Source organism: Arachis stenosperma, chromosome 10 (genome assembly GCF_014773155.1).
Source record: "Arachis stenosperma cultivar V10309 chromosome 10, arast.V10309.gnm1.PFL2, whole genome shotgun sequence".
In the NCBI taxonomy this organism is placed as follows: domain Eukaryota; kingdom Viridiplantae; phylum Streptophyta; class Magnoliopsida; order Fabales; family Fabaceae; genus Arachis; species Arachis stenosperma.
Genome location: NC_080386.1, coordinates 126000990 through 126068931, shown reverse-complemented (window position 1 = coordinate 126068931; position 67942 = coordinate 126000990). Strand labels below are relative to the sequence as shown.

The following is a 67942-nucleotide window of genomic DNA, read 5'->3' as shown; positions in this document are numbered from 1 at the left end:
AGCAGAAAAGAAACAAATAAATACAACACACAAAATAACCAAATAATACACTTGAAAGTGTGAGACTTAAAACGGCTGAGCTGCGGAGAAACAGCAACAAAAACATAAATAGGCACCGAAAACCAAACCAGACGACGAACCGTTTTAGATACGAGTTCAGAGGTTCGTTCAACAAGGTATAAACCAGAATAGCCAGATTATAATAAAAGAACATAAAAATCATAAATAAGCACACAAAAGTATAAAAATATTCTAATGTAAATCCAAAAAATGGACAAAAATTAAACATTCCTAATCATCTGCCAAATCACATTACATAGTCCGACGTAGGCTGTGGCTCGTATAAGGGCAACACAAGTCTCAATTCTCAAATTTACAAAGGCAAATAGCAAAATATCAGAAGTCATCTTCAAAGTTTACCATCAATCATCAAAATCCACTAAAACTTGCTAGTTTTTTTTCATTGGGATAATTTTCACATTCATTTCCATTTCCAAGTAACAACATCATCTAACAAGTAACAACATAGCAGCAATAAGCCAATAACAACACAACAGCAGGCAGCATCCGCAACAAAAACTCGAGCAACATATCAGCAATAACAACTCAACACCACAGCAACAGAAAATTACAAATTAAAAGTTCAATTAAAAAAAAAGCAAAGAATACGAACCAGAGCAAAGGATCATATGACCTACCCGAACTGAGGAAACGACGGAAGAACGACGCAGCCGAAGCAAGGGACAAGACCGCGCGACGGGAGGAAGGAAAGAGACTGAATCTGTGAAGCAAGAAACGCGGATCAGAGAGACAGAAGGAAGCGAGGGAGAATGGAGGTTGGGGGTTTAGGGTTTACTGGGTTTGGGGACAATTAGGGCCAGTAACAAACTTTGGATTGCATACCAAAGGGCATTTTAGTAATTCTATAATTTGCTGTGCTCATTACCTAGGAAAAAGTATAATTCAATGTATTTCATTATCTCTCGTGTGACATGTTATTAGAATAGAAAATTGAAGACCCTGAATAATTTTTATAATAAAAATTAAACTCTTCAGATAAACCCATACAAATATTCATGGATAATTAACCTGTCTGAATAATTTAATAGAAAGTGTCTGTATCATGGAGAGTAAGAGAGACTTGAAATATTCATGTCAGACCCTGAATCTAGTCAACCTATCTTTTATAATACAGAGCTTTCTTTTGATCGTTTACCACCATCTGTCCATAAAACCCTATCCAACAAAATAGAAAACCTTGTTGAAATCACCCATGTTCCAGAAGACTCAAAGATCCCTGCTACTCAACAACCTCTCATAAACCCATACACTTTCTACCACCGAAAAAAGCAGTTTAGTATTCGCCACCTCATAAGAAGGGAATCATCACCTCCTGTTAAGGAAGTGATTCAAACTTCCCGTTTGCAACAGTGTGGTCTTCAAGCCACCTCTGCAGAACAGTATGTTACGATTGAGATCCCTCAAGAACTCATTCGTGAATACTTGTCACAAGGATATACTCACCTGCACCTTGGAGCCATAAGGTTGATTTTGACTTTGCATGGCAGAAAAGGACTGCCTGTCACCGCAAAGATCGCACTTTTAGATACCACCTTCAAGGAATACCAACATGCGCTTATTGGAGCACTTGTATCCACTCTCACTAATGGGAGTGTGATTCTTACAATCTCGCCAGATTTCACTGTCAGGCTTACAGATCCGACCCTTTCCCAAAGGATCCGGATACAGATCCAGTTGATTGGTGTTTCACAAGACGCCAGTGCTGAACAGGCAACACTCCATCACCAAGTGTTGTACAGAATCCAAGATCACGCTTTGGATCTGAACCTTCCAAACACCACCCATGATGCGCTTTTGATGTTCACAGACAGGAACCATGGTCCGGCCATAGTTAGCATCCCAAGGATGATTCCTCCAGACGAGCTTGCTGCCATAGTACCACTGGAATGGATTACTAACTATGAGAGAGCTTTTCCACAAAGCACTCCTGACGTCCATACAACAGCACCACCAGCGGTCACACGAGAAACTGACGGAACAGTCAGAACGGTTTTTCAAAGGCCAGGAACAGAAGGACGACCATCCTTCTCTAGACAGTCATCTTCCAGAAGGATCTATATGATCTCTCCTCTCACTGTTCAACATACCAGTGATCAAGATGACCCCCCAATTCACTACTATGAGGAAGGAAAGCCAGTCTATGTCTCACACGTCAATGGCCATTTCATATGGGACGTGGATCACAATATGTGTGACTCAGATTGCGACTGCGATGCTTGGGGAGAATCAGAAGATGAGGACTATTACAAAAAAAAGAAATCCAAGAAGAACAGGAAGCAGAGCTGTACTGCTCCTCCAAAGTTCTATCCACCAGATGAACCTGAAGAACCACCAAGGTTTTACCTAAGGAAGAAGAAAAAGAAGATCCTTAGCCCTCAAATCTCAGATCCTATTGCTATACCATGTATAGCAACTCTCAAGCCTTATGAACAAGAGTTTCCTCCTCTACAGGTTTCCACTGACAGTCAAAGGATCACTCGACGGCCATATATAGTCCCAAAAGGAGTAACTCCACAAGGAGTCCAGTCAACTTCACCTCAAGATGAGGTCCTGAATTGGCAAACAGAAAATGCTGTTAGCCAAAACAAAGTCCTGTTGAGAATCGATCACACCTTGGAAACACTCGTTGAGAAGACAGACAACCTGTCCTCACAAGTGTACTCAGTTCAAACCCAAGTCGATGAGCTAAAAAGTAGACTGACCATACAAGCCCAAAAACTTGACCAAGATCTAAAGACTTACATCCAAACCCATTACTTTGGCCCAGATTTCCAAAAGAAAGACCAAGAGCTTACCCGTATTAAAGCCCAAATCAGGCAAATCGAACAAGACCAAGCCAGACAATCCAAGCCACAGGCTATGGTCACAGATCCTTTAGCCTTATATCCACCACAGTATCCCATGTACACACCCACTTACATTCCTCCACAGCAGTCAACCATAAATGAACCTGACTATGACAACATCTTCAAGACCCATTACCATCTTGCCCGAAGACTACACACAAACCCTAAGCCACACCCGGTCCAACCTACAGAACCTTCACAAAAAAGGACGCATAATCCACCATGGTCGGAAAGAGAATTTCTCAAAGGAGAAATCTCTGGGGAAAAAACTGAGATAATTTCCAAAAGAAAAGAAGAACAGGCACCAGAAGGGGAGACAATCGGAATGATTAATGCAGACGACACTTCAAGTGACTCGTTTGAAGAAGTAACGTTTGACTCATCAGATTTTTCGGTTGAAGAATCATCTGAGGAAGATCAAATTGCAGATCTTTCTGCAATAGCAATGGTTGATCAGGCCAACCCAACCTCAGAAGAAGAAGGAGAAGGAATAGTCGTAGAAGAAGAAGATGATGATCCCCCACAGACTAAGACCACTCAGACTAAAGCAGGCAACCATTATTTCACTTTCGATAACCTTCCTCCTCATAAGTACAGAGAAAGGTTGAATGATTTTGGAGCCTGGATTGATACTAAGATGTCCAGCCCTAATGCAGATATCCAGCAAGTACTCTCTGGGTTTGTCACCAGGATGACCGGCAATCTTAGAGAATGGATAAACACACTAAGTGAGTATGAGCGAATGCAGCTCACTAGTGGAAGTGCTGCTCAGTTTCTAGGAAGATTGCATAGAGAATTCCTAGGAGACATTGGGATTATTCAGCAGAGAAATTCCCAAGAATACTACGAGATGAAATGCTGTTCACTCAATAAGAAAGATCTGGAAAAGCATTTCAAAAGAATGCAGGCCAAATACTATCCTCTCGGAGGACAGAGCAACTCAACGCTTAAGGAAGTGTATCTTGCTTCACTTCCAAAAGAGCTCCTACCAGAGATACGAAGGACAATGACCATCTACCAGAAGGATATTCCAACAATAACCTTCGGAGAAATCTATCAATTGGCTCTAGCAGCTCTTGATAAGCTCTGCAACCAGCAAGACCTGTTCAAACAGCTAGCCAGAAATTCCCTCAAACTAAAGGGAGCGTGCAACAAGTCTTACCTGCAGATCAAATGCAAGGATAAAGACTCATGTGATTGCCACACAAGAAAGAAGCATCATTTCAGAAGAACCAGACAGTCAGATCTCGATCAAAGTCATTTCAGCAGAAGAAGAAAGTTCAAAGGAAAGAAAAGGTTCTTCAGAAAAAAGACTTTCAAGGACAAGCGAACCAACAAATGCTTTCTTTGTGGACAAACTGGACACTTTGCCAGGAAATGTCCCAATAAGAAACAGACGAGCAAAAGGGAAATAAAGATGCTTCAATCTCTACAAGACGCTGTCTTAACTCGAGGAGATGAAGATCTTGAATCTATCCTTGAAGAACAGTCAGAAGCAGATGAGCACACACAGTACGTACATGCTTCATGATCCTGAAGATGATCCCTCTGATGATGACTACAGACCAATCCACTATATGGCGCCTGCTCCGCCTCAGCAGTGGATAACAGAAGGAGGATGTTTAGGAAGCTTAGGATCCAAAAGAATTGACGGAATCCAACGACCCCACTTCAAAGTCAAACTTTTGACATCCAAGTATGATGTGCCAAAAAAGGTCGTAGCACTGCTTGATACAGGATCTTGTGCAACTGTTGTCAGGCCCAATCTGTTACCTGATGAAATTTGGGCTCCTCATGACAAAGTCTACACAACAGCCAGCCAGGGAAGATTTATTATTGACCGTATTTCCAGAGGAAATATTGGGCTACAAATATTTCCTGAAATGGTGATTTGGCTGAAGGTTCTGGGAAGCTACCTCCCTGAGAAGGATGTATTGTTTGGTTTTGATGCATATTACCAAACGCAGGGAATGTCAATATGGCCAGAAGGATTAAAATTCAAAAGGAAGTTCTTGCCATTTCTTGAAAACAGAGGCATCTATGAAATTAGCAAGGCTCCTTCAGACTATGAAGCTATCCAGAACAGGTTACTAAAAACTTGTTGTGACAGCCATGACAAGTTTGATCACCCTCTTCCTCTATGGAAGAATCAAGAGTTCTTCATTCAATTGCCCTTCAAGAAGAATGAAGACATCAACCCTACCAAGGCAACCCATTCAGGAATGAATCCTGAAGATCTGAAGTTAGCAAAGGAAGAATGCGCTTCATTACTGAAGCAAGGTTTAATTGAACCAACAACTTCCAACTGGGCATGCCAAGCATTTTATGTGGAAAAGAGGTCCGAACAGAACAGAGGAAAGAAGAGATTGGTGATTGATTACAAGCCCTTAAACCTCTTCTTACAAGACGACAAGTTTCCACTACCAAGGATTGACGCCATAACTCCTCGGCTCAGTGAAGCTAAACTTTTCAGTAAGTTTGACCTCAAAGCAGGATTTTGGCAATTGGGTATCCACCCCAAAGACAGATATAAAACGGGCTTTTGCATACCTGATGCACAATACCAATGGACTGTCATGCCATTCGGACTAAAGGTAGCCCCATCATTATTCCAAAAAACTATGATCAGAATCTTTGAGCCCATACTCCATTCAGCTCTCATCTACATAGATGACATCCTATTGTTCTCAAAGGATGGCCCAACTCATCAGGCCCTTCTGATCCAGTTTACTGAAATTGTGGAAAAATATGGAATAATGCTATCCGAAAAAAAGAGCCTTATTGGTCAGGCCCAAATTGATTTTTTGGGAATGACTTTCAATAATGGTTTTTTCCAGCCTGGAGAGCACATCTCAAAGGAACTGTTAAACTTTCCTGATGACCACCTGACGACAAAGCAGGTTCAACAGTTCTTAGGCATCATCAATTACATCCGTGATTTTCTTCCGAATGTGACGAGACACACAAGCCAGTTGTCAAAGTTACTAAAAAAGCAACCCCCACCTTGGGGCCCGGAACAGACGACAGCTGTCAAGCACCTGAAAGAAGTAGCACAGAAACCCCCACCATTGAAGATTCCTAGCAATGGACAACGGATCTTGCAAACTGATGCTAGTGATAACTACTGGGGAGCTGTACTCCTTGAGGAGATTGATGGAACAAGACACTACTGTGCGCATGCTAGCGGACAGTTCAAGGAGTCAGAAAAACACTACCATGCTACATACAAGGAGATCCTCGCAGTCAAAAGAGGAATTGAGAAGTTCAGTTTTCACTTGAGTGCATATCATTTCATTGTGGAAATGGACAATACGTCCTTTCCATCCATGCTGGATACCAAAGGGAAGATACTACCAAACTCACAACTTCTAAGATGGAAAGATTGGTTTTCACGCTATAAATTCACAGTAAAACACATCAAGGGAAACTACAACACCATAGCTGACTATCTTTCCAGACCAACCAAAGAACTTCCACCCAGAGTTCTTCACATCCTAACCATGAATAGAGCTTCACCACCAACCTTCCCTCTTCCAGACTGCCCTCAAGACCACAAGTTCTATAGAAGAGAACCTGGACCGTTTCCTTTTTCCCTTCGACCTAGGACTGCTACTGAAGTCAAGATCCTAGCCGAAGAATGCCTGTTTTACTGGTTACACAGGCTCCTCCTTGTTACCCAAATCACAGCAAAACCTCAACATTTTCACCCGAAAACACCTTATCATATCATACCCACCATCAAAGGTGAAATTCCTGAAGAAATGCTGTGGTTCATATGGGCGCTCTCTGTTCAGTATGATTGCGCCATCATAGTTCCTGGAATTGCTATGTACAGGCTTCTCTGTGACAAAAGCTTCTCAGGAACAAATCTTGAGAAACTTCTCCACAGAAGGTATATTGGAGATAATGGAGAAGGTATATTGTCATAAGATCCCATTACCCAAGAGCCTCTATATATAGAGGGCTCTCCCATTGTAAAAATCGGAAGTTGATCTTTCAATATAACCATTGTAAGATATTCACCATGAATACTCTCTAAAATCTCTCTCTCTCTCTCTGAAATCTTGAGTCTCCAATATGCTTATCTTTGCTTACTAGTTTCACGTATGCTCTAGGCTTGCCTCATTCTTGAGGATCCTGCCTATCAGAAATGAAACTGATCCGATCCATGAGAAGTTCCAGTATTGGAAAGAAAGAACATATCGGCATCCATGACGATCTTGTCATAAGATCCCTTGAATCCCCAATTGAGATGAGTTTAGTGGGAAATCGGGATAGAGATGACAGGATGTATTGGTCCCTTGGTATGTTCTTTCAGAAGTACGTCTGGATGCACCCCGTGGTATCAGAGAGACTTTATCTCACATCACTCCTCTTTATGATTATAAAATGATAAACTTACTTTATGTCACACCATATTTTACATGATTATAAAAGACAAAATATCATAATTACTTCTGGACATTATGATTGTTGCTGGGTCCCCTTCTTTACGGGCTGTATTTCGTAATGGGCTCATGTTCATCAATGTTATCCACAAGGTCATGTGGTCCTTCTGTGTATTGATCCTTAGTATCATCGTCTTCAATTCCAGCATCCACATGTGTTGGGCTTGGCGGTATTGGATAGACCCTTGATCCTGGTTCCTCATCTTCAATATTTCCGTAGCCATAGGTGGCTTGATCTCCAAGAGAAGAATTCCATGGGTGTTCATCCTGGTAGAGTGGTGGTGTAGGATAAGCCACAGATGAAGCAAGGAAGTTGGCTTGGAATTCTCTTAATTCTTCCTGTACAGTTCTAGAGGAAGAAGCTTCCTCTTCTGATGAAAGTGAGAGTCCTTCAATGGCTTCTGTGAGTATATCAACGTTAGGATTGTTGTGGAAGGTGAGATGTTTGGCCAGATTGGCATATTGGAGACTCAAGATTTCAGAGAGAGAGAGAACAGGTGTCTGTATCCAAGTAGCTTGCTTAAAGTTTAATTTTTATTTCTATAAATTATTCATGTCAGACCCTGAATAAGAGAGACAGGTTAATTACTGTATCCAAGTAGCTTATTTAAAGTATAATTTTTATTTCTATTTAGTAACAAATTTAATAACTATTTGTATTATTAAATTTTAATATTATATTCAAATAACTTAGAATTAAAAGAAAACAATTTTAGTTCCTTTTAGAATATAAATTAAATGTGTGATTGTTATATATTAGTTCACAAATTTTTTTAATTAAATATATGTTTTTCAGAGTTGCAAAATTCACATAATTATATCTTTATCTTAGTGATAAACTCTTCTGTTTATATTTGTAAAATAAATAAATATCTCATTAACAAGTTTCCAAAACATTAATTTGTTATTGTATGATACTATGATCACATATTTACACTTAAAAAATGGTTTAAAAAGTTGTTAACGAAATATTTTATTATTGTAACAAAAATGAAAAATAGATAACTTAAAACCATCTCCAGTAGGAAACTCATCCCAGTTTCTGTTTATGACCCACCTGTCATAAAAAATAACTCTACATCAGTTTTTGCGTCATAAACAGTAAATAGGAACTCAAAGCATCTCTCTTCTCCATTAGGAGGAACTAACTTTAGTCCCTGTTATGGTCCCACTTAATTAATTAATTAAAATATTTGTAATTAATGTAATTAATTTTTTTTAATAATGTAATTTAAATATTTAAATTTAAAAATAATTCACTATTAAAAGATATTAATATTAAATAAATTCATATATAACAATAATACACAATAGATAATTCGGGGTTACACTAATTTGTAAAATTACTTAATACAAAGAAAAACATAATTAAACTCTATAGTTGACAACAAGCATTGTGAAATTGCCATATGTGTTCAATCAAGTCCTCCTTCAATTGTCTATGCTGCTACCTATTTCGAAGTTGGGCATTTCTTTGGAGAAATTGATAGTATGGTGCAAAATCTTCCTCTCCCAGCTGAGGTTGTGATAAGCCATTTTCAACATCATCATATTCTAAGGCTTGAGCAAAATTTCCTGCATAGCTGTCTCTTTCATCCTCAACAATCATATTATGCAATATAATACAAGCTCTCATTATGTTGGCAAGCTTTTTCTTTTCCCAAAAACGAGCTGGACCACGTATAATTGCAAAGCGTGCTTGCAACACTCCGAATGCTCGTTCCACATCTTTTCTTTGCCCTTCTTGGTATTGTGCAAATAACTTGCATTTCTCACCTTGTGGCTTTGAGATTGATTTGACAAATGTGGCCTATTCAGGATAAATACCATCTGCTAAATAGTATCCCATTGTATAATTATTACCATTAATAGTATAATTTACCTCCGGAGCACGGTCATTTAGAATATCATCAAACACTGGAGAACGATCTAACACGTTGATATCATTATTTGAACCAGAAACTCCAAAGAACGCATGCCATATCCAAAGGTCTGAAGATGCTACAACCTCAAGTACTATGGTTGCAACCTCATTATTTGGTAGTATGAAGTTTTGATTTGGAACTTGAGAGTTTGAGGTTTGAGATTGTTAGGTATTTGGAATTTGAGAAAAGTTTTGTAAGTAATTGAAGAAAGAGTTGAGTTGGTTTGGATCCATTTTTTCAAACAAAAAATAATAGTAGCAGAATTTTGATTTTGTAAACTTGAAAGAAGATGAAGAAGAGTAGTAGAGAGTGTGAGAATACAAGTGTATCTAAGTGGTATATATAGAGTAAAAAAATATTAATTTATTAATAATAACGGTAACATAGTAACGGCTAGTTTCTAACGGCTATTTTTGCAACGGTTAGTTTTACAACAGCTAATTTAATATAATAATATAAATATAAATAATATTTAATATTATTTTTGATATAAATAATTAATATAAATTATTAATTAAATAAAAATTAATTATTTAATCTAATTAATTATTATAATTATTAATAAATTAATTATAATTTAATTATTATTTAAATAATTAATATAAATCATTAATTAAATAAAAATATAATTATTTAATATAATTAATTATTATTTAATTATTTAATATAATTATTTATTTTAATATAATTATTTAATATAATTAATTAAAATTTTATATAATTATTTATTTAAATAATAACTTGGCAAATAACAAGTTATTATTCGGGTTAATTTTTTTGGATATTGGATAAAAATTGGTGTAATCCTTTAATATTGGAAGTTATGGTGTTTTACAAAATTTTGGGGGCTATATAGAATTCGCAGAGTGCGAATTGTCAGATTATTTTTTTTAATTTATAAAGACAATACACAGACTGCGTATTGTATTATTTTAATATTAAATTATAATACGCAAACTGCGTATTGTATTATTTTAATATTAAATTACAATACACAGTCTGCGTATTGTAAATACACAGTTTGCGTATTATCAATACAATACGTATTCTGCGTATTGTGCTTGCACAGAGCAGCGCTCCCATAACACTGTAAATCTCAATTTTTTATAACATTAACGTAAAACTCTCTCCACTCTTCCATATTAAAATAAAAAATCCTATTATTCGTTGTTCTCAATTCCCATTCAGAGGGATTTTGTCCCATCAGTCCTTGTGCAAAGACCCCATTTCATTTTACTCTAACGGTTTTAATTCCCCTTTTGTCAGAAATAAGACCTCAACATATGCCCATTAGAATTGCTCTAAGGGCCATAGTCCAAATTATCAAATTTAAGAGGGCAATATATACTTATATAGATCTGAATGTGGTAGCAGATCTACATAATTCCGATATGATAGAGGATCAATAATAAATGTTATGAATCATTCCTACCCGGTGTTATAGTTACATTCTGCTTGGAAATTGATTCTCTATGAATATCTATCTATTCTATCTATATAAAAATCAAATTTTTACATTTAATGATGGAATTAACATGGCATGCTTTTGTGAGTATTTTTTAATTTATTTCTTTTAACTCATTAAATATAAGTTATTACGATAAACTAATTATATCAACTAATTAATTTGATTAGATATTTAAAATCATATCATTTATTATAATTTATATTAATTTAATTTAGTAATATTTTCTAATTTATTTATTTTGTCATATTATTATATAAATATTAAATTCTTTAATTAAACACTTATTTGATTACGAAATAATATTATATGTTACTTTTATATTGGTAATTAAATTTCAGTTACTACACAAATATCATAATATATAATACTTAATAAAGTATCATAATCACATTTAAATTATCATAATCACATTTAAAGGTATTTAAGTTATTTTCATATAATAAAAATGATATGCTCCAAAAAAATATTTGTATATAATTTGTTAATAAATATATAAGATATTTATCATAATTTTTATGTTTAATAAAAATATCATTGTATTAAAGTGATACAGATATGAATAAATGAGATTTTTATTAAAAAAAAATTTACAAGATAGCAAATGTAATTTTATTTTAATTTTATCCTTAATATTTAGTTTTAATTTTACCTTTAAAGTTTTAATATGTTTCAATTATACTATTAAGGTGAACAATATTAATTATAACTAATCAATTATATTATCTGATTTGATCAAAATTAAATAAATATTAAATTATTTAATAAATAATAAATAAAATTATAAAATAAATGAATTTAATTTAAATTATTATTTTATTATTTTCTATATCTAAGAGTCAGAATGTGCTTTTATGTATTTTGATTAATAGTTCTTAAAGGAGATACTATTTTATTTTACTAATATTTTAAATTTTTTTATAATTTTTTTATAAAACTTGATTAATAGGTTCTTCTTCACAATATTTTTCTTGAATTTTTTAACAAAAATATATCTTAATTTTTATCTTTTATCTTTTATATTCATTGATTATATTAATTTTTTTTACAGTATATTTTTATCAACTATAAGCATTATTTTTCTACTTTTTTTACTTTTTTTTAATTATTTATTTTACTTTCACTTTTCATATGTTTATTGTATTTCACTTCATCTTAGTTTTAATTTCGTAGTTAACTTTCAATTATAAAAATTCAGTAGTTACTTTCAAAACATGCTTAAATATATTATCTATTATATACAATCATTAGGATAAACAAACAAAAATAAATTGAATATATAATTTAATTTTAATTTAAACTAAAAACTATAAATGAATTGTCAGAAAAATAGCAACTAATTTGATTTTTAATTTCTTTGTAATTTATTTAAAGGTAAAAAAATTTTTATAACCACTAACATCGCCAATAACAAAATTATAAGTCTCTATAAAATAAAAATGTATATAAAATAAATAACACATATATATTTTTAAAGTTATTAATCATAGACTATGGACAAATTTTTTTAAAAAAATCTTATGAATCAACATGTAATTTTTTATATTTTTATTTTTTTTCTAAAATTTTTTAGACTTATCAATATTTAAGATGTCTATATAACACTTCTCAAAATATTATGATTTCACAAGTTATAATATGTGGGGTAAATCACTTTTATAAACCATTTGCAAACCAATTTTACGTTATCTCCCAAAGTAAAAAAGACTACGTGCATGTCTCAATTTACATATCTATGTAAATTAAATTTTGAGAGTTCGAATTATGTGTTTTCGTAGTAAATCGAATCTATAAGATTTGAATTACTATTGGATGCTATCTATGCTACTAAATCGAATGAAGGAGATTCGATTTATAATGAGCTAGATTGCTATTAAGTGAGTATAAATCGAACCTTATTGTTTCGATTTAGCATTGACCATATAAATCGAAATTTATAGTTTCGATTTAGTAGGACATGACATAATTCGAATTCTTTGAATTCAATTTACTTTCAAATTACCATAGCAAGTAATTCGAATCCTATAGATTTGATTTACTACTTATTACTCTAATTCGAATTCATTAAATTTGATTTATATAGAAATGTAAATGGAGACAACTAGATAACATTTTGGACTTTAGGGATTCAGGTATTTTGAGGTGGCTTTGGTTTATCAACATAAATTAACCTAATATGTGATATTAGTTATTGTTATATATATGAAAAATGTGAGTTATTTATACATTGTTTAGATTAGAAGAAATTGTAGAAAAATAACATGTTGGAGAAGAAAATGGATGAAAAAGTTAATTTTTCATTGTTTGGATCAATAAAGAAATTGAATGGAAAACATAAAAGTGTATGTGGAGCTCATGTAAATTTTTTTCTCTTCAAAGTTGCGAAGAAAACTGATTCAGAAGTGCAAACATGGGTAAAAATAAAGAGTTACTATTCGAATTATAATTTATATATAATATATAAAAACATTAATATAATTTTTTCTCTTCTTACTTTTCCTTCCATCTAAGCAAAAGAAAATTTTTTCTCTATTTTCTTTCCATTTATTTTTTCTTCATCTAAACAACACACACAAAAAATATACTTTTCTTTCTATTTTTTTTTCTCTCATTTTCTTTCTTTTCATTTTCTTTCCTCTTATTTTCCATCTCATATCAAACAATAGCTTAGTGTTTATCCATTTATCTTCTATTAATATTGTTATAACAAGGATACATATAACTTTATAAAAATGATACCTAAACTTTGATTATCTGAGAATTTATTGAGTGGCTAGAATAGCTCCACGTCACGAACCAATGAATGCTAGCAATAAGAATGATCACAAAAATGACGAAACGGGTATTTGCAGGAATTACTCACATTTTGGGGCTAGATGGGACTTGTGAAATCCTCACGACCTGCCACGCGAAAATGGATGGGGACTAGGGGTGGCAAACGAGTCGAAACCGTCGAGCTGGTCCGCATAACCTGCCATTGGGCTAGAAATTTGTGACCGTTAAACTTAAAAAGCCTGCCTACCCTACACCACCTAATCTACGGGCTTTGGCGGGCTTCGGCAAGGCGGGACAGCCTTCTCCACTGGACCAAGCTTTTATTTTGTCAGGACTATTTTTTTACAAATTTTTAGGATGTTATAGATCTACAAGATGATGAAGATGATAATTGAAGATGTTTTAGGTTATATTTTGAATTATGTTTTATGTTTGATTGATTATAAATTTGAAGATATTTAATTATATATTTTGGATAATATTTGTTTTACTTTGGACAATGTTGGTTTTATTATTTTGTTTCAAAAAAATTGATTTATAATTATATTTATTATATATTTATAATTATAAGGACTTTAATGCGTGTGAATTTAAAAATGATAATTTCTTTTATATTTTTAGAAATTATAAATTTATTGAAATGGTTGTGAAATTATATATATTGTTTAATATTTATTGGTTTATAAAAAAAAGGAGAGCCCGCCAACTCGCCAACCTACCATTATGCGGGGGCAGGAAAGAAATTCAGGACTACCTTACTAGGCAAGGCAGGGCGGGCTTTTGGGGAGACAGGACGGGCTTTTCCGTTTGCCACCCCTAATAGGGACACGGACATAAGTACCCGCCCCCATGAAACCTATTAAATATACACGAATATAAAATTATTAATTTATCCTAATTTACATATACATAAATTTATTTCTTGAATTTAGTAACTCTAATTTCTGCCTCCAATTCGAATTCTTCTAGACTCATTCTCAGCCTTGATTCTCTCTCTCTCTCTCTCTCTCTCTAACTCACTTTCTTTGCCTCTCAAGTCTGTCATTACGTCGCTCAGTATCGTCCCAAAAAATTATGTTATGTTATTATGTTGGATTATTTTTTTTATGTTTTCTCCTTTTGAAATATTATTTTTCATAACGAATATGTTATAAATTGTGTTGAATTATATTGAATTGATTATTTTATGATTTATTATATTATATCTTTTTGTGTTAATTTTTTTCAAAAATTTTTAAAAAATATTCGTAGATACCCGAGGAGATCTGCATTCCCTAAGGAGTAATTGCTCCGAAAAAAAAGAATTTACTCGAGGAAAAAATAAAAGATATCCTGTTCCACCATAGAGAATTTGTTTTTTAATTTCAAGAATTTATGTGATACGTTGCAGCAATTATTTCCGAAGATTTGATAATTGCTAAAAGCCTATTTTTTCGAATTTATAATTCTTAAATTTAAATAAAGGCATTTGATTACATTTTTGAAAGAGAATAAAGAAAAAAGTAAAAAAAAAAATTGAATGGCCTGACCATGTATCAAGAGCCAATCTTCGATAAAAGAGAAGGTTCCATCGGAACAAAACTTTTCTTATTTCAGGATACCCTGGAAATTCGTATTCCTAAGATCATAGGGCCCTATGGAGAATGTGCTCAGAAATTCATAATAGAGCCCGACCACAACGACCGAATTCATTATCTTCATGCATAAGTATACTAGATTATCCAATATAAAAGATTGAAAAATCATCTCAAACCTCTGTTTTTTATTATCTTCTGTTTTTTATTATCTATTGCAATCTCCGGATTATTATCTAATTTTAAATCCATATATTTATATAATGATTTTTCAACCTTCCATATTTCTATATAGAAATAGAAAGAGATAGACTAGAAACGACATCTCTTATCTCACTGACACCAAAGAGGAGGATCTAAAATGAGTGGAATTTTGATATGGGTGGAATATAATGAAATAGAGCCACTTTGAGGTTCCCTTTGAAATGAGGCATGGAACGGAGCCATTGCGAAGAAGTTCCACGAGTTAGGAAGGAAACTTCGAGCTCATATTGGTCATGGGTTGAGAACGGGAATTGAACTCTATGAGATCAAATTTTCCATTGTTCCTCAGAAATCAAATACTAGAATAAACTCTATTAATTGGACAAATTCTTCATTGAAAAAAAAAGATATAAATGCTAAACGAAAGACAATCATTAAAAAAATGAAAAAAATGGCCAAAGAAAAGAAAAGGGGGAGTTTAACAGCAGAGAGAAATATTATTTCGAAGAAAGCAAGTTTTTATGCTAAAGAATTAGCATTAAAAAAATATTTGGCAGATATTACAAAAAATAAACCCTCTATTAGCTTATAAGTCACAAAATCCTCTATTAGATGACAATTCGAAGCATTCTTTTTTAAATACTCTCATGGAGAGGGTATACCTAAATATCTTTCTGTGTATCATTTTGATTTGTAGCATTGATGTACAACTTTTTCTTGAATCAAAAACAAAAAAAAAGTCCATTTACAATAATGAAGAAAATATGGAAAGAACTGATCAAACAAATAAAAGTCTAATTTACTTTATTTCGCTTCTCAAAATATCTTATGATCTTAGGAATACGAATTCCCATAAATTTTGTGACGTATCGTCATTGTCACAAGCATATGTTTTTTTTAAATTATCCGAAACCCAAGTTATTAACATATATAAGTTAAAATATGTTTTTGCATATCATCGAAAATCCCCTTTTCTTAAGAATGAAATAAAAGATTATTTTTTTGGAATACAAAGAATATTTGATTTTCAATTTATATCCAAGAACCCCCCCAATTCTCTAATGAATCAATGGACAAATTGGTTGTTAAAGAGTCATTATCAATATGATTTATCTCAGAGAAGATGGTCTAGATTAGTGCCACAAAAATGGAGAAATAGAATCCATAAACGTCATGTCATTCAAAATAAAGATTTAAAAAAATGTGATTCATATGAAAAAACCAGATCAATTCCTTACAAAAACCAACAATTAGGCTCATTAAAAAAAATACACAATATGAATATGATCTTTTTTCATATCAATCCATTAAAGATAAGAAAGACTCATATATTTCTAGATATGAATCATCATTCCAAGCAAATAAAAAAGAATTTCTTTCTTATAATTACAAAACATGTAAACAAAAAGGATTTGATCCAACGAGCGATATCTCTATAAAGAGATATATAGCAAAAGATTACATTATAGATATGGAAGAAAATCTGCATAGAAAACATTTAGATTGGATGCTAATAAATAAAGAAATATTAAATCATTCCATACCGAATGAAGATTTTATTAAGGCATATACGAATAACCCGTGGATCATACCAATCGAATTCCTTTTTTTCAATTTAGATATAAAAAAAGATGTTAGTGAAAATAGAAAATTTACTGGAAGAAAAAAAAAAATAGTTTTTAGATCATCAAAAAAAAAAAAATTGGAATTCGAGTTAGAGACTCGAAATCAAGCAAAAGCGGAAGACACGAGTGGGGTGGATTTGGAATCATCTCTTTCAACCCAAGAAAAAGATATTGAAGCAGAGTCTACAGCATCAGGATTGGCCAGGAAAGAGGAAAAAAAAAAATACAAGAACAGAATGGAGGTAGAAATAAATCTCTTATTAACAAAGTTTTTTATTTTTCAATTGAATTGGAAGGGTTCCTTAAATCACAGAATAATGAATAATATCAAAATTTATTGTCTCCTGATTAGGTTGAAAAAAAATATAAAAGAGATTGCTAGAAGCTCTATTCAAAGAGGAGAACTCAATCTAGATCTTATGGCGAATCAAAAGAGTTTAAGTCTTACAAGATTGACGAAAAATAAAAAATTGATCGAAAAGGAAAAGGCAATGTTTATTGTGGAACCAATTCGTCTGTCTAGGGAAAAGGATGAACAATTTTATATATATCAAACCATAGTACTTTCATTGCTTCATAAGAGTAAGCGTCAAATTAAGAAAAGATATCCAGAAAAAATCAATGTTGATAAGACGAACTTTGCAAAATCCATTCCAAGAACAAGAGATCAAAAAATAACAGAAAATAAAGAACGGAGAAGGAACGGAGGCATTTTTTTTAAATAGGAATGAGGGATGGAAATGGGGTTTCTTACGCTCGCGTGAGTACTCATTACCATATCTAACTAGCAACGGAGATCCAATCTAAGCCTATTTAAGAGGGCATGCGTGGGCTTCATCTGCATTGGGCCTTTAAAGTAATGAATCTAAGTCAGATTTGAGACCCTAATAATGGATTTAGTTGATCTTGCTTGCATTGAGGTTTTATTAAGCCCAAATATATTTTAGATTAATATTTTGAGTCATTGTTATAGCAAATATTATACTATTTATTATTATAACACTTAGTATATGTAAAAATTGGATATATTTACAAGACATTTTTAATTCAAATTAAAAAAATTAATTGTCTCTTTTTTAATTTTAAATATTATTTTCTAATGTAACAAAAAAGTAAAAATAATAATAATCACTCACATAATTAAAATAGATAATCTTAATATATACATGAAACTATATATATCAAGGATTATTATATATGATATATAATTTTTTTTCTGTAATGACTATTTATATAATTTATTGAATAATTTTTTCATCTTAATATTTAATAAATTTAACATATAAAATATTATTTAACATATAAAATAAGTAACTTAAGTCATTATTTAGGACAATAAGTATAATAGTGTAAATACTTATTTATTTATTAGTAGTAAAAAAATATTTAAATAGTATAAATTGATATTTTTTATTATAAAAGTAATAATAAAAATTATTAATTAAGTTAATTATATAATTAAAAAATTATGAATAATTTTTTAAATAATAATAATAAAAAATAAGATCACTATTTTCACATATTACAAAATTTGTGAAAATTTTTTTTTATAGTAAATTAATAATTAATGCTGTAAAAAAATAAATAATCAATACATTGGATATTATTATTTACGAACTAATATAATATATATATTATCGATTATTAAATTTATAATTAATTTTTTATCCAATCTTTGGTAATTAAAATTTATATAATTGAAATTATTAAATGATGAATATTTTACATCTAACCAATTTATTTTTTTATTGAAATTAAAAAAAGATGAGTTATTAATCAATTATAAATTTAAATTTAAATTTGAGCAAGAAAATAAAAAAATATTTTAAATTTTATTTCACTAGCCAGAATTAATTTCAAGATAAAAAATTACTTTGTACATCATATATATTGTAAGATAGTATAGTCATTTGCTATTTTTTTAATGGTAAATATTGTCAAATAAAATGGTGTAAAAAATTAGAAGAAAATATATTCACAATAAGTTTAGAAAATATTAATTTATCTTTTAATAGAATAAATTATATATATTTATTAAATAACAAAAGTTGTTATTGGTTTCTCTTCACATTAACTTATACTCAACGATGGTATTTCGATACACCATATTACCAAAAAATATTAATCGATCTAATAACTTTTGTAATGATATAAGTTTATGAATTTGGAAATTTAAAAATCATTTCATAAAATGTGAAATTTTAACAAGTAGCAATGTTGATCATATTGTTTTAATTTCAAGAATGAATACAATACCAACAAATAAAATTGTCTAAGTAAATTTCAACAAAGACAAAAATCCATGGGCAATTTACTTATATAAAATAAAGCTGAGAAACATTTACCTGATTACAACAATTGGAAACTGGTTATGTGCATGTCCTATTTTGCCTTCTATATAATATGTGGGAGCTAATCACGGATTCAAGAATACACATAAATCGTGCTAGGCAGCCACGGTTTACATGCAAGGAGAGTTGAACGTAAACTATGGGAGGCAGCCACGGTTTATTCTTGGAGAATGCAACATAGAAATTGTTGGGAGCAGTCACGGTTTACGAAGACAATGGTGTGTGCATAAAATCTTGCAAGCAGCCACAGTTTATACATGAGAAACTATAAATATAGAATCCGTTGTTGGTGAGGGCGGATCACATTTGAGCATTCAAAATTTTGTGAAGTTGGGTGGTTGAGAGAGAATCCGGAGAGCTTTGTGGTTTAAGGGGCCGATTTGAGATTTTAAACCAATTGAGTGGTGGACCGATGGAAGACGAAGCTCGCATGTACCCGTTAAATGGCGTTGCGCATGTGGCTGGATATATCGACTAAGAGGTTAGTTAAACAACTTTATTATTATTATTATTATTATTAATGCTAGTGTTGTTGTTGTTGTTGTTGTTGTGACTTTTTATTTTTATTATTTTTATAATAATAATAATAATAATAATAATAATAATTTTATTATTATTATTATTATTAGTAATGTGACTTGTTACTATTATTGTTATTGTTATTATGCTTATTATTATTATTGTTATTATTGCGAGTTGTTAGTATTATTATTGTTGTTGTTGTTACTAGTGTTATTCCTATTGGTATTGTTAGTTCTGTTATTGTTGTCGTTATTAGAACTATTGTCATCATTAGAGAACATAGAAAACCAATGTTGGTGTATAATAATTTTTTAAAATTATATTAGATGTTATTAGTATTGGTCGTATGTTGAGAATTTCCTTATCCATATTTTGCAGCCTACTAGGGTTATTAGTGGTGTCAGGAGACAAAAGAATATGCCTTTACACGATTGGATTATACCGTGTCTGGAGACCGCGGGCTTGTATCACTTGGCTAGGCTGAACAGTCAGTGGTTCTGGGTTGATGAGCCTCTACTTAGCGCATTCATTGAGAGGTAGCGTCCTGAGATCCACACCTTTCATATGCCCTTTGGGGAGTGCACTATCACTTTGCAAGACGTGGTCTATCAGCTGGGTTTGCCGATCGATGGGAGCCCATGAGTGGGTGCCTGACTGACTTTGAGAATTTGATGGAAAACGGAAGACCGGCATGGGTGTGGTTTCGCGAGTTATTTGGGGAGTTACCTCTGCAGAATAAAGTCAAGCAGATGACAGTGTACTACACATGGTTCCATGAGAGGTTCCGAGTTCTCCCAGCAGATGCTACTGACGAGACCGTGCGTATATACGCGCGTGCCTATATTCTAATGTTGTTGTCGTTCCAGCTGTTTACAGACAAGAACGCAAACTGGGTCCACCTTCGTTGGTTGCCTTATTTGGCATCGTTGGACGACTTGGGTAAATATAGCTGGGGCTCGGCGGCACTGGCCTGGTTGTATAGATGTCTTTGTCGTGGGACAAACAGAAACGTCATTAACTTGGCCGGGCCACTTCAGCTTCTACAGTCTTGGATTTTCTGGAGGTTTCTGAGTTTGAGACCTAATGGTTTTGATATCTTCGGGTTTTCGCTTGCATGCAGGTTCGGATATATTATTTTCAGTCCATAACTTGTTTAATTACATGTGTTGTTACCCGTTATGACATGCTTTGAATAAAACTTATAGGTGGGCTAAGTATCTACCGAGAAACAATGCAGTGGATCAAAGAGTGGTGGCTGCACGCCTTTGTCTGAATAGATTGCGTGTCCATGATATGAGTCATTTTTTTATTGCTCTTACAAGTAGTTCTTCCTGTATAGAGTTATGGTTTTACCTAACGTTACATTCTCCGATACAGTTCGTGTGGGAGCCTTATTCTTCTCCCGAGGTGGCTGCTGTTGTTCATCCGGAGATACTAGTTGACGAGCACCGTAGGCTATGGACGGCGGTCACTAACCTGATTTATTTTTCCGCAGTTCAGCGGGGTTCAGCATCTTCCTCAGTTGGCTCTGAACATAGATTGGCTCCATGCGAAGGATGGAAGGGGTGGAGACCGATGGTTCCCCAGATATTATTAGGAGTGGCATCAGCATTGGGAGGACCGGCTTGATACAGTCATTCCGGTTATATATGTGATAATTATATATGTTTTATGATGTATGGAAATGAAGTAGTTTGTCAGAATAATTTGCGCACATTCATAACCATACCAAAGTGTTTCAATTGAACAACTAAAATAAAACGAGTTAAACAAGCGAACTTAATACTCTAAACAAAGAAACGACATTCATTGACGCAAATCAAGAACATAATTAAGACTATTCAAATTAAGGGTTCCTAATACAACTTAGACAATAACCTTACATTACGCAAATTAAGACCTCCTAATACAGCTTAGACAACAACAACGAGATAATAAACGTCATAACATCTAACCATCCCCGCCAACAGTATGTCTTCGCTGGACACAGTTCTTCCGCGTATGACCAGGCTGCCGACAGACTGATCCATGCTACTGCGGATCCTGGTTGCCTTCGGATGACCTTCCCTTGCACGCCTCATGTTAGGATCAGGAATGATAGTTGGTCCAGCATATGGGGGCATAGGCCTTCTGGGATGAGCGGAACAAAACTGTGCTTATAAATGTTGAACACCTCACTCATACGATACACCTCGTGAACATATGACGCCCAATTCAGGCGCGAGTGGGTGCAACATGAAATGGCATGACAACATGGATAATGGAGCTCCTGAAAGTGGCCACAATCGCATGTGTGATCCTTAAGGGAAACTCGGTAGCTACCTAGCGAGAATTTCCCGGTCGGTGTCGTCTCAACGACCGTGTAATTCGATTGGTGCCTGTCATATAACGTGACGGTGAAGCACCTTGAGTCTCTTATGTTCCGTTCAATAGCCTTCACCAATGCCTGACAAAATTCCTGCCCAGATCCAAGTTGTGCCTATGCTGTCTGTCCGCGGACCACGAATAGCTCAGCAAGCCTCCCGTAAGTGGACGTAACCAAGGAAGTGACCGGGAGGTTGCATGTTCCCTTTAACACAGAATTCACACATTCACTAATGTTGGTTGTCATGTGCCCGAACTATCTACCGCTATCCTCGTGTTGGGTCCACTTGTCATACTCCATCCGGTTGGCCCAGTCACACATGACCGGATTCTCAGTCTGCATGATGTCAAACCAGTAATAAAACTCTGCTTCATTTTTGCATATGCAGCATTAACCAGCATCCTCCTCGCATCTTTAACTTTGAAGCTAAGGCTAAAATTCGCTTCCACATGACGAATACAGTACGCTCGAAAAGCACGTGGAGGCAGCCAACCATTCTCGGGGTTCTCAAGTGCAGCCTTGATGCCATTATGCCTGTCAGAGATAACAAGAATACCCTCCTGTGGCGTCACATGCAATCGTAGGTTGGACAAGAAAAATGACCATGACTCCGTATTTTCTCCCTCAACAAGGGCGAAGGCTATCGGGAGGATGTTCGAGTTCCCATCCCGCGCTATCGCCAACAGTAGCGTGCCTCCGTACTTGCCATACAAGTGGGTACCGTCAATACTCACGAGGGGCTTGTAATGCCTAAAGGTCTCGATGCAGGGTGGAAATGTCCAGAAAAGTCGATGAAAGTACACCGTTGACTCATCGACCTCATCCCCCAGTCGAACAGGAGATGTCTTCAACACAGTGACTGTCCCAGCCATGGTTGACTGTACCCCTAGCATCCAACGTGGCAACTCAGCATATGAATCTTCCCAATCTCCATATATTTGGGCTACGAGCTTCTGTTTTTCCATCCAAACCTTCCTGTAACTAGGCCTGAACTCGTAATCGGCTTCTATTGCTTGTTGCAAGAGCTTTACCGTAACCGCAGCATCCGCCCTAACCAACGGAAAAATTCTCACACAGATAACGTAGTAATCCAGCTGATAGTGATAACTGAAAATAGAGGTGGCCAAACAAATGTGCGGACTGTTGTACCTCTTAACCTCCCAAGTGCCCTTTTGTGCACGCAGCGATATGCGAATCAACCAACTACAACCCTTTCCGAACTCCTTGCATTTTCCATGGTACTTCAGATGATCCGATTCCAAGACTCTGAATTCAACACCTCGACGGATGCTATAGTCCTTCACACTTAGCACAGCTTCATCTTTATTCTAGAATGATTGCCCAATCTGAAATTCTGTAGAAGAACTCTCAATTGTAGCACCCCCGTCCGCCTGTTGACCCAGAGCCTCCAAGTTTAGAGTCGAAAAGTGTGGAGGGTACTACTGTGTGCCAGAACTTGAAGGCCCATGCTGTGTACGTGGATTGGCACCGGTGTCATCATCGATGTCCCCAATGATATCTACAGGCTCCTGGTCAGAGTCATCGTCCCGTATTGCATTCTCTACTCCATCAGGTTCTCCGAAGCCTTGAACATCATGAATCATTCCACCACCGGTGCCCACCTCAAAGGCCTGTTGCCAGACCTTAGGATTCTCCAATGGTATAGAAACAACTACCTCCATTCGATCTAAATCAATCGTGAATGAAGGGGATGCGACTTGCGGAACAGATGATCTGACCGCAGGCATCAAACTGGATACACCGCCAGCGGCAGTCGAGCTATGAACCAGAGCTGATGCCCCAGAACTGTCCACACCAACCTCCAACTTCGTAAACAACTCGTGTATTCTGACCTCTGAAAAACTCTTAACACAATGAAACAGAACCCTAATATTTTCATCAGCCGCTAGCACAAACGTATCATACTTAACACCAGTCGAAACTACTGCGATGAGAATCTTGTAGAATAGCTTCTTCACCCACTTGCCCCCAAATACCCCAACCTTCTGCAAGATGCTATTCTTCACATCTGACAAAGTGCTTGATGAACTAATGAATACACTCAATGGTTCCCTGTCAGTGAACTTCACACCATATTTTGCACTTCTTTTGATTTTCCCAGAGCAATGCACTAAGACAAGAAAACTCTCTTCCTCACTTGCCATTGTGATAATAATCTCTTCAGCAACTTGAATCTCACTCACAAATATATAGAATTTCTCTCCTCATAAATCGTGGGAGCTAACAAGGGTTTATGCCCATTCGAAGCCTTTCATAAACCGTTGCTGCTTACAACGTTTTATGCACATTTGTCTTCATAAACCATGGCTGCTCCCAACGGATTCCATCTCGTATTCTCCAAGAGTAAACCGTGGCTGCTTCCCACGGTTTACATTCTGCTCTCCTTGCATTTAAACCGTGGCTGCCTAGCATGGTTTATGTGTATTCTTGAATCCGTGGTTAGCTCCCACGGATTATATAGAAGGCAAAACAGGATATGCACGTAACCAGTTTTCAATTGTTGCAATCAGGTAAATATTTCTCACTTTTATTTTATATAGGTAAATTGCCCAAAATCCATAAGTATTGCTATTAATGAAAAATTACTCTATGTTAAAGACAAATACAATTTTTTTCTACATATTTTCTAACTCGGCAAGTCAAGGACTAATCCACCACATATTGATGCTCTATTTATTAAGGGTCTGTCACTAACTAATGAATTGTTATACACACAAGACGATATTCGAACTCCAAATATTTGCTTAAGTAGATAAATGAGATGACTATTTAACCAATTCAAATTGATTAAAATAAATATTAATTATCTTTAATATTTTTAAATTGTAAAATATTTATTATAATAATTATTATATATATTTTTATTTAAATTTTAATAAAAAGATTTTATATGATTTTTTGTATTATCCCGACACGGGAACATACACTAGTATTAAATAATAATAGAATTACAGAAATTAGACTAATTGGTAATTGCTACAATTGGGAGATTTTACTTTAAAGAGATTTTAAACCTACAAGTATACTTTTATGGACAACTTTATACATACCTTTTAGTGAAATATATACACTAGTGGATCAATGGATTAACATGTATATTTTACCCTTTCCTAACTAAGGGTTACAAGGGGAAGTCCGCACCGTTCCACCCACCCAACTGAAAACCTGCCTTCTGGTGGGTCGGCCCACCTCATTTAGTGAGGCGGTCCTAAAATTCTACCCCGTTCTGCTTAACTGCGGATTAGCGGGTTAAACCCGCCAAATCTCTTTTTTTTTATTATTAACTATTAAATAATATATAATTTTACAATCATTTTAATAAATTTATAATTTCTAAAAGTATAAAAAAATATAATTTTTATATTCACAAATATTAAAGTCTTTGTAATTATAAATATTGTCTCCAAAGTAAAATAAACATAATTCAAAATGCAAATTATTTTTTACATTGGGGTGAAAATGGTATTTTCTAGGATTACGAATGATAAAGGTGTTATTCCCAAATGTGGAACTTTTTATTTAAAATATGAAAATCGGACCCTCCGATTTGATATTAAAAAATTTTAAAAATTAACTTACGAAGTAATCGGACCCTACGATTACTTATTCCCATATCAAAATAAAATCACATGCACCACCAACAGAATTAAATTGCCCACATTTATATTCCATAATAAAATTTTTTAGCCTAATTCAAAACATTCAATTTTCATCTTTATTCTCTTGTAAGTTGGGTTGGGAGAAGTTGGATTTTGACAAAAAAATTGCAAAAATCCCCCCTTGCAAAAAAAAAAAATACTAAACCTGGCAAAGAAGCTCGCTCCGCCCCGCCAAAGCCTGCCAAAATCCCGGTTTAAGCGGTGCGGGTTAGACAGACTTTTGCTATTTGGCGATCCCAATTTTCCAATCCGATCCACTTTTTTTGCGGGTTACGTAGACCAGCGCGGCGGATTTAGGCTCGTTTGCCACCCCTATCCCCAACACTCCTACTAAGCTCCCATCCGTGCTGAATTCACCAATAGTTAGAGCAAGAACAAAAACCTTACTTTAAACTATGAAACTGATATCAATCTCAGACCACGACTTCAAGATGCAATCTTTATAACAGAATGACAGTCTTGGCAAATCCTTAGGTTCTTAAAGCCTATAAGTTTTACAAACATTCTTTACCACTAATTAAATTTTTGGTACTACTAGATTTTTTTAATATTTTGTTATTATCTTTATGCTAGCTTCAAAGCCAGTAGTTCTTGTTCTAAGGTCACCTTTAAGTTTATAGATTTGGACTGATTTGATTTCTTGTTTATAGATTTGATGAAGAAAATAATAACAGCCAAATGTCAAAGGAAAAAGACAATATGTCAGATGAGAAAAAAGATAAAGGAAAGTAAAAAGTAGTTTTGTGATAGGGTGATAGATGCTCTAAATTACTGAATTCCCGACTGCCAGTGGTAATGCTGTGATAAAATCCATTGCAATATCCTCCCAAACCTGTGAGGGAACTGGTAATGGTTTGAGTAACCCTGCCGGGACCTTGATGTCCACCTTAGCTTGCTGACAAACACGACAGTTTAGAACATAACGCCTAATGTCTCGCTACATGTTGGGCCAATAGAAGATTGCACAAATTTGCTCCACGGTCTTCGCTATGCCAGCATGACCTCCAATAACACTATCATGGTACTCATGCAAAATTTTAGGTATCAAAGAGCTATTTGTAGGTATCACCAATCTGTTTCTCTACAAACGAAGGTCATTATGTATTGAGTAATTTAAATCTCCCAAATTATGATTACCACACTTTTCTATCAGGACTTGAAGATCAGGATTTTGAGCCAAATTCTCCTTCAACTGCCTCAGCCAATCAGCTCGTGGTGCGGACCAAGCCTCAAGGAAACTCCTCGAAAGAGCATCTGCAGCCACATTCTCAGCACCAGATTTGTAGTGAATCTCGAAGTTATATCCCAATAGCTTGTGCATCCATTTGTGTTGCTCAAGCAGCGCCTTAAGGCTATGATGATCTGTACGTAATACAAATTTTTTTCCTAGTAAATAATGTCGAAATTTTGCCAACGCTTCAGTGATGGCATAAAATTCCCGAACATAAGCTGATTGTTTCTGCAGAGTTAGGGAAAGCTTTTTGGAAAAGAATGCTATTGGATGTTTTTGCTGTAATAGAACTGCACCTATTCCCGAACCCAAAGCATTAGTTTCAACCTCAAATGGTAGATCAAAATTAGGCAATTACAGGACAGGTTTTGAGCATATAGCCTTTTGAAGTTGAGTGAAAGCCTTAGAAGCTTCTGTACTCCATACAGAATCATCCTTCTTTAGCATATCTGTTAAAGGGGAAGCCACGGAAGCATACCCTTTAATGAATCTTCTGTAGTATCCAGTAAGGCCAAGGAACCCTCTAAGTTGTTTAACATTGGTAGGCTGTGGCCAATCCATAACAACCTGCACTTTAGCCATTTCCATATGTACTCCACCTCCCCTTATCGTATGTCCCAAGTAATCCACTTCGGATGAGCCAAAAATACACTTGGATAGTTTGGCAAAGAGAGACTTCTGTTGCAACAACTTTAAGACCACTTCCAAATGCTCAAGATGCTTAGTAAAGCCATCACTATAGATTAGTATATCATCAAAGAAGACAAGAACAAATTTTCGAAGATAAGGCTTAAACACCTCATTCATTAAGCTCTGAAATGTAGCAGGAGCATTGGTGAAGCCGAATGGCATTACCAACCATTCATATAATCCTTGATGAGTCCGAAAAGTAGTCTTGAATCTGTCATCATGGTTGACTAGTATTTGATGATAGCCAGAACGCAAATCCAATTTGGAAAAGATATTAGCCCCAAATAATTCATCTAAGAGTTCATCTATAGTAGGAATTAGAAATTCATCCTTTACAGTGATGGCATTTAAGCTCTATAGTCCGTGCAAAATCTCCACGTGCCATCCTTTTTCTTAACCAAGAGAATTGGTGAAGAGAACGGACTCTTACTAGGCTGTATTATACCCTCCTGCAGCATCTCATTCACCATTGATTCTATCTGAGACTTCAAATGATGAGGGTAACGGTAAGGGCGAGCCTTCATTGGTTCAGCACCCTTAATTAAAGCAATTGCATGATCTTGTGACCTCTGAGGGGGTAAACCCGAAGGCACATTGAATACACCCGCATATTACTGAAGCAATTTGCCCAAAGCTGGGTTAAGTGAATCGGGTAATTGCAATAGTGGAGTTGCAGACACCGTCGAATACTGGACCTCCAAGGTAAACATCTCAGCTAGTGCATCAGTAGAGAGCATTCGCCTAATATGATGGAACTGAGCCTGTGACGAAGGAGCTGATTTGTACCCTTGAATTGTGATAAATTTTCCATCATGCATAAACCTCAAAAAAGAAGAATCATAGTCAGCAATGTGAGCTTTAAGAGATTCTAACCAATTGGATCCAATGACCAACTCACCCCCTGCAACATGAAGAACAAAGACCTCAGGGATGCTGATAGTATTGTCCGATATAGTGATATCCAAACTGGGAATCACGCCTTCCACTAGCAGAATTTGAAAATTACCAACCATGACCTTAATACCAGGAGCAGGTTTAATTGGTAAGTTCAGAAACTTGGTAATACGGGGTTGGATAAAGCAATTTGAGCTTCCCCCATCCAATAACATGTGCACCTCATGTCCATTAATAACAGGAGTGAATCTGATCATAGCAGGTCCCCTAGTGCCATGCATGGCATTGTAAGAGAGATGATGGACAGCAACCTCCTGTTCCAGAGCCTCCAAAGGAAGATCAACATTAGTGTCATCTGTATTTTCAAGGTCAATAGAATCATCCAATTCAAGGTGAAGTTGCAGGTATTGTTTATTGGCGCAGCGATGAGTAGCTAAAAATTTCTCATCACACCAATAACACAAACCCTTATCCCTCTTGTTCTGTATCTCGGCAGGGGAAAGCCTCCGAACCGAATTCTTCGATGGTGGTATAGTTGAGCAAGGCACAGGAGTAAGAAGAAGAGGTGGAAGAGGACTCTTCGGTAGACTGCGATTCTGCTGGAAACTCGAGTAAGAAGGATTCACCGAGCGAGGTTGGGATGTATTATAGGTGGTTCTTGGAATCGAAGTAAACTTCTCCTCCTGCATTCTAGCCAAAGTCAAGGCGCGCATCAACGAATGAGGACACTGATCCTTCACCTCTCTGCGAATATCAGCTCGTAGGCCCGACCATGTGGATTGCAGCGATCTCAATTTTTTCATCGTCTGGCACTTTGAAAAACTCAAAGTATTGATCCATGGAGAATATCCACCCCAGAGCATCTGAGCCATAAAACTTGGGCAAATCAAACTTCACTCGGCTATGCTGAGCCAACTGATTCACATTATCCACCCCATGACCAGAGTTTGAACCATGGGAGAAACCCCTCGATGGAGAGCGAGATCGAGATTGTTCCTGCATGATTTGCGTCAACGAGGATTGAATGGCGTCAAACTTCAAGCTCGTAGCCTCTGTGGCTCTCGCGCGTTCAGGGCGAGTCTCATCTGAGACCTCCTCGATGCGCTGACCCAAGCGTTTCAACTCCGCCTCCAAAGTTTTGAGCCTCGTGTTTTCTGTTACGGCATGATAAAAGCACCAAATGATAGGTGATAGATGCTCTAAACAAAAAAAAATAGCGAAATGGTATGTATATTGAATTTAGTAATTACGCCAGAAGTACAAGTTTAGAGTTGAAAAAAATAACTAAAAATAATCAGAAGGAAATCAAGCTCATTAGTGACTTGAGCTCTAAGAACAGAAACAAGATAGAGTTCTTCAGTGTAACAGTAATTGCATCAAAATTGAAGAAAATAGGGAAATCAGAATTCGCCGAATCAGATCCCAGCATAGGGAAGAATCCATAACCCGAGAGATGGAAGTGGGAATCAGCATAGGAAAGGGGAGATAACAGAATAGGAAAATAGAAGGGAAAATTCTATGCAGTAGCTGAATGAGAGTGACTAAAGAAAGGGGGTTGAGAGAGAAGAAAGAAGAAGATACCACATACGCCCTAGTGCCTGAAATCCCTCAACAGCCTGCTATTTGACCTCTTTCTCATGCTTCTTCTGAGGCCCTGAATTTGAGAATCTGCTGCCATCTGTCCCGAGTTAGTTGCAACCTCTTTTGCTGACATTGCAAGCCTCTCACTTCCTTCCTTGTATTTAGCTATACTCGTATCATTTTGTTTTATCTTTTGTGATAAAAGAGAATGTAAAGTAACATATAGAGTGTATGCTTCTTTCTAGTGATGCAAAGCAAGATGAGGAAAAGAATGTCAAAACAAAGTAAAAATAGTGTATATGCTTCTTTATAGTTTTGATTTCTTTTTTTTATTTGTCATTGTGTAAATCTAATTATTGTTTGTATTGATTTAACAGGGAAGAGGAAAAAGATGAAAACAACACAAGATCGCCAATAAAATTAGTGGAAGAAGCTGAACCAAACAAATTAATGACGCCTAGCAATATGGGTATAATTTATAGTTCTTAGTGTTTGTTGTTTCTTGTTTTGATTTTTCAGTGTAATTTTTGTTATGTAATACTATTTGTTATTATGAGCACTCTACACTATTTTGGCGATGATTTATGTGATTATATATGAGATTTTGCAACTATTTTAATGAAATTTTGTACACGTTACTCAACGTAGTTTGTACCCAATTTAATGGGATTTTGCACACATAAATCAGACATTTTGCACACACTTTAATGAGATTTTCCACTTTAATGTTCTGAGTGAGGTGTGCAAAATCTCATTGCAAAATGTCTGATGTCTATTCTTCTTCTTTTGGAAAGCTTTTACCAATTGAAAGTAATCTTAGAGCTGCTCCAATTTCGTCTATTATCACATCGATATCCCCCCACCACTAATTCTAGTTTGCTTGTTGTTGTGTTATATGCTTTAGCAAGTGCAAGGAATAACCGCCTATAAACTTTCTAATTTTGAATAGTATTCAAGGATGAGAATCTCATTTATCAACTTCAAGTTTTTGTTCTTTTGTAAATGAATTTATCGTTGCGAAAAATAAATTGGGAGAACAACGATATTCTATTAATTTCTACAAACATAAAGTAAAAATTCTTCACCCAATTTAACCATGGCTTGTTTTGAAAAATAATAACAATAACAATAATAATAATAATCATAATCATAATAACAGTAATACTCGCATTCAAATACAGATACAAATGGGTGCAAATTATGTTAAGTCATGTGTGCAAAATTTCAATAAACTGGGTACAAACTGTCTGATACATGTGTGTAAAATTTCATTACATTGGATGCAAACTGTGACGAGTAAGGTGTGCAAAATCTCATTAAAGTAGGTAAAAACCTTCTGATTCATGTGTGTAAAATCTAATTAAAGTGAGTGCAAACTATTTGATTCATGTGTACAAAATCTCATTAAAGTGGATGCAAAATGTCTTATTCATGTGTGCAAAATTTCATTAAGAAGGATGCCAAGTGTGCTGAATAAGATATGCAAAATCTCGTTAAAGTGGGTAGAAAAGTAGGAGCAATGAACTATTTTAAAAGTTATAAAAATCACATGCACGGATGAATTCCACATACACACTATCCAACATACATATAATTACATGTAAAAACCAAATAATTGAAACTTAAACCAACGAATTTATCTATCCAATTTTTTTATGTAACTCAAGATTGTACTCAATCACACCAGCCATAGATTAAGGGGGCATTTGGTTTGCTTCTTTTCATGAAAACTCAACTTTCTTTTTTGTTTTAACTGACAAAAAAGATCAATTCTCACTTCTCATATTTTTGTGTAAATTTTATAAGTAGCAAGACAACTTGAGCCAGCAGTAGCAGAAACAACGAAACTGAACTACAACCAATAATCAAGATCTTAATTCTGAGAAATCTAAGCATTTTTAAGGACACAAATTTATTGTAAAATTACTTTTCGAATAATCAAAAGCAAGCACACCTAAATAAGTCTAAGAGTGGTTTTCATATCATGCATCAAAGCTTCATTGTTATAAATTGTCTGATAGATAAGTACAAATTGAACTATTGAAGAGAACAAAGAAGCAAAGAACTATTATAAAATCAAATAGATAAAATTTAGTAGGTGCTAAAATAATAACTTTGCAAGTAATAAACACACAATATATCCGAGATGTTTGTTCTTCAAGAATTTTCTGCTGCATTTTTCTTCTTGTTCCTATTTCAGATTTCTTAATATTTGGATCTTTTTCCATTTCAAATAATCACTACATATTAATCATATTTTATAAAAGCACGTAAGTCAATTGATTGAGTGCAAAAAAGATTAATAGTCAATTGATATATTATTTGATTAACCAATAAAACATATTATTAACACAAACATAAATAAAAAACATAGCCACATTACAAATCAATTGTACATTTCCTACTAGAAGCATAATGCATCAGTAACGATTGCTAGTATTGCCACAACAAAGCTCTACCAACAATAGCCATTGTCAAAAGTCAATTACCAGTTAAGTAACTGAGATAATGGCATAATGAATTTTTTCAAAGATTTATACATTAAAAATACCTAAGTTTCATAAATAAGATATAATGAATCAAAATCAAAATCAAAATATATTTTTATTATAGAGAGCTTAAAGATTTTCATGAATAGACAGGAAACATTGAGTCATATTTTTGGGTGTCATTATGAGTTTTTTCTTGCATATTTTGAATGAATACAGAATGATGACACCATTAATGAATAGATTAGCTAGGATAGAGACTCAGGGTCAAATAACAAAAGAAGTATATATATGTTAGTTTACAGCTACCAAGTTTAAAGAGCAGTTATATGACAATTCAAATTTGAGTTAAACAAAGAGATCAATATTACAATGATGCTAAGCCAATCTATTTTAGTTGCAGAGTCTGACTTTCTGATGCAGTTTTTTCCAGTTGGTTCACTGCATACAAAACATATACCAAAGCTCAGATACACAAGAAATGAAAGTGAGAAGCAAAATGTTGTAGAAAACAATAAATGAACAGAAATAAAAACTAATTAACCTTCACATTAAAATTTTTTAGTAATACAAATTTTAACCTTACAGAAGCATAACGTATCAGTAGAAACGAAAGGAAATGTATATAGAGTTGAGAGATGCTGTCGCAGAGAGTAACACCGCTTCTATTGGATACGCTATTGGCAATGGACAGCGAGCTTAAGAAGGCTGATTCGCGTTGAGAGTGCTCATTAGCGTTGAGAGCAAGAAAGAGGGTATGCTGCAAGAGTGTCGAGAGAGAGAGAGAGAGAGAGAGAGAGAGAGAGAGAGAGAGAGAGAGAGAGAGAGAGAGAGAGAGAGAGAGAGAGAGAGAGAGAGAGAGAGAGAGAGGAATTTTGTGAAGAAGAAGAGCGTGTGAGGTGAAGAGCATTTACTCATGCTCTCTATATGCATTTGAGCTTTTTTTTTCTTTGGTGTAGAAAAATACCAACTGATTGTTTGTGGGCCCAAAATTTAAAAATCTACTGGCCCAAAGCAAGAAAGGTACGCTATAAAAATATTTCATGTATAACTTGGCCTAAAATATTTTAGGTTATATGCATATGCATGCATGTTCAAATTAAAGTAATTAGAGTTATAACAGTATTAACAGTTTGGAATTTGGTAGGAAAAAATATCATATTTCATGTTCAGATCACACCCTATTTCTTGGTGTTAGAAATTTTTAGTAGCACCTAACATTTTGGTAAGATTCTATTCAACACTCAAATGTAGCTTACAAGAGAAGCTGCATCAGTTAACTATGAAGTACAACTGATTATCCTTTATATATACTTTAAGAAAGTAATTTTTACATCTAAAATCTATTTAAATAATTATAAAAAATAGCATGGCTGGCAAAAATAAATTCATGAAAAATAGTATATCCATGTGTCTCTTCATAATGTCTTCTTGATTGAATTGTCTTTCTTCAACAAACTTGGATCATGGCTATCCTTAATATCATTATGTCTTCGCTTCACAAGTTTGCTCCAATGCTCCAAAATATATCTCCTTAAAATTTTTCTCAAACGTTCATGCCCTAAGACAACCAAGCTATGACGGCATAATATGCCTCTTGATACAAACATTTGACACTTGCATTTAATATCCTTCATTTTTGCATTGTAATTAACTTCATAAACCCTCTCTTTATAAGTAGATACATTCTCCAAATAGGATAGATTTTAGATGTAGAAACTACTTTCATAAGGTGCAAAATACAATTTACTTTCTTTCTAAATTGCTTTTGTACTTCCTTAAACTTTGCATTAGTATAAGCACCTTGAAATTGCTTCTCTATTAAGGAATTAGTGGCACAAAGTATTATTGATTTTTAGTCTTTAACATCAGCCTCTCTTTTTTGTTGCTCCTTCTATCCAAAACAATTGTCATATTATTTGATAAATTAAATCAACAAGCTCTTGTTATTTAACTATTTATTAAAATATGAATACAAACTCTCACTTTGTTGTGTGGATCACATACCAGCCCAAAAAGAGTGGTCAAAATAAATTGAAACCCATCGATGTCTTTTTTCATAGATATCTATGTATCATAGTAAACAAATATACATAAAAAAAATTTGTGAACAAACTTAACAAAAGTGAATGTAAATGTTGCCATAAACATGTTAATAACACATTAAAGTTTAGAAAATATTAAAATAAAAAATTGTACTAGAGGCATATTCAAACACATGTTAGAATTCTAGCAAATAGAACATGATAGCCACTTGATACTTTCAAAATACTAATATACTAATTCCTATGTGCAAAATATAGAAATTCATGTGTAGAGAAATATTTAATAGCCACTTGTTATCTTCTAGATTATATTCAATCAGAAAATTCTTCCAGTGATTTTGAAAATCATCTTCTGAAGTAGACTTCCAGACAATATTATTTAAATCACTTTGTAACTTTTTATATCTCTTATCTCCATTGAGTTTTTCTGGAACTTTTTTCAAAGTGTGCCAAATGCATAACCTATGATGTGTCTCTGGCATCACATTCTCAATTTCAGCTAGCATTCCGAGGCATTGGTCTGTTATAATGCTTTTAAGAGCCTTTTCATGTACACATCTAAGCCAAGCATTAAATAACTAAGTAAACGAGCTTAAATTTTTCTTAGCCAATAAACCACACCCAAGAAGCACTAAGTTACCATAGTGATTAACCTCTCCAAAGGAACCAAATGGCATATTGTAACGATTGGTTTTATAAGTAGTATCAGACGAAACTACATCACCGAAGTATTCGTATGCTGCTTTACTTCGAGCATCAGCCCAAAATATAGTTTTGAGACGTTTGTTTTGATCAAGTTCAACATCAAAATAAAAAATCAGAGTTCATATCCTTCATCCCTGTAAAATACTTCGACATCTTCCTAGCATCTATTTCTTCCATAACACTGTGTATCTTTCTGCTGAAATAGTTCCTAACATCTTTTTTCATTAAGCTTATCTTAGAGAAATCCCCCGTTTCACCCACCAACACTTGATATATTTTGCTTGGTCTCACGTCTGCTTCATCATTCCTCTCAATGACTCGACACATGTGCATTCTCATCTCCCTGTTACGTGTCAACAATTTTGCCATCTCCGGATCAAAAGGATGTGAATGATCCAAACACACCTTTAATATAACCCAAAGACACTCCTTATTCAACCTAATAGAAATTCTTGCGGGAAAATTGTAGTTTGTTCTAGGGTTGGTCTTTTCTATTAGTGAAACTCTAGATTTGCGTTTTTTCTCTCTATTGCAAGTGGCCATTTGATTCTTAGGAACCTTATCTTTACCAACTCTTCAGGTAAATCTTATCTTAGTAACAAAACCAATGTGCTTGGCATAATTCTGATAAAACTAATTTGTATCATCAAGGGTTTAAAAATACATGCCAACCTTGGGTACATCCTGTAAAAAAGTAAGCATACATCATATGATAAAACAAAATCTCATTCAAGTGGGTGCAAACTGTCTGATTCATGTGTGTAATATCTCATTAAGGTGGATACAAATTGTGCCGAGTGAAGTGTGCAAAATCTCATTAAATCGGGTGCAAACTGTTTGATACATGTGTGCAAAATCTTATTATATTGGGTGCAAACTTTGATGAGCAAGATGTGTAAAATCTCATTAAAGTGGGTGCAAACAATCTGATTCATATGTGCAAAAAATTCATTACATTGGGTACAAACTATATTGAGTAAGGTGTGCAAAATCTCATTAAAGTGGGTGCAAACAATTTGATTCATATGTGCAAAATTTCATTAAGATGGGTGCAAAGTGTGGTGAGTAAGATGTGTAAAATCTCATTAAAATAGGTGCAAAATATAATGAGTAAAGTATCTCAACTACTCTTATGTATTGAATCAACAAAACCCTTTTGCATAAATAAGAATCATTAAATAAATGTAATAATTACCAAAATAAATAATGTAAAAAATTATTACCGAAATCTGTTCTCCTGTTTTATCTCGTTTACATTGTAAATGAGATAATTTTGCACATATCTCGTTTACAGTGTGTAAACGAGATAAGACAGGTAGACGCGACACGTGTATATCTTGTTTACACTGTAAACGAGATATATGTATTTGTAAAAATAAAAATATATTTTATGAAAATAATAAAAAATATTAATAATGTCAATAATCCAAACTTTTAGCATGCAATTAGTACTTAAAAATATTGGTAGAAGAGATTAAAATGGATATGTTTGATCAATTAGTACTCAAACAGAGTACATAAAAAAATTTAGATTAAATTATATATTCAATTAGATTGATTTAAATTTAAAAAATAAAAAACTCGATTATCTCCATTATCGTGCATCAACTTCACCTTTTTCATCTTTCAATTTTTAGGCAGTTACCGTATTTATTCTCATCATGGAACTTGAACACGTACGAATTTTTTATTTTTCAAATTTAAATCAATCTAATTGGATAATAATTTAATCTAAAATTTGTTATGTACTCTTTTTGAGAACTAATTAATCAAACATATCCATTTTAATCTCTTCTACTAACATTTTTAAGTATTAATTGCATGCTAAAAGTTTGGATTATTGATATTATTAATATTTTTATTATTTTCAGAAAATATATTTTTATATTTATAAATACACGTATCTCGTTTACAGTGTAAACGAGATACGTGCAAAATTATATCATTTACAGTGTAAACGAGATAAGTCAGTGGAATGAATTTCGATAATAATTTTTTAAATTATTTATTTCGATAATTATTATATTTATTTAATTATTAAAATAAAAAATCCCAAATTTCTATTATCTAACATAACCAAATATTTAAGCCAATTAAAAATGTATTTATTATTAAGACTTCTATGATCTAGTATAACATCATTGAATTTTTTATTTAAAATAAAAGGCCAACATCAAAGTGTTGAATGCTTCTCCATAAAAATAAGAAAAAAGAATGAGATGATCAATATAAATCTAAAAATAGCTGAACAAAACCAATAATAGAAATATCAACTTTTTATCATAGCCTGTAGGATGGATATCAAGTGCCACAATGGTAAAGGAACTAAAAATGCAATAGCATAATTTACTTTTCCTTGGATTTAGATACATACAGAGAACACAATGTGCGAGGATGTATACTATATCAATCCTTTTAACAAATGACATTGGAACTTAAAAAAGGTGAAGATTTGAATGTATGTACATGAAATTGTCTTTTAACAAATATTCTTTCAAGACTAAATCTGTCTAGTTCTAAAGATTTGAATTTCATAATTTGGGAGAATTCAATAGTATAGTAATTATATTAAAAAATATTTGTGCGTGGAGGGAACTAATGAGGTGTGAACAGAAGAAGAAGTAACACAAAGTAAAACAGAGAGAAAAGCTGCTTCCAATTTGCACATTCATTGAATTGTTACAAATAGTTACAAATTTGAAGGTTCTACTTCTACTTCAAGTTCTTAGTAGCTAAGGTTAGATCAATTTTATTGAGAATGCATCTTATCTTATTATCTTTTTTCCTTTTTCATTTATTTCTATACTTATTTCATATAAATTAATAAATTATTATGTTGTTAGGAGGCCAAACTAGGTGAAACATTGTTTGAGGGTTAATGTATAAATCATAATTGCATGTCTCATTTTTAACATAGAAATTTTGGATTATGGTTCAATAGATGTAAATTTTTAGTATGTTTGATGCTTCAACAAACAACAAATACTAACATTTTTTATATTTTCTGTCTTAGTCATTTCATCAAACAGTTGGTTTGCGTTAACTGTGCATTGTTGTATTATGAAAATCAAAATCGAATGATGTATAATTTAAATTTTGTACATTCAATTTAAATTCTATTATGAAAAACATTAATAACATGCTTTGCGAGCTCAGAAATTCATAATCATAATCATTATTGTGTTTATTGTTGCAATATTAAAGTCATTACAAAAATCATGAAATTAGAAGAGGGAAGAACTGCTTACTTCAATATTCTGTTCTTCTATAACTGATTCCGCCATTGACATGGAGTGAGAAAGTAAAATTCTGAGTTGTTCTACAACTGAGAAGGAATGAGCGATAAAGAAGAGAATTTCTATGCAAGAGTAAAAAAGTCAGCAACCGGTGAGAGCGTCACATCTTCTATTAATCGAAACCTTTATTCTCTTCTTGGAAGAGTGCAAAACACAGTGGCACCGACGATTTGAAAATAGGACAAGTCAAGTAGAGGAGTCGCAATCTTGAAGAGGTGAAGCTTCATAACCTTTGTCAACGGACCCATGCTAACCGTCGTCGAAGAGGATAATAGTTGAGATATCCACCTAGTACCTTGAAGAGAAGCGTGAGAGAGATTCGTTTGTGTTATCTTGTCATATCTTTTCAACAACGCCCATAAAATTTTTCGTATTATAATAGTATAAAAATATTTACCGGATATTACAAAGAGAAAAATGTTTTTTCTTACCCCAATTTTTTTTCAATTTCTATTATATATAGTTGATAAATAAATATAGTAGATATATATTTTAAAGCCCATTATTTTAAAATTTTTTGACATTGGAACTATTTTTTTTTAAAGAATTAAAAGTATGATTTACAATATTTGTAAGAAAAAATATAAGCAAATTTAATATTATAAACTCTAATGATAATTGATAATTTTAAAATCTATGTTTTATTTACTATAAAATAGTAAGAGGTTAATATTTTTAATAAAAAAATATGAAATTTGCTAATATTGACTCTGATATAAGACAAATTATAAAAAGAGTGACAAAGTGTTAATATTCTGTGATAATATCTAATATTTTTCACTCGTCTGCTTTAATAAATATTGGAGTTTGAATTTTGTTTTGTGTATGTAATAATTTATTGGTCAGCAACATACCCTTAAATAAAACTTAGATCTACGACAGATTAGTCATTAGCCTATTGGACTAGAGGATACCAATATATATATATATATATATATATATAAATCATTTGGACAATTAATACTAAAGATAAGTAATTTTATTGATATAATAATTTTGATGCATTAACATTTTTAAATATTTTACACAGTCATGTAATTATATTGATGATTATTTACGTAGTCAATATAAAAAGTAATTATTTTTTCTAATGTGACATTACATAATTAAATATATATAAAATTATTTTTCAGTAATAATACATCAAAATTAAATTTTATAATAATATATAATTAAATATTTATGTAAATTAGTCTTTTTTTTATCCAAACTCTAACTAAGTCTAATTTTAATAAAAATGATATTTGTACTGACAAAATCAACTACTATATATTTATATATTAAATATATATATAATTTAATTTATTTTTAATATATATTTTATATTTTAATATATATTTTATATTAATAATTAATTTTAATGACTTATTTGAACGTATACCTAATAGTAAAATAGAAGTTGAATTTTGAACTACCATTCAAATATTTACTATAAGATTTGCGGTAAACAATTTTAAACGATTTTATGTTGTTGAACTGTATTCAACATTAAATTAAATTATAATTAACTGAGATCAAGATCAAGCACTGAAAAGAGAATAAATAAATAATAAATTAATAAAAAATTCAACTGCAGGAGAAGAATCCCCTATTGGCTGGTAAAGTGGTAGTAATACTGTCTGTAGTAGCACTAGGCCAGAAATTATGAACCAAACCAAAGCTCCGTTCGTTTGAATTTCAGTTTCTCTCGCCGCTGTCGTTTTGGTTCTCCCTTTCTCCGTTCCATACAAAACCCTAATTCGTCTTTTGGATCCCCAATTTCAGACAAATTGGGAACACCACATTGCCACAATGTCCGATTCCACTCCCCTCCTTGCATTCATCACACTCGCATTGATGTGTGGCATCACAAATTCGATGAGGTTCGAGCTTCGATCGGGTCACACTAAGTGCATTGCCGAGGAGATTAAGAGCAACGCTATGACCGTAGGCAAGTACAGCGTCGTTAATCCCAATGAAGGTTATGCGATTCCTGATACCTACAAGCTCGTAGTCAAAGTAAGTTCATGATTAAATCCACAAACCCTGTTTTTTGTATATACCCCAAATTTGTGCTTTTTATCTTCTTTATTTGACTAAGTATTAACAAGTGGAAAAAATTTATTCTTTAAAGTCCTCTTTGAATCTTAAAAGTGACAGCTATGCGCTAAGTGCCTTAATTGTTTATGATCTATTTCAAGTTAAGGTTTCTGAATTTACAATGTCTGAATTGTTGGGGGTGATGTGATATTATGTCTTGTTTTGGGGATTGACTTGCTTTCTTAATGTGTGAATGTAAGGTGAGCTCGCCTAGTGGGAACAGTTATCACTATGGGGATCACGTGGAATCCGGTAATTTTGCGTTTTCTGCGGCTGAATCCGGTGACTACACGACTTGTTTTTGGATACCTGATAGCAAGGAAAGCCCAACTGTGACCATTGATTTTGAATGGAGAACTGGAGTTGCTGCCAAGGAATGGTCCAAGGTTGCAAAGAAAGGACAAGTTGAAGTAAGTCAAAGAAGTATTCATTCCTATGTGAACTGACTAGCCTTTTGTGATCGGTAATTTGTTATTGTTTTAGCATTGTTATAACTCAATCTATATCCAACATAAAAATTTGTTGATTTGCTATTACTTTGATCACTGTTAGAGTTGACCTAAACTTCAGGAGAGACCATTTAAATGACCTTGCTCTAAATGGATTTATCGAACAATGGACGTGCTGGTTGTTGAGAGATCCAAATGACTTTGTCTTTGTTTGAAATCGGAATCAGGTAGCCGAGTCTGCCTAATGAATCTGTTTGCTAGTCCTTTTGAAAATACGTCGTTGATGATATTCCTTTCTGGTATAACTTCATATAGTGCCATCAACTCATTGGGTGTACCTTCTAACCGGTTCTTGAAACTGCTGGGTTATTAGCTAATCCAGAGATTATGTCCTCCCTTTTTTGTGTTATACACCACTAAAAGGAGATTTGTGTTGGCTTTATTGGCTATTTCTTGTAATTAATGTGGGAACAATAAATGTTCATGGTTTCTGTTATTTTCTTTTTTTTTTTTTTATCTTATTGCCTTGTTTAGCCATTTTTTGTAACAATATTAGACAAAGACAGTTAAGTAAAGTAGTCAGTCAATGGAGCTTCTGAAAACCTATGGGGTGTTCGGATATGGTATTCAAAATAAGGAAGTCTTTTTTCTTCTAAACTTTTTAATAGAGCTTTAGATTTTAGAAAACTTATCTTGCATTTGAGTATACATTTTTAGAAGTACTTTTGTTTTGATAAGCTTCTAAAAAAGGGACTTAACTCTTTTTTCTTATAAATTTTTTAGTACAACTTTAATTTTCAGGGAAAAAAAAAGTTATTTTGCATTTGGATATAATTTTTGTGAAGTACTTTTAATTATTGAAAATCACTTTAGCTCTTACTTTTGTTTAGAAGCAGGGTAATGGGTATTACAATAAAAGGATGGTGAAGTTGTTTTTATTATTACTATCAGTTGCTGTGTGCATTTTTTTAAGTTGCATTCAAACACACTTAAAAGCTTTTAAAAGTGGTTGGTTCTGTTTTTGTTTTTTTTTTTTATTTGATTAAAACAATGGCCTTGTCTTTCCATCAAAAAGAGCCAATCCAAACTGCCAACAAGGAACAGGCTAAACCTACATGAGAGAGAATGTACTTAATATCCCATATTTTATGTCATTATAGTGGTGAACCCTATTTTACTCTAGCTTATCCATTTTTTGTTTCTAGATTTGTTTTTTCTCCTAGTAGTTTGAGTATGGTGGCAGATTCCACAAGTTTGAACATTTGTAATATCATTATTCATCTTAGTTTTTCACTCCTAAAGTTCCATATTGGTACCTCCTAGATTGCGTGAATAAGACAAAAATAACTAGTGAACTGAGTTGAAATACTGTTCTAATTTTGTTCATCTTTAAGAATTTATGATTAGAAGCTTTTCAATTTGTATGCAATGTGATGTGATGTTTCTTTCTAATCTTCCAGGTAATGGAATTTGAGTTGAAGAAGTTGTATGATACTGTCCAATCTATCCACGATGAGATGTTTTATCTACGTGAAAGGTAAACATAATCAATTCTGCCATAAGTCTTTCGTTTTGTGCATAATGGTTGTTTATGTAACCTTTTGATGGAAGAAAGTTTTGCTAAGTTCACTTAACTCATTCTTCCTCTTTTTATGGAAAAGATTTAAACATGTTTGTTACTAAATGGGTAAGAAGATATTGGAATCTTCTAGAGGGATCTCTATTTTTGTAACGTGCATATTGCTCCGAACTTTTGCACATTCACACTGAACTAAATGGTTAACTATTGATTTTCTTTGCTCCCATAGACCATGGTATGACAGAAATAATTTTGTTTTTCCTCCATGCACTTTTATAATCATGTGATGGCTTCAGAATAGATAAAAAAATTTTGGGAGATAAGATTTTTTTACTAGGAGATTTAAATGGCTATGTTGAAAGAGAAGTGGTTGGGTATGGAAGTATTCACGGAGGTCATGGTTTCGGGGTGGTCAATACGGAGGGTAAAACTATTTTGGACTTTTCTTCAACCTTCGACCTTCTCCTCGCAAATACATATTTTAAAAAGAGAGACGAACATCTTATAACCTATAGGAGTGGTATGACAAGCTCTCAAATCGACTTTCTTGTTGAGTAGAGTTGACAGAAAATTTTGCATTACTTGTAAAATTATTTCGGGAGAGAGTTTAATAACACAACATAAGATGCTTGTGATGGATTTTTGCGTTGAGCAAAAGTTGAGGGAAATACATCATACGAAAAACCCAAGGACGAGGTGGTGACAGATGAAAGGTGAGGAACAAAGAAGCTTCCTAAGACGGATAGGAAAAGAGACAAAGTGGGAAGAGGATGGAAGCGCAGAGGAGATTTGGAGGGAGATGTCAAAAGTTATTAGAAGAACAATAAAAAAAAGTTTTGGTGAATTTAGAGGGATAATACTAAGAGACAATGAGTTCTGATGGTGGAATGCGAGTGGATAAGAAAAGATAAAAGCAAAAAAGAAATGCTTTAAAGAGACAAAAGTGGCTATAAGTGAAATAAGAATAAGAGCATATGAAGGTCTCTATTAGTCTTTAGACACGAAAGAAGGAGAAAAAGATATATATAGAATCGCAAAAAGTCGTGAAAGAAGAACAAGAAACTTGGATCAGGTCAAGTGCATAAAGGATAAAGACGGAAAGGTTTTGACTCAAGATGAGAAGATCAATGAAAGGTGGAAGAGTTACTTCTACGAGTTATTTAATGAATTCCGAGTCTTTGTCGGTTATGCACGAGGGAAAAAGATCAAAATTTCAACTATTATCGGAAGATTTGAGACTTCAAGATAAAAGACGCTGTAAAGCGGATGAAAAATGACAGGGCAGTAGGACCCGATAATATTCCGATTGAAGTTTGGAAGGGCCTTGGAGAGAAAGATATTAGTTGGTTAACCAAGTTTTTTAATAAAGTTTAAAAGTCAAAGAAGATGCTAGATGAGTGGAGAAAGAGCACTTTGGTATCTATCTACAAGGATAAGGGGGATATATAAAATTGTGGAAATTATAGAGAGATCAAGATCATGACCTATACCATGAAGTTATGGGAAAGGGTGATAGAATGAAGGCCGAGACAAAAGACACAAATAACAGAGAGTCAATTTGGTTTTATGCCAGACAGATCCACCACTGAAGCTATATACCTGTTAAGAATAATGATGAAAAGGTATCGTGGTAATAAAAAAGATCTTACATACGATGTTTATTGATTTGGAAAAAGCGTACCATAGGGTGCCAAGGGAGGTCTTATGGAAGGATTTTGGAAAGGAAGAGAGTAATGATCACATATATTCGTGCAATTAAAGACATGTATGATGAGATTACAACTAGTGTAAAGACTCGAGATAGTGTGACAGAAGAATTTTCTATTGGTATAAGATTATACCAGGGATTATCCTTAAGTCCATATTTTTTCATATTAGTCTTGAAAGTACTCACAGAGCATATCCAAGAACTTGTGCCATGGTGCATGTTTTTTGCCGATGATATCGTCCTTATGAGAGAGTTAAGGGAAGAACTAAATAAGAAGTTGGATTTATAGAAAGAAGCTGTGGAAGACTTAAATAAGCCGTAGTAAGACGGAATATATGAAATATAAGTTCAGTTGCTGAAGGAAAAAATTCTAATACAGAGGTGAAGATTGAAAAAAACATCCTACGAAAAGTTAAAAGTTTTAAGTATTTTGGGTACATCATACAAGATAATGGAGAGATTGAACAGGATGTAAATCATAGAATCCAAGCAGGTTCGTCAAAATGGCGGAGTACGTCTGGTTCCTATGTGACAAAAAAGTGCCTTTAAAACTTAAAGGTAAATTCTATCACACTTCTATCGTACTGCTATCAGACCGGTTATGCTTTATGGTATAGAGTGTTGGGCGGTCAAAGGAGAGCACAAACATAAGTTAAGTGTGCAGAGATTAAGATGTTGAGATAGATGAATGGTCATATGCGATTGAATAGAATAAAGAATGAAGAGAGAGAGAGAGAGAGAGAGAGAGAGAGTAGTAGTAGTAGTAGTAGTAGTAGTAGTAGTAGTAGCACCTATTGTGAAAAAAAAAAGGGTAGAATTGCGTTTCGTAAACGATCTCTCTGTAGACATGATACATGATAGAGCTCAATGACGTCGTTTGATCTATGTAGTCGACCTCACCTAGTGGGACAAGGATTTGTTGTCGTTGTTATTGTTGTTTCACCAACATCCTTCTTGTTTCCTACCTTATGAATGCCCTTTGCTTATATTTTACCTTGTAGTGGTTACATGAGTGAAGATAAGCACATGCCCGTAAATTTTTTTTTTAAAATACAACAAAAACAACAATAACAACAAAGCCTTATCTCACTAGATGAAATTGGCTATATAGATTAGATGATGTCATTGCAATAACGTGTTTGGTCCATGTCATCAAATTTCGACAAATCTTTTATTTTGGCTATCGAGTGCCTAACACCCCTCCTCCTTTATTAGGGCTTGGGACTAACTATGTAGCATAGACGGAGTTTTTTAAGTTTTGGTGTCTATAGTTTTTTAAGTTAGGTTTAACATGTTCATGCACATTATTATTGTCATTATTCTAAAGGAAGGGTTTTTAACTAAATTTTGATGACCTTTTCTACCACGTGCCTGAAATAGGGAGGAACAAATGCAAGAACTTAACAAAGAGACTAGCAGCAAGATGTTTACCTTCAGTTTCCTTTCAATTGTGGTTTGCTTGTCTGTGGCTAGTTTTCAACTATGGCACTTGAAGACATTCTTTGAGAGGAAGAAGTTCCTCTAAGTCCCCTCCCCTCCCCCCTTTTTCTATTTTCTACCCATATGTATCCAAATGTATGATTAGTTTATTTTTGGCTTTTATAATTGATTGATATTAATATGCTGTTGCTGCCTATCATAAATCATGTTCAGCATATATAACACCGAATTGGTATATTTTAGAAACAAATTTGATAGAATCTCAAGTTCCCTTGATTAATATATAATTTGAACGGTTATTGTTTTCCATTGGATCTGAAAACTTGGTGACTTAAATGGCCTGTGATAGAAGAGATATCCCCCCCCCCCCCCCCCCCCCCCCCCCCCCCCCAAAATAGCGAGATTTCATTAAAAGAGAAATGGAATTACAAGGGGGTTCCATTCGGACAAGGATCACTTAAGTTGGGATACCCACAAACTAAAAAGAATAAGCCACCTCTGTGTCTAGAAAGCTATTATCCTCTTCTTCCTCGTTGAAACTCAGTGGAAAGATTCATGGCAGCCTCCAAGACTACTGCCGGCGGTGAGTCTTTGTTCCCAAAAATCTTCAAATTTATTGCATACCATATCTTCCATAAGCTCCTAATTCTGATTTTTCCCAAACTTGGGTTGCTTGTGGACAGTCAATTATCTCCCATTATTCCACATCTAGGGCATTCATCCACTATTCCCGGGATACGGTTGTGAAGTCGGCATCGCACTGAGAGACCTTCATGACAAGCCTTCCAGAGAAAAACCTTCACTTTGGAGTTTGGATGGGCATTGGAGTTCTCACACCGAAATCCCAAAGCTTTTTCTCTCTGCACTGCTCTGAAAGTTGTTCTACTGGCGGGTGGATCATCTTGAAGGCAATTCTATACCTAGAAGCAACAGAATAGAGTCCATTGCGTTCCTCTGTTTGATCTTCTTCATTTTCGTGTATCGCAGTCTTCAGTATAGTTGTGGCAATGTCTAGTCTGAACGTATTTCTGATAAGTTCCTCCCTCCTTTGGTGGTTGTTGTTGAGTATTTGATTTACCCACATAATACCTGAGTTAGGGTCTTGTTATTGATAATTAGAGATGGGCTTAGAATTTTGAACCCATGAGTCATCATAAATTCTGATCTGAGAGTACCTTGACTCCCTTTCCACTCTCCATTGTATTCCTGCTTCTATGACTTTTCTACCTTCTATCAGACTTCATTGTATTCCTGCCCTTGTAGATTCTTCCAATTAGAGAATTTGGCTTCATAAGAATTCTCCAGCTCTGTTTAGCAAGCATTCTAAATTGAAAGCCTTGAGATTCTTAAAGCCAATGTCGCCACACTTTTTCTCCCTGCAAATAACCTCCCAGCTTATCCAATGAAGTTTTCTTTCTGATCCAAAAATTCGTAATTTTAGTAACAATTTTATTTTTATTTTTGAAATTAAAAAATACTATTAAATAATAAAATATTATTTTAATTTTAGCTAAAATTATATAGCTACAGCAACCATAGATATCAGAGTATGCACTTTATTATTATAATAAAGAATTGATCAACATACCTTCCTAAAGAATATGAAGGACGGACTTGCTGACAAATTCAAAGGACTCAACACCAAAGAATCCATTCAATAAGAGAGCTATAAACAAGGTGACCAAATATATTTCAGCTCCACATAATCAATGATGGCTGGTGGTGGAAGCAATGATCTTTCGTTTGGTGGCGGTGGAGGGGTGCATCTTTGAACTAAGAAATTGCAAAAGCACAAATCATTACACAAAATTAGCACAACAAAATATATAATAGAAAAAAGAACGGGTAAAATGTAATTTACTCTATATATGATGTTTTCCCCATGTATAGTTTGTCACCCTAATAATATTTTAGAAGGTGCAATTTCACTCCTAAATTAAAGTTATCATAATAAATACAAAAACGATTTTTGTTAACTTTTCTTTTAAAATTCCTTTACCCTTAATGTGTTTTAGTCACACAAATGAAAATGTAAACAAAATAAAAGGATAATGATATTTCTACACCTGACTTTTAATATTTATTTAAAAGACAAAAGTATGAAATAAAAAGGTAAGTAAAAATTCAGTCTAATTTATAATGTAGAATAGGTAAAGTAAAACACCAATTGACATGTACATTATCTCATTTCAAACTGTTAAATTATGTATACTCACATGTGTTGATGATCATGTTTCCTACTTCATTGCAATTTCTCCCTTGAATGCAACTCTACTATGTTTGACTTTGACCATTATTCACAAAGAGGAAAGTAGGTGATAAAGGCTCTTCGGAAGAGTTTAACCAACGAAGTAGCAATTGTAGATAGAGTTCGATTATTGGATAAAGTGTAACCCTTGATTAATATTAAATGAAAAAGTATAATATGATGAATTGTTTTAACAGGTAAAGTGTTATTTTTGTCTCAAGGGTTAGGTAAATAACTAAATATATATGTTATAATGTTATCTTAATGTTGTTTCGTTCTATTTGTCTTCTAAATATTTCAAAAATACTGATTTCATAAAAAATTACTATTGGAGTTAGTATATAAACTATATGTAATATGTTACTTATGGCAAATTTTTATAATATTACCAGTGACTAAATTTTAAAAAAATAAAATATACATCTACTGTATAAATTAAATTATCTATTTTTAAATAATCAACATTAAACTCAAAATTATAAAAGATTCGGGATATTATGATCTGCATTCTCCATTATTCATCATATTCTTAAATTTATGAAAGAGAAATTTTTTGAGAAATAATAATAGCTCTTGCGATCGTTTTCTTAGATTTTGAGAGAGAATATTATGCTGGTCGTTAACTAGTTGTATTGTTTATATGAAAATGGTATTTGATATAATCAATGTTGGTCAACGTGTGAACGATATTTGCAAGACTCCAATATTGTTGTTACGCTCCAACAAGCTCTATCGTCTTTATTTACCCTTTTCTTCTTAGGGTGCTTCGCACCTTGCTCTACACTGAAAAATAAAGTATATATTGTGGATGGCTATGCCTATATTATACTCAATTTAAATATTCAATAATACCATGCATGCTTCAAATTCTGAGTTGAACATGTTGAATCAAAAATTGACTTGCTACTCTATGATGAGAAATATAATTAACTATTTTCTATTATAACTAACTATTATGATGAATAATGTAAGAATTAATTATATTCGTGTATGATGAAACAAAGAAGGGAAGTTTTGCTCATCTAGAACCATCGGCCATGAAGTCTAGATCATCCTACGGCTAGCTTGTGTCATGGAGATTTGGTTCCATACCATTTATGAAGAAGAACAAGACCTATATATAGAGAGTTTATCAAGAATGGAAGCAACATTTTTGTGCAGATCATATTGATAAAAAATATATTTTAACCACTATATTTTGAGTATGTTCTTCATTTCTTATGTCTAGACTTGAGAGTTTATTGAAAGAAACAAAAGGCAAAAAGATTGTTCACACAAAAAACATATATTCTATGGTGTTTGAGAGTTGTATTCGAAAGTGTGCTTAGTTGAGTACACTTAGTTCTCCTTAACTAGGTTGGGTTAACACCTAAGTGTTGAATTAAGATTGAGTTAGCTTAGGGTCAGTGACGGACCTAGAAAATTTTAGGAGTGGGGGCAAAAATATATATACTAAATAAATTTTGTTAAATATTATTAATTATATGGAGATATAAAAATTAAAAAGAGTTAGTGAACACTTTTATTCTTAAAATACTATTCATTATATATAATTTATAACAAAATATTTTTTATTTCTAAAACTTGAAATTAAAATATTTTAATTAAATTATAGATAACTTATTATCCTAATTAATTTTTTATAGACATTTAATAATAAAAGACTGAATTAACTGGCACATTAACGCCTAATAATACATTAGTATTTATAATTTGAAATTAGAATTATATATAAATACTAAAAAAATTAAATCTTTATATGAAAAATATGTTTATATAAAATAATAGAAACATAATTTACAATTTTTTCTTTTTTTTTTAAATAATTAAATTTGTTATATATTTTTTTAATTTAATTTTAATATAATGTTAGATAAAAGATTTTATGCATCTGTTTAATTATATATTGTAATTAAAATATTTTTTATTATTATTTTTAAAAATAAAAAATATATTCTAAATTAGTAAATTAATCAGTTCATTTTAAAATTTTATATGCAACATAGGTACATATAATAGAATAAAAGATAAAAAATAAATAATAAAGATGAATAAATTGAGAATAAAATAAAATATATAAAGTCACAAAAAAATAAAATATTAGATTAATACCTAAACTATAATTGTTTGAATTAAAAATTGCAATTGAAAATATCAAAAAGAAAAACAATGAAATTAAAAGATACATAGAGTCATGAAGAGTTATATAAAAAAATTGGAAAATTTAAAATTTACTTTTTGATGAAGAGAAGATAACCACTAGATAAGGAATAGAAAAAGAATGTTAAAAATATAAAAATAAGAAGAGGGTTTAAGAGAATAAAAGAATGACGGTACAATAATTAAATTCAATTAGGTTAAATAATAGTTAAAATGATAGAAAAATAAAAAAATAAACTTACACCTTTAGCTAATTGAACTTATTTTATTTGTAGTGGGGTCATTTAAAATTTAAAGTGGGGGCATATTATATATAACTATATTTTTTAAAACAAAAATTAAAAACACCATGGGGGCAAGTGCCCCCTCATTATTGTGCCTGGGTCCGTCCCTACTTTTTTTTTTCCAAAGATAATAGGTTATATTTCATTAATTATTAAAAAATGAAATACAAAGATGTCCAAAAGCAGGACAGCATAATAAAAGGTGGGAATTTCCCAAAAACACTACACTGAAGGTATTCATCCAACAGTGCGTGGTCGAAAAACGAAGAAAAATCTTAAAGAAGAAATAATGATAAATCAAATTGAATGCACCTAAGAGCTTATCTCATGGAGATGACAACCTAAACTGGAAGTTCTTTGGATTTCACGGAGCAACTTGACAGAGCTTGCTAGAATGGCAGACGGCATAGAAGTAGAACCTTCAAAAATCAACTGGTTGCGAGCTTTCCATCAGTTCCAGCAAATGATGGCAAGCAATTGAGGATTACGGTCAGCATTCTTCAACGTGTTAAGTATCTCTGTTGATGCAGTCCACCATGTCCAAAAGTCGTTAGAACTCTGAGGGGGAAGACAGTCACGAAGATAACTCTGAGACCATACGTCTTTAATTCTAGAGCAATCGATCAAACAATGAGTGACTGTTTCCGTTGCTTCATGACAGCAAGGGCATATTGGTGATATAGATGGGATGCGGTGATGAATCTGAGCAAGCACCGGAAGTCGGCCATGGAGAGCTTTCCAAATAAATAGCTTAATTTTGTGAGGCAAGTTCAACTTTCATAGATCAATCCACGGCTTTTTCTGTTGCATATAATTAGGGCAAAGCTCCAGAGGCGGATGGTAAAATAAATAGCCAATTCTGTAACCTGAAGCTGTATCATATTGCTTGGATTTGTTCAAATCCCATTGCAATTTGTCCCTACTCTGCTGAATTTTAACTGACAAAATCCTATTTGCAACGTCTTGGAGAAATAGTTCTTGAATGAGATTCTGATTCCAATTTCTATCTTCAGTAATTAGATCTTTAACTCTTGGAAACAACTCAGAAATAGCCTGTCTATTTGGCATGTCAGAAATCATTAAAGGATACGGATGAGGCAGCCAAGGATCCTCAAAGGTTCGGATATCCTCACCAGTACCCACAGCCCAATTAAGACCTTTTTCAACAATCTTTCGGCCTTCCAGTATGCTCCTCCATCCCCAAGAAGGTAAGACTCCAATTTCTGCCGTTATAGCATTACCATTGCTAAAGTATTTACCTCTTAAGATTTTGGATAATAAGGAAGTAGGCTGTGTTACAAGTCGCCAAAACTGTTTGCCTAAAAGCGCCAAATTTTGGATTCTGAGATCTTTAAATCCAAGGCCTCCTTCTTTTCGTGGGCGAGTCATAGTGTCCCAGCTAATCCAAGCCATCCTCCTTTCAGAACCTTTTTGTCCCCACCAGAACTGAGAAAGTAGAGAGTGAATTTCCGAAATTAAACCATCAGGCAACTTGAAGCAAGACAATGTATAAATAGGAATAGCTTCTCCCACTGCCTTAAGCAATATGTGTCTACCACCTGACGAAAGAAGATTGCGCTTCCACCCTTGGATTCTTTTCCGAACCTTTTCTTTGATCATACTAAAAGAAGCCTTTTTCGATTTAGAGACTGTAGAAGGCAAACCAAGGTATTTATCCTGAGCCCCAATATGATTAATATTCATAGAGTTAGCCAGTAGTGTACGAGTAGTGGACGGAGTGTTGTCGCTAAAGAATACATCAGATTTATTAAGATTTACCCTCTGGCCACTGATGCTTTCATAAGAATTCAATAAATGCAGGATATTTGAACATGCTTCAGGATTAGCCTTATAGAATAAAATGGAATCATCAGCATACAGGAGGTGGTTGACCTTGGAACATCGCCTATGTATCTGAAGACCCTGAATTAGTCTATTTTGTTCTGCCTTGTGTAGCAAGAAGGAGAGACCTTCTGCACAAAAAAGAAAAAGATAGGGGGATAGAGGATCTCCTTGTCGAATACCTCTATTTGGTTTGAAGAAACCATAAGGTTGTCTTTCCACAATAATAGAATAAGAAACAGTTGTCACTAATTCTCGAATCCACATGATTCATCGAGAGTCAAAACCAAACTTCTCCAATATAAACCAAAGAAAGTGCCATTCCACCCTATCATATGCCTTACTCATATCTAATTTTAGCGCCATTTCATTTTCGAGACCCCTTTTTTTGTTCTTCAAGTAATGCATACACTCGTGAGCAATTAGGATATTATCAGAGATTAATCTGCCTTTAATAAAAGCACTCTGCTAGGGCTAATTAGTCTATTCATCATACTCTGAAGCCTATGTACAAATACTTTGGAGATAATCTTGTAAAAGACTGAAGATAGGCTTATTGGTCTTACCTGAGTCATATCTTTAGCATCAGAAATCTTGGGAATAAGATAGATCTGAGTGTGGTTAAAACCCTTCAAAATTCTGCCCCCAGAAAAGAAGCTCTTAACTGCTCGAAACACATCACCGCTAAGTATGTTCCAGAAGCTTTGAAAAAAATTTGCTGTCATACCATCATCTCCTGGAGCACTTTGAGGATGAATGCTAAATGTTGCACGTTTCACTTCCTCCATAGTCACTGGTCTTTGAAGCCTACGGTTCATGTGAGCTGTAACCTTGGGTTCAAAATCAGTAAATAGAGGTTCAGGGTTCTCATGACAAGTGGAGGAAAAGATTTCTTTAAAATAAGATTCAGCCACAGAAGCAATACCAGCATTTGACGTAGCCACTTCACCATCATTGCCAGTTAGTTGCCAAATTCTATTCCTTCGGGTTCGATTTCTAAATTTCTGATGGAAGAAAGCTGTATTCTGATCACCAGATTTGAGCCATTTGACTCTAGACTTATCTTTCCAATAAGATTCCTCATTTTGCAATGCTTTTTCAAGTTTGTCCTCTATTTCTGAAATGATGTCGCCTCCATGAATTCCTGCTAAACGAAGTTCCTCTAATTCCGACTGTAGTAAATCAATCTCCACCTTCGAATTAGATCTGTGTTCTTGCTGCCATTTGACAATCTTATGCCGACAACGCTTTATTTTTTGAGCTAGGATATACATGGCTGAACCATCAATCTGTTCATGCCAAACCTCTCTAACGATCTGACGTATTTCATCATTGGAACACCATCTTTCTTGGAATTTGAATCGACGTTTAGATCTCTCAGTTCTCGGATTAGAGTCTAGGAGAAGAGGGGCATGATCCGAGCCTGATTCTGACAGTCTAAGAACCGTTGCATTGGGATAGAGTTGCTGCCAATCAACTCCTACCAGGAATCGGTCCAGTCTTTCCTGTATCAACTCATCACCCCACCGTCTATTTGACCAAGTGAATGGTCTGCCGACCATACCAATATCATTCAGAAAATTATCATCAATAAAACTATTAAAGGTTTCAATAGAAGAAGGAGATTTAGCACCCCCACCTTCTTTCTCCAATTGATTAGAAATGGCATTAAAATCCCCCATTAACACAACTTTACCATCGAACTGTTGGGTGACTGAAGTTAATTCAGCAAATTGAGCCATTCTATGTTGATCATTTGAACTGAGATAAACACCTAGAACACCATAGGGATCATTAGAACCAGCTGTCAGAACTGATGCCGCAATGAAAAATCTACCATGCTGTAAAATCTGAACAGTGCAACCATCTCTCCATGCCATCGCCAAACCCCTTGATAATCCATCCGGATCTACAATAAACCATTCCTTGAAACCACAAGATCTTAGTTTTCCTTCAACTTGTCGAGATTGATTTTTTGTTTCACAGATAAAACCAACCTCGGGGGAGTAGGATTTGCAAATCCTTTTAAGATTGTGGATTGTCAGGGGTCTCCCCAAACCCCGACAATTCCACGAGAGCAGTTTCATATTTCTTTGGGTGCCACTTGAAGGTTGGCACCCTCCACCGTCATAGCAATTATACGAGGGTTCTGAGTCTCTGATTTGTTGCTCATGCTCATGGTGTAGAGAAAATCAGAATTGGTATTCAATAATTCCAAAGAGACATAAGATATATGGAATGAGTGAATTAGAAAATGGAATGAATTAAAAGAACAATGAATTGGGAGAGAAAACGAAAATTAGGGAGTTAAGTGGAAAATAAATTAAGAAAAAAATAAAAAATAGAAGAAGATGGAAAAGAGTTTGACGAAGAAAAGACAAAGAAAGGTGTAACCATGGAGGCGGCGCAGTGAAACCCTAGCAGAGCGTCGGGCACTAGATGAGGAGTACGTACTCCCACTTAATTGCAAAACGTACTGGGTCCGTCCCTGCTTAGGGTGTTATAAGAGTATAAGTCTTATAGAATTGGAGACTATAATCCGTTTTGATTATAGTGAAAATTCTATCATTGTTGTAGTAGAAATTAGATGTAGATTACATTATACTTTGTGGTTAAACCAAAATATATCGTAGTATTATTCTTATTCTTTCGTAAAATCTGCAAGTTCCAGTTTCGTTTTAAGTCTCTTACCGCCAGACGAGACAAAACAATAATAATAATCTCTTAAAACTTATTTTTTGCATAAATTATTCTTTAACTTAAAAAATGATTCTTTGATTCAATTCTCTTCTCAACTCATTTTAAAATCTAGAAAAGATACGTTTTGCATTTATCTTCTTTACATATTAGTTAATTTTGCTGAAATATATATGATTAAAGTATTTATTTTAAGCTGCGTATTAAATAAATTAATTTATTTACTATCGAAAATATTTTATTGGAGTTACTATTACTTTAAGCAGACGATTTTTGTCACTTTGTATAAAAATTTAAAATTAATTGAAACCAAATATTGGAGCAATAAATTTCGAATTAAGTTTCAAAATAGTCTTTGACCGCTTATATTGAAAAACTCTCTCTTATCCTAATTTTACTATAAACGTGCCTGAAATTAAAATATTATACCATATTAATTTTCCACTCTTTTATGGTCGAATTACTTTTCATGTTGTAAGTGACATGACACATTTCTCTCACATTAGACTAGATAAAATGACATCCTTTTTATTTTTGTATTAAATATTTGATAAAATAATATTATATTGGACATGTGAACTGAAATCGAATATTCAAAATGTTCTAATATTCTTTGACTGGATTTTTTTTTCAAGTGTAGAAATTTTTGGACTTACTTTACATTGAAGATATAAAAGTATTTAGGATACGTGGAATATGCTAAAGTGTAGAATTTAATTTGTTGGGACATTTAATTAAGTTTCGTTAGGATATAACAAGATTGTAAGCTCATTATGTTTTTTGTTTGATATATCTGGTAAGTATTTCAATACATCACAGTTTTGTCATTGTGCACAAAAATCAATTTGAGTTAATTTAGTAGTTAACTCATTAATTCGGCCAAATAAATGTTGCAGTTCAAATTCCGTTTTAATGTAAAAAATTTTGTCCCTTTTTATACTTATTTGTTTCTAAAAAAAATATTATATCTCCCCACAATATCTTTTATATTCTTTTCTTCATTACTTACAATTTTGGGAAATTTTAGCATGTGATTTTTCAAACTATGTGAATCATTGGAAGAAAAAAAGGCAAAGAAAATGAAAATATTAATCTTAGCTTATAAATGTTTAAATGGAATAACTTATATTTTTTTGTTAACAAAGAATTTAAGGTTAATACTGTTTACCCTACGATAATAATGTAACAAAAAATTTTAGCCGTCGGGACTAATTTAAAATTATTGTAGTGAATTAAGATATGTCTATGAGTTTAGACTCTATCTGTATTAATGAAATAGAATATCTTAAATTGGATGATAACATAAATAATAAATTAGTATAGTTCTGTTTTACATTCTCAATCAATTAAAATTTACTTTTTCAGTGGAAGATGATGAATACATGTTTTATTGTATTATATATATGTACATATCCTAAATTTGCCGCCCATAATTTGTCCCTATTATACGCACACATATACATATAACAAACACAAGTAGTGTTTAATTCATTATCATAGAAATGGAGAACAATAATAATAATAGCAGAAAGGTGCATTGTGTAATTCTATCTTTACCAGCTCAAGGTCATATCAACCCCATGATTCAATTCTCCAAACTCTTGGAACACCAAGGAATCAAAGTCACCTTTGTTTCAACCGTTTATTACTGCAAGAACTTGCATCAAGTGCCTCCAACAATTTCACTTGAGACCATTTCTGATGGCTTTGACCACACTGGCCCTTCAGGTTCTGTAATTTATGTATTTAAAAAATAATTATTTTTACTTAAATAATATTACATAATTAGATATTTGTGTAAAAAAAAATCTATTTTATATATTGTATAAAAACACTGTAAACAACTAGATTTATCAAATTTATGGGACAACGTACTCAAAATCTGCATTTTTTTGTTCGTGTTTAATATTAAAAATACTATATGTATATAAAAAAATTAATCATGTATTATAAGTAAATATATGTATTTTATATTCTAATATATATTTTATATAAATAACTGAATTATTAACTGATTTTTAGTGTATACGTTGATTAATTTATTCAATATTGGTATTTATATTTTTACAATACATACAGGTGCTAAGAACTACGGGGCTTATATGGATCACTTTTGGAGAGTTGGGCCAGAGAATCTAGCAAATCTTGTAGAGAATCTTGGTCGGAAAGGGGATCCAGTTGATTGCATAGTGTATGATGCATTCTTCCCATGGGCACTAGAAACTGCCAAGAGATTTGGGATTGTTGGTGCTGCTTTTCTCACTCAAAACATGGCGGTTAACACAACATACTATCATTTCCATTTGGGGAAGATTCAAGTTCCATTCATGGAGGAAGAGTTTTCTTTCCCAGGGTTGCCGAAACTTGATGTTGCTGACATGCCTTCTTTCTTCTTCACTTATCAGGAAAAGCCGTTTCTGCTTGATTTGTTGGTGGGTCAGTTCTCCAACATTCACAAAGCTGATTGGATTCTTTGCAATACATTCTATGACCTTGGTAAAGAGGTAATTAACAGAAGATACTCATAAGTTTAGTATGTAATCATAGACTAACAAATTACTTTCAGGTAAATGATTGGACAAGGAAATTGTGGCCGAAATATAGGACTATAGGACCAAACATACCATCAATGTTCTTAAACAAGCAATACGAAAACGACCAAGATTACGGTGCTGCTGCATTCGAGAGCGAAGATTGCATGGAATGGCTAGACAATAAACCAAAAGGTTCTGTTGTTTATGTATCATTTGGGAGTTTGGTTATGGTTGGAGAGGATCAAATAGAAGAAGTAGCCTATGCTTTAAGGGAAAGTAATGCCTACTTCTTATGGGTGGTAAGGGCCTCTGAGCAAATTAAGCTTCCCAAAGACTTTGAAAATAAATCTGACAAGGGCTTAGTTGTAACTTGGTGCCCCCAACTAAAAGTCTTAGCTCATGAAGCTATTGCTTGTTTTGTGACACATTGTGGTTGGAACTCTACATTAGAAGCTTTGTGTTTAGGTGTTCCAATTGTTGCAATGCCACAATGGTCAGATCAAAACACAAATGCTAAGCTTATTGTAGATCTTTGGAAGATGGGAATTAGAGCTCCTATGGATGAGAACAAGATTGTGAGACAAGAAGCACTAAGACTTTGTATAAGGGAAATAATTGAGAGTGAACAAGGGAAAGTGATCAAGAATAATATGATTCAATGGAGGAATTTGGCTATAAGAGCAATTAGTGAAGGTGGAACTTCTCATGAAAGCATCAAAGAATTTGTGAATAGTTTACTTTGCCTAAATGCTACATGTCCTAAAGTATGAATTACATTGTGATTTGAACAAAAAACAATGAACTTTGCATTCACTATCCTTTAAAATGTACAATTGCCTGTTAAAAGTTGTGTAGACTTTGCCATTTTACCGATTTGAGTTCCAAATGGTGGAAGAAATAATGGTGCAAATAAATCCATCAGCAACAACTAAACGCATCTATTCGAAAATGATCTCTATAGAGATCAATGGTAGCCCCCTCTGCAAAACCATTAGTGTTACTTTGATGTATATGCCTACCAAGGAATAATCAGGAATTAGTTTACTAGATCTAATATAAAATAAGACCTACACAATTTCTCTTATGATTTGCAAATTATGAAGCTACGGTAAAACAATCAACCTAGTTACAAGGCTTTGTTGTTAGACTAGGAAAATGAAATGATTAGTGACGAACTATTCCATTATTTGGAAATTCGCAGTAGAACTTGTATAACTTGCACAAATGAAAGGATATATAAGTTTAATTTTGAGGCATTATCAATATAAATAATTTCACAAGTCATGTGTTTAGATGATTTTTTAAGTAATAGATTTAAAAATTAATTATTTTTATTAATATGAAAATACACCATTGAATTTCTATATAAAACAAAATTAGATTCTGTATATTTTATATACAGTAAAATTGTTAAGTGATGCTTGAAATATTCTCACTTTCACACCCATTTTATAAAGGTATGTTTGAGAGTGCACACAAAAAAATGCGAGGCAGTGGGAGAGAACTTTATGAATTTTACTATTTAACCTCTCAAACAGCCTCCACTCGACCACTCCTCACTAGGACTGGCAATTCATACCCTACCCGCAGGTACTCAACTTGGTCCAACTCGTTCGGGTAGGATAAGGTACGGTCCGGGTATGCCTGCGGGTAGGGTAGTGTACGAGTTTAGGGTGTACCCTATCCTACCCTATCCGCACCTCATATATAACACATATTTTATAAAAATCTCTCTATATAGTGAAGGAAGTGAAAGTTGAACCCATAACCTCTCTTATGTAATGACTTATAATAAGTGAACAACTACTAAACTAGTTAGTTAATTTAGTAATTTAGAGCATTAGTTTTTTATTTTTTATGTTATTAATACGTATAAAATTCAAAATAATTGAATTTTATATTTACTTTGAAAAAATTTGATATTTCTGCGAGTAGGGTAGGGTTTAGAATTTTAGAGTACGGATAGGGTTAGGGTTGAGAGATTGTCAACCCGCGGGTAGGATAGGGTAGAGTTTTAATGAAATTTTCAACTCGCGGGTAGGATAGGGTCCTACCCTACCCATTGCCATTGCCAGCCCTACTCCTCACCTTTCTCTTTACTTATTATTTATTAATAACCACTCCTTTTCATCACCTAAGAACAACCTACACTGAAGTTTCTCTTGGCCATTCATTGGAACTCCCTCTTTCATCAATCTTCACATCATAGCCTTATGTAGAATTAAGTAGGAAAAACCAAACATACTATAAAAGTTAAACATCTTTGACACACATACAGAAAATGCATAGAAAATTTGTCACTGCCAACACTATTACATTATAACATCACATGTCAGCATTGTTTTGCTTGAGTAATCATATATGAGCATAAAAGATGATCCAGAGATGCAAAAGGAAGCTAACTGAAAACATACAGCTACAAAGCAAAACCATTACAATTGTTTATTACAACAGTGAGTTAAAAACTTCTGTTACTTTCAATTCAGCATTTGTTTTTTTGTACATGTATCTTAGACGTAACATGCATATCTCATTTGTTATGTTAATTTATTGTATTTAAACAAAGAGGCAAAGTCATATTTCATACAGTTTCAATGAACAAGCCTCAAACAACAATCCAAAGAAAAAAATACAGGAAACAACCTCAAAAGAAAAAGTCATCTTACGAAGAGTCAGGATCTTTAACAGTGCTTTCCTCATTATGTAAGGTAGCTGGAGAATTCGTTGCAGAGTTTTCGGCTGTTACAGCACCAGTACTATCAGCATCTTGGTTGTTAAAGAGGGAAGAAAATGAAAATGGATTGCTCGTGGAGCTTTCTTTCTGAAGACCCTTTATTGCTTTCATAGCAGCAAGAGTGCTACGATATATGTACACTGTTTCCTCTCCAAGAGTAGAGGATGCATCTGGTAAGTCATTTGTTGTATTATCTTCAAGTGATTTAGACTGATTTTCTGGAGCAGGATTTGATTGAATTACTTCTTCTTGCAAGGGAAAGAGACGTTCAAGATTTTCTTCACATTCATGAACTAGCCTCGTGAGAGGTTCAGTTGTGAAAACAGGTTGACGAAGAACAAGTTGCGTAAAGGGAAGGCGCAGGACGCCACCAGTTCTTTTATCATACTTCTTCAAAATTTTTATTAGTCCTGTTGAAGTGGAAACATGTTAATGGTGTCGGAATCAATGATTACCTAACTAAAACTGCATATGGCATATATTCAAAAAACTTCAAAATAAAATAGGAGAAGATAACCACCAAAGTAAATTTTCTTACATATTATTTAAGTAGATGATATACCTGCAAAGTTTAAGGAACTGTAGTTTTTGAGAAGCACCATCTCTCCATGGATGGTGACTAAGTCCTTCCTGATTCCCATCATTTCTTCACTGAACTCATCCTCATACTCGGAAGTGTACCTTTCACTCTGACTGCTTTTTTCTTTAAGTCTCTCAATTCTTTCTTTCAACTCCTATTCACAATTAGAAACAAAAATCAGGAAAGAAACAGTTTATAGCAAAAGATAGTATTATAATATTTATAATACATAGATATTCTTGAGGATTTAACAATTTAACCAATTTCTTTTACACGAACTTTCAATCCAGCAATTAAACAGTTGGATTTAGTATAGAATTCAAGGATGAAGGTTGAACGATGAATCCCTAAAGTAGTACAACAACAACCACAACAAAGCCTTATCCCACTACATAGTTCAGACGACGCCATTGAGCTTGAAGCCCTAAAGTAGTAAATCATATCACAGATTATAGCTATTTACAGCATATTCTCCTTATACAATTACTTGGTATTCACTGTACTTTTTTTTTCAGTGTAGCATTTGTAGATGGAACCCATGCTTGGAAGAGAAAATTATTGTTGCTTAATCAAGATTGCAGGGTCTAATTGTTACTTGGTTTTGCTAACACATATCAAATTACACTATCTACCTTCAGTGTTTGCAATAGTCACTGAATTCGATAAAGCTAAGACATGTTCTCAGAGCACTCAATTATTCAAACTTGAAACACAATTTGTTAACCAACAATTATAGATTAAGTTGCATAAACACATCCAAAACTAAGGGTTCTTGAATTTATCGTTCTAAACCTAACCAAAAGACAAAATTAAGAACCTGGAAGCGGATAACAAACTCCTCCTCCTTATCAACATAGAAATCATTGAACTTGTCAAGCTCGTCGTTGAGAATCGTGACGAACCAGGCTTCAAGGTGGGTGAAAGAAGAGGGATTGATGGGAGCGTTGTTGGTGTGGTTGGAAGAAGGAAGGTTCTTGAGAAGCTTCTTGAGAGGCTTGTAGCACAAGAATTTGTCCCTCCACTCAGGGATTGTGTCCTCCAAATGAGTCTTGAATTCCTTGCCGAACTTCATTGTTGAAACTCGAAGAACAAGAATGGATTTGGGGTTTGCATATTAATTATTTGGAGAGAGAGAGAAAGAGAGAGAGAGAGAGCAAAGTGGGAAGTGGAAGATTCCAAAATGGATGCAAGGTGTAGGATAGAAGAATCTAGGTATTGGGAATATTTTCATATTAAATTGTGGAATGTGGCGGTGGACCAGAGACCCTTTTTGGTTTTTGCTTCTCTGTGAAAACCGGAGCAAACGCCAAAGCATCAAAATTTCAAAATGCTTGTTAAATTTTCACTCGATCATTGATAAAAAAATTAGCTTGTATTTGGTTTATATTTTTATTTTTATTTTCATTTTTAATATTTTTTGTTATTTAATTTTATAAAAAATAAATTTTATTTTTTATTTTTATTTTTTATAAATTCTAAAAATTAAAAAATATTAAAAATAACGGGCCTGCTACACATACAAGCAATAAGGTCTTACAAGTGTTACAAGTCCCCAGCCCACAAATATTCCACACGCGCACTAATTATATTGAATGGAGCGTAACATCACGCGCTCCCACTCAAACGATTACGCTTCTCTTCGTGTAAACCGCCCATTAATGGCAGACTCTTCCACTTCTTCCACTTCTCAAAGCCATTCAGAGAAAACGCAACCCTTCCATTTTCGAGCAAAATTTGAAACTCAAGATATACAACTCGTCGCTAACATTCGAAAACTCCATCAACACACCATAAAACTCTCGATCAAGAATCTCCAGAGAAAACAAAGCTATAATACTCAAGGTACGTTACATTACCATTCATGTATATTTTCCAGATTTCGAACTAGGTTTTACTGTTCTTCTACGTTGTTGTACGTTTTACTGTTCTTCTTGCTCTACGTCTCATTATACAGTTTATAATGTTCTAGGTTTTACTGTTCTTCTTACTTCTATGTTACACTGTTCTTGTTCGTTCTTGTAGGTGTTACTGTTCTTGTTGTTCTAGTTCTTCTGGTAACTGATTTTTGGGGGTATATTCCGTAGTTTGGTGGGTGTATATGGAGTAATTTGTTGGGTATATATTTCTGAACTGATATATTGAAATAGTCAGCACTTGCTTATATTTGCTTGTCCATGGGTGTATATTGCTTGACCTTGTAATGTTGCTTGATATTGATGCATGTTTGAGTGATACCTGACTGATATATATGGGTGTATCTGAATCATATCTATGGGTGTATCTGACTGATATATATGGGTGTATCTGAATCATATCTATGGGTGTATCTTACTATTATCAATGGGTGTATCTAACTCATACATATGGGTGTATCTTACTGATATTTTTGGGTGTATTTTTCATTTCAGAGAAAATGGCAGCGAGAAACCAGCCTGAAAGAAATGTAAGAACAAATATATGTCTTACATGAAATCAGTTTTATATAATAGAAATATATCTGACTATAATTTTATTTTTGTTTACAGCAAACCAAAGACCTTAAGTGTGCAACACATCTATTAAGTGATAAATTCAGAAACATGAGTGAGGAGAAGAAAACAATTGTGAGGTATTTGGGATTCGGTGGCTTGATGCACATCCCACCACTAAGGGTGCATCACCAAGTGTTAAGGGAACTGGCTAACAACTTCAAATTAGGGGAGAACAGACTGAAAACCGGATACGGTTCTTTTAAAATAACACCAAGAAAAATAGGTCATGCGCTTGGCATCAATGCAACAGGTAACTCGCTAAAAATTATAGGTGTATATTAACTGATACTTGGGTGTATTTAAGTTGATGCTTGGGTGTATTTGAACCGACTTTGATACTTTGTTGTTTTCCTTTTTGTAGGAGATCTATTTCCTCAGAAAGTCAATTATAAGAAACTTTCTGAGGATGACAAAGTAATTTTTAGAAGATTCCAGGGTAAGACCCTCAAAAGTCTTACAGATGAGATGATGGATATTGGCGTTAGTAACGAAGAGGAACACCTAATATTCAAGAGGATTTTCATCCCCTATATACAGATGGCGTTCCTTTTACCAACGACAATAAACAAAATCTCACCTGTGTACTTGGCCCCAATTTTTGAGATGGACAGCATAACGGAGCGAAACTGGAGGGCATGTTTTGACCTTTATGGTCAAGGGCATAATCGACTACAAGGAGAAAAAGAAAAAGGCAATTGATGGCTGCCTCTTTGCCCTGATGATAATTTACTTTCATCTTTCTAAAAATAAGGGCAAGAAGAGGGCTAAAAGACCGCCAAAATCCTGGATTGCCAACTGGAGTAAGGAGCAGTTGGTCGAAAGAATGAGTGTAGAAACAGAGGAAATTTTGGTAAGTGAACGTAATATGTTGGGTGTATTTTATTTACGTGAATGCTGCTAACTAAAATATCTAATGTTTCAGGAGATTGTAAAGATGGCAGAAACAAGAGAGAAAATGAAAAAAATAGAGAAAAAAGAAAAAAAAACAAGAAATAAAAAAAAAACAAAAAAAAGGAAGGCGAGTTCAACATCGTCTTCGGAAACAGAAACAACTGACAGTGACAGTTCTACCTCTGAGTCTGAGACTCAAGAAGACTCAAAGGATTCACCAAGAAAACAACCCAGCAAAAAAGGAAAAAAATAAGTACCATACTTGGGTGTAATTTCTTTGTTGAGTTGGGTGTATTTTGTTGATCAAGTTGGGTGTATGTTGTTTATTAAGTTGGGTGTATTTCGTTTATTGTGTTGGGTGTATATTGTCCATTCAGTTGGTTGTATCTTGTGCATTCATTTGGGTGTATTCTATATCTTTAGTATGTTCTAAATAATGATTGTTTGCCTTCCAGAATGGACTCCAAAAAAAGAAAAAAGAGTCAAGAGGATTCAGATTCTGATTCAGAATCTGAATCAACAAATGAGTAATGTTCTGAAATTATTACTCCTTTCTTTTGGCTTCATTATAAAGATTTTGTGTATTAATTGAAGTGTCTCTTATTAACTTATAAAAGCGAAGAATCATCACCGGTGGAGAAGCAAAAGAAAAAAAGACACAAAGAACACCAAAAAAGTAAGCACTTCTTTGGATAATATTCTGTGATAAAATTAATTTTTTATTTCTGATTCATACTTGTTTTTTCCACCCAAAACACAATCCAAAAAAAAAAGGTTGTTGTTGAGCATTCATCTCCTGAAGAAGATCAATACTATGATGGGTACAGTACCTCGTAAGCTATATTACCGTCTATCATCATAATTATTTTTGTTAATATCTTCTTTTATGAATGTACTGACATATCTGAAATAGGAAGTGAAGATCTAGATGAATTATTAAGGGGAAACAATGAAAAATCTGCTGCAGAGGAGTATGTCTTGTTGGGGTGTATATTTCAGATTTTAGTGTGTTTTCTTTGCTAATAATTGTTTCTTGTTTTGCAGGGAGAACGAAGCTGACCTGCGATCGACAGAAGGTCGCTATGTCTCCTCTGAAACGTAAGAAGCTTTATTTAATAAAATCTTGTTATCATGATTTGGGTGTATTTTGTGGAACCATTTGGGTGTATTTTATTGATCAAGTTGGGTGTATTTCGTTTGTTGTGTTGGGTGTATATTGTCTATTCAGTTAGTTGTATCTTGTGCATTCATTTGGGTCTATTTTATACCTGTATCATATTTTGTCTGAATAACATGAAATCTGTTTAGAATACCGGATGTGAACTTGGGAAGTGATGATCCTTCCTCTCAAGGACGCACAGAACAAAGTAGTGTAAACAAGCCGACAGAGAGCATGTAATTTCACTTTCAAATAACCGTTACTTTTGTTCTTCTATTACCTTCTACTTCTAATTCTGTATATATTTTTTTAGAAAAAAAAACCCTTTATTATTTTATTCAAGAAAAAAAAGGCAGAAAAAAAAGCAAAATCTGCAAGTATGTAAGTTCTCAAAAAACAAAGCCTGTCTTCTTTTTGAACTGTTCGGATGTATTTTTTGACTTTCTTTGGGTGTATTTTAGGTTGAGTCCGGTTCAACAGTCAGCCAGTGAGTCGGTTGATTCGAATATGATGGTTGTGAGGGAACAGACACCGTCAGAAGCACTTGCAATGTGAGTTTTTCAAGAATAGTTCAACCATATAACCTTATTATTTTCAAAGGCGTTGTTAACCTTTCATTTTTCTTCTTGTTTAGAGTTTCGATTCAAGTTTTTGTGCCAGTGTCCCAAACAACCACTGTGCCGGAATTTGAAGAAATACCTGAGACAGATTTTGAACCAACCCCTCTGCTACAAATTAAAGGAACTACAAAAACGTAAGAAATAGTATTGGGTGTATATTGGGTTACAGTTCGGGTGTATATTTGGTAACAGTTTGGGTGTATATTGTTCCTGAATAGTTTTTTGTATGCCATGATTAATTTTGTGTAACTGTGTAGCACTCCTGAAACCCCCCAACAACTTGAAGAAAGCACACCCACGCTTCCCCCAGCTCCAACTAAAATGTAAGTTCATCAGACTAAAATTAATTTTTACTTATCATCTGTATATTCTTATTCTTATAATACGTTATACATGATGATGCAGTTATCCAGCCGCAGAAGACGCTGCTGCCCTGATGATGATGGCACGGACAGCATCGTATGTTTCTATAACAGATCTGTTGCCATCATTCAGCCTTGCCCTCACTGATTCAAGCCAAGAAGAAATAGCAACGCAAGAGGGAGCGTCAACGCAGGAGGCAGAAAGGGCAAAATCTCCAGAAACTACAAATTTGATAGAAGAATTAGAGAATTTGGTACAAAAAATAGCAAGCAGTGCAGCGAAAGAAGAAAGTAAAAGTCCACAAATTCAAAGGGAGACTGGGGGAGAAAGTTCTGGGAAGTTTGAAACTCCTGTGGGAAAAAATCAGAATACAAATGATATGAAAGAGAAGTGCTACATCTGGGGGACGCGAGTGAAGACATACGCAGATGGCAGCACTAACGAGTATGACAACATGTGCACTCTGATTGCCCAAGATAAATACATTTTGACAAGAATGCACCTTGCATCACTTCAGGCGAAAAGTTATATAGAAGCTGAGGTAATATTAGAATAACATTAATATTTTTACACCAAAGTTTACTGCAATGTTTATTAATGTAAATTGATTTCGGCATATATTTCTAGATTGTATCTGCCATGTGCCTCATCCTCAACCAAAAAAATGATAAAAGGTTTCAAGAACAAGTATACTGTCTCCCCCCCCCCCCCCGATATTGTAGTAAGTCTTACTTCTACGAATTTTGGGTGTATTTTCTGTATTCATCTGGGTGTATTTTTTACGTTCAATTGGGTGTAAGTTGTGTAGTCATTTGGGTGTATTTAAAGTATTCAATTGGGTATATTTTTAGTATTTCATTTGTTGTTTCACAATTGTTGCAGAACATGGCCATTTCGAAGCACCCAAACGGAGAATTCATATCACCTAAAACCAATAAAGAATTCAGGGTGGAAGACTACCCAAGTTTTATTCCCTTCATAAATGCAAAAAAATTAACTTTGCATCCATATGTAAGTTTTTATTTGTAAAATTTGTTAGTACCGTTCTTTACTTATATGCCAAATAAAATAACACACTGTTGAAATGTGGCAATCCTTCATATTTTTACACCTGTTTGCTACTCGGGCCATTGGTGGTTATGGGTGATTGATACAACAAAGCGGAGATTTTATATACTTGACCCACTACACAAGAGAGCTCCAAGCGATGAGAGAAAGCAGCTTAATAAATTCACTGTAAGTTGGCTCTGTG

The 67942-nt window shown here is 33.7% G+C and overlaps 5 protein-coding genes across 11 annotated transcripts in view; 2 read left to right on the top strand and 3 right to left on the bottom strand.

Annotated features, from left to right (window-relative positions):
- LOC130955530 (pentatricopeptide repeat-containing protein At5g15340, mitochondrial) overlaps positions 1–921 on the bottom strand; it is a 13939-nt gene extending 13018 nt beyond the window's left edge. For 4 of the 7 annotated variants that reach the window (XR_009076776.1, XR_009076775.1, XR_009076777.1 and 1 more), the window contains exon 1: positions 699–891. The gene's annotated coding sequence lies outside the window, so the exon portion shown is untranslated. Of the gene's footprint in view, positions 1–698 lie in introns of all 7 variants that reach the window. The other 3 variants (XR_009076781.1, XR_009076779.1, XR_009076778.1) reach the window with 3 other exon arrangements.
- Positions 922–21729: 20808 nt separating this feature from the next.
- LOC130957654 (uncharacterized) lies at positions 21730–24346 on the bottom strand. The gene is made up of 3 exons (XM_057884504.1): positions 23659–24346; positions 22445–23502; positions 21730–21966 (listed from the first exon to the last, which is right to left on the bottom strand). Exons 1-3 carry the CDS (start codon positions 24344–24346, stop codon positions 21730–21732), a joined length of 1983 nt encoding a protein of 660 aa, XP_057740487.1.
- A 16030-nt stretch (positions 24347–40376) lies between these two features.
- On the top strand, positions 40377–46353 carry LOC130954693 (transmembrane emp24 domain-containing protein p24delta7-like). Its single transcript, XM_057881448.1, has 4 exons — positions 40377–40790; positions 41072–41281; positions 42781–42857; positions 45988–46353. The coding sequence occupies exons 1-4, from the start codon at positions 40584–40586 to the stop codon at positions 46130–46132; spliced, it is 639 nt and encodes a 212-aa protein (XP_057737431.1). The 5' UTR covers positions 40377–40583; the 3' UTR covers positions 46133–46353.
- A 10435-nt stretch (positions 46354–56788) lies between these two features.
- LOC130955732 (UDP-glycosyltransferase 74G1-like) lies at positions 56789–58816 on the top strand. The gene is made up of 3 exons (XM_057882675.1): positions 56789–57006; positions 57358–57782; positions 57845–58816. Exons 1-3 carry the CDS (start codon positions 56859–56861, stop codon positions 58580–58582), a joined length of 1311 nt encoding a protein of 436 aa, XP_057738658.1. The 5' UTR covers positions 56789–56858; the 3' UTR covers positions 58583–58816.
- A 1395-nt stretch (positions 58817–60211) lies between these two features.
- Positions 60212–62328, bottom strand: LOC130955731 (SPX domain-containing protein 4). Its single transcript, XM_057882674.1, has 3 exons — positions 61944–62328; positions 61109–61280; positions 60212–60956 (listed from the first exon to the last, which is right to left on the bottom strand). Exons 1-3 carry the CDS (start codon positions 62196–62198, stop codon positions 60475–60477), a joined length of 909 nt encoding a protein of 302 aa, XP_057738657.1. The 5' UTR covers positions 62199–62328; the 3' UTR covers positions 60212–60474.
- Between the last annotated feature and the right edge of the window lie 5614 nt (positions 62329–67942).

Bases quoted from the DNA above. Each gene is read 5' to 3' on its own strand.
- LOC130957654 (XM_057884504.1), bottom strand. From the start codon at position 24,346: ATGGCAAGTGAGGAAGAGAGTTTTCTTGTCTTAGTGCATTGCTCTGGG. The intron at 23,503-23,658 runs GTACACAGCATG...TCTAGAATAAAG, and splicing joins TGACACCGGTGCCAATCCAC to ATGAAGCTGTGCTAAGTGTG. The intron at 21,967-22,444 runs GTAGATAGTTCG...TTATAAGCACAG, and splicing joins GACCCAACACGAGGATAGCG to TTTTGTTCCGCTCATCCCAG.
- LOC130954693 (XM_057881448.1), top strand. From the start codon at position 40,584: ATGTCCGATTCCACTCCCCTCCTTGCATTCATCACACTCGCATTGATG. The intron at 40,791-41,071 runs GTAAGTTCATGA...TGTGAATGTAAG, and splicing joins CCTACAAGCTCGTAGTCAAA to GTGAGCTCGCCTAGTGGGAA. The intron at 41,282-42,780 runs GTAAGTCAAAGA...CTAATCTTCCAG, and splicing joins CAAAGAAAGGACAAGTTGAA to GTAATGGAATTTGAGTTGAA.
- LOC130955732 (XM_057882675.1), top strand. From the start codon at position 56,859: ATGATTCAATTCTCCAAACTCTTGGAACACCAAGGAATCAAAGTCACC. The intron at 57,007-57,357 runs GTTCTGTAATTT...CAATACATACAG, and splicing joins TGACCACACTGGCCCTTCAG to GTGCTAAGAACTACGGGGCT. The intron at 57,783-57,844 runs GTAATTAACAGA...AATTACTTTCAG, and splicing joins TCTATGACCTTGGTAAAGAG to GTAAATGATTGGACAAGGAA.
- LOC130955731 (XM_057882674.1), bottom strand. From the start codon at position 62,198: ATGAAGTTCGGCAAGGAATTCAAGACTCATTTGGAGGACACAATCCCT. The intron at 61,281-61,943 runs GTTCTTAATTTT...AATTGTGAATAG, and splicing joins AGTTTGTTATCCGCTTCCAG to GAGTTGAAAGAAAGAATTGA. The intron at 60,957-61,108 runs GTATATCATCTA...CCACTTCAACAG, and splicing joins CAGTTCCTTAAACTTTGCAG to GACTAATAAAAATTTTGAAG.